The sequence below is a fragment of the Leiobunum rupestre genome, chromosome 3 (assembly GCF_980474605.1).
Source record: "Leiobunum rupestre chromosome 3, qqLeiRupe1.1.hap1, whole genome shotgun sequence".
Taxonomy (NCBI): Eukaryota; Metazoa; Arthropoda; class Arachnida; order Opiliones; family Sclerosomatidae; genus Leiobunum; species Leiobunum rupestre.
In genome coordinates this window covers 52,863,808-52,935,896 of record NC_143386.1, presented here as the reverse complement: position 1 = coordinate 52,935,896, position 72,089 = coordinate 52,863,808, and the positions used below count along the sequence as shown (strand labels likewise).

At 35.2% G+C, this 72,089-nt stretch overlaps 1 protein-coding gene across 1 annotated transcript; it reads left to right on the top strand.

Annotated features, from left to right (window-relative positions):
• Positions 1-31,795: 31,795 nt before the first annotated feature.
• LOC149952578 (uncharacterized) lies at positions 31,796-63,976 on the top strand. The gene is made up of 3 exons (XM_090169769.1): positions 31,796-31,859; positions 31,932-32,503; positions 63,749-63,976. Exons 1-3 carry the CDS (start codon positions 31,841-31,843, stop codon positions 63,974-63,976), a joined length of 819 nt encoding a protein of 272 aa, XP_090025895.1. The 5' UTR covers positions 31,796-31,840.
• Positions 63,977-72,089: the final 8,113 nt, after the last annotated feature.

Below are 72,089 nucleotides of genomic sequence, written 5' to 3'. Positions count from 1 at the left end.
TTGATGTGTAGGATTAACCACACCCTTACAACACTTACGGCTGAAGTTTGATTTGTGTTATTAAGTATCTTAAAGATAACCCTATCCAAACCAGTCTCTGCAACAAATAGTGCCGCTTTGATGGCGCTGACCAACTCACCATCCTTAGAATTTTCCATCGGATGACAGCCGGTTCCTCAGACTTGCCCAGCACCTTCCAACAGTTGGTGTTCAACGCACCGTTGAAGGTTTGAAGACGCCTGAGAAGAACTTTAGGGTCCTTCTTCCAGATGTCCCTTGTACGGAGAGCGACCTTAAAAGGCTTCGGTAGGTCACTGGCCTTTGTAACCAAAAGCCTTGTTCCCTTAAGAACCTGTTCATTGCGGTCGAACTCCTGACTTAACCAGTTACCTGTGAAGTCATCCTTGCACAGGTAAACCAGGAACTCCACGCTTGATGGTACCCATTTCTGCTTCTGTTAAGCATTTCGAGGGAAAGCCTTCTTTTATGATGGCCATCCGCGTCGAACCCACAGCTTCACTAAAGATCTGTGATTTATACCTTTTGGCAGCCTGTTATTGAGAGCTTGGAGAGTCGCGGTCCGACTCCCTTGTTCTCTTGTTTCAATAGGAGTTACCCTTTGCAGAGTCTTCAGCCAACTTCCTTAGTGTCTTGCGACGCTTGTTCCTCTTGCGAATACGAGCCTTAGAAGCACTCACCTTGCTTCCCTCAGTCGGAGTGTTGTCTTTGTTAGGCCCCGTTTCTTCTGGGGCTGGGTACTGGCAGAGGCAGACCCAAGCAACATCGGCTCGTAAAAGATCCCGCGAGAAAGGAGGAAAGTACAAGGTCACCGCCCTTAATCCTCTGTCCGGGCCGAAGGCTAAAATACCACGGGGTGTCACCTGGTACCCCGAGGGGATCATTCACGATACCGTATTTACGCTTCCCCGGTACCATTCAGCTTGAATCGAACCTATGAGGGCCCTGGGTATTAGCCTAACTGATTATTATTATTTAACAACTATTTGGTACGACAAAAAAAGGATTGAGATCGCGCTAACACTTATTCTTTGATTTTAAGAATATATTATTTAGAATACACTTTGTGCTTGACGAAATTTGTGAATGCTACTAATATTTTTAACAAAGCTGCTCTCTACTTTAGGAAGAGCCAAACGAATGTGAAATTTTTTTTACCCTAAGGAAAGGCATCTTTCAATTTATCTTTAAAAATGAACTCATATTCTGTTCATGATCGCTATGTTAACCCATACGTTTATATTTCATGTTAACCCTTACGCTTATATTTCATGTTTACCCTTACACTTATATTTCAAGCTTACCCTAACACTTTTTAAAGGAAAAATTAGCTCTCGCCCAAGTTTTAAGCACCCTTAATTTTAACGAACCCGTCCATGTTTTCTGTGACGCTAGTAATGTGGATCTTGGCTTGGGTCTCAGTCAACATATGGAGGAAAGAAATACGTTGTCGAATATCCCAGTAGGGCCTTAAGTAGGGTGGAACATTATTTCGACCGTATATCGAAGGCTCGGAGGTTAACTTTTACACTGATCATAGTGCCTTTTTATATTTACGTCGTGCCCCGGATCTCACTGGCAAATTTGCCAGATGGAATGCCCGCCTTCGAAATTTTAATCGCATGCCTCACTAGCTCCCAGGAGCTGGAAGTGCAGTAGCGGATGCTTTATCGCACGCCCCTGAGTCAGCAACCAAGATCGGTTTCATGCAGGGGTGCCATAACTGGCGATCTTTGGCAAGGGGTGATCCTGACCTTGAAAATGGAGATGTTGACTTTTTAAATGGTGATCTCAACCTTCAAACGTTTCTCTTTAAAAAAATGAAACATTTTTAGAAACCCATTTACTCCTTAACGCCGATTAGACTAAATATTTTTTTCCAGTCACCGCTTAATAAAACTAGATAGCCTTTCCTTAAAAAATAAGGATCGTACTACCGCGGATATTGGCGTTATTTTATAATAATAGAAACTGCAGTTAAAATACAATTTTATGTATTAGTTTATTTCAAACTTGGTTCATTGACAAAGTCCACGGACATTTCACTACTTTTAGAGTTTTTTTACAAAACATTGTGATAGCCGGTCGTTATAATTTCGTGCGTTATAGGTTGTTTCGTTCTTCAAGATCTTTCGGTGAAATTTACTCAGTATGAGCGCTAGAAGATATCAAAAATATCATATTTTTACGGAATGGGAACATGAATATTTTGTAACATATAATGGCGGGCAGTGTGTATGTCTAATTTCTAAGTTTTCGCTAGCTATACCGAAAAAAGGTAACATAAAAAGGCATTTCGATTCAAAGCATCCTAATTTCATCTTGAAGTACAACGTCGGAAGTAAAGCTATTAAAATTAAACTGGCCGAAATGAAGTCGACTTTTCAGGTAAATTTCACTGAGGTGTCAGGGTCAGATCACAGTTGAAGATGGAACTGAGGGAAATACGGCGCTGTTAGCCTCGTTTCGTTCTTCAAATGTCATTGCGACGAACAATAAACCCTTCGATGATCAAAAAGGCTATGCTAGAAGTGGCCGAGGCCGACTCTTTATTTGACAGTTTTCCTATTAAGAATGAAATAATGACGGCAATAAATTCTGTGCAACTTTTAAGAAATACAGTTACGAGAAGATCTTTCAGATAACGTCACCGGTGAGCTACACAGTAATTTGATGTCTTATCAGAATTTAGAATTGTAAATGGACGAATCAACGGATTCTTTCGACATTGCGCATTTGTGTATGCTCGTCTGAATTATAATCGAGGACTGGTTGACTGAAGAAGAAACTCTAGCCATTGTACCTATGAAACGACAGACAAGCGGTGAAGATTTGTATAAAGTGGTAAAAGCGTATATAGACGAAAGAAGGATTCCATTACAAAAGCTCGTCTGCATAAGCACCGATGGAGCTCCAGCTTTTCTCGGAGTCAACAAGGGATTCATCGCTCTTTGTAAAAAAGTATCAGAATTTCCCAATTTCTACCATTGCATCATTCATCAATACGCCCTTTGCTGAAATTTCCTTAATTTGAACGAAGTCACGAAACAAGTTATAAAAATAATTCGATCCGAGCCAAAGCTCTTCAGAGGCGGCTCTTTCGAAATTTGCTTGACTAAATGGAAGCGCAGTATGGAGATTTCCTGAAACATACGGAGGGAAGGTGGCTGAGAAAGGGCAAGGTCCTAGAGCGCTTTCGAGGAGTTCTTCCTGAAATTAAGTTTTTCTCGGAATCTAGAAAAGATTAAGTCGATTTACTTTCAAATCCCGTTTGGCTTTTTAACTTGGCTTAACTTAACGGCGAAACTGAACGAAATGAACTGCCATTTTTAAGGAAAGAACAAACAAGCGATTGTAATGCTTAGTGAGATAGATATTTTTGTGCAAAGCCTTAAACTTTGGGTATGCCAAATGGAAAAGGGAGACATAAAATAATTTCCAAATCCAATCGACGAGACACGAAAACACACGAACGCTCCAATCGAAACTAAAGAGTTAGTCAATTATTTGCAAATTTAAATAGGAGAAATTGAACGAACATTAAAGGACTTAAAAAAAATTCAGACAGTCATCAAGTTTATCAAATTGCCTTTTTGGTTGATAGACATCAAGAACGTAGCTAATGTCATAGTAACAGTTTCAAGTTTAAGGACACCGAAGTTGAATTCGAGATTATTAAGCTGAGAAATGACTGTGAACTTGGAGCAAGGTGTTATGAAGTTGAATTTAGGAAAATTGTTGAACAAGTGCAGTATCCGATACTAAGAGAGATTGATACGAAAGTAATGGCGTTTTCCCGTCATTTTACCTCCGCGAATCAACGTTTTGGACAATGAAATTCGTAAAAAGCAAATACCGAACCTGATTAACAGATCAGCATTTGGATGGCTGTATTCGCCTTTCAAATACCAAATATACACCAAACTACGAAAACATTTTGAATAAAACCTAAATATTGTTTGACCATTCTGTTCAACCATGTATTGAATAACCCAACAATTCATTCTATTTATCATCCCGTTTAGTATTTTCAAACCTATTTCTTTAATACCCTTTTTATTATTATAAGAAATCCCCGTCATACACCTTTGTTAAAAAACTGTTCTTATCAACGTATTTTTTTTGTGTATATTTAGTTGTTCTTTTTATGGTAAAAAATATAAGATATTAAGGCGATCTCCACCATGGAAATGGCGATCTTGACCTTCAAAATGGTGATCTTCGAGATTTTAATATGGGCACCCATGGTTTAGTGAATGCTCTAGATGAAGCGGTTCAACCTATGAAGGGTGAGTTCGACTTGATTGAGTTAGACGCGGTAGTTATAAAGAAAGCGCAACTGGATGATAAATTTATAGGTAAATTAATAGCCTACCTCGTTGAAAATTAACCATTAGACCTCACTAATGCCTAAGATCAATGGGTGGAATGCCGTGCGCCGTACTTTTGAATTAAATCACGATGTGAGTTCCATGAGTCATTTTGGGTATAAGGAGACACTGAATAGAATTAGGCGTAATGATACTTGGGAAGGATTAACGTTGGATGTTTTAACTTCATGCGAAGTGTGTCAGAAATACAAAAGTCCTAACAAAGCGCCCATCGGGCTTGTGAAAAAAATCGGCAATTGAGCAGCCATGGGAAGTCTTAGGGATAGACTTAAAGGGCCCTTACCCTAGGAGTGAAAAGGGGTTTACCTACTTACTCGTTGTCACTGACTACCTGAAAAAGTGGGTATTTTCCTCAAGAAAGGCCACCACAAAAAGAAAAGCGATAAAATAAGAAGACGAGGTTTTCTCTAGATTCTGTTTACCGTCTTGTATCGTGATGGACAACAGTAAAAAAAATTTCCTCGAACGACATGCAGGAAGTGTTAACGATTCTGGGTGTTAAGCGTCGTTTCACCCGCATTAACAGACTCCAGGGAAACCGATTACACCAAAGTGTGTTTTTACTACAATTAACATAATATCATAAGTATGACACTTCCCATTGTCTCAATGTTTAAACTATTAGTTACAGTGTCTATCAACATAGTGTAAAAACGAGATTCACTCGAGGCAAGGTTGCTTCGACACGTTCGAGGACTTTCGCCAATATTCGTGAGGCTAGTGGTATTTTAAGAATATTCTGAGGAAATAAAGATTTTTATAGATTTTTGAAAACATTTGTAAAACTTTCCGCGGTCTCTGGGTTGAAAAGCTACGCGATCGTTAACTCAAACACAGCACTTTACTTCTAAACACATACTGAAGAAACGTTGTCATGAAGTGTCATACTTATGTTATTATGTTAATTGTAGTAAAAACAAACTTTGGCGGAATCGGTTGAGGGAGATAAATGGTGGCAACAAGAGATCATAGTTTTCTACACCATTTTTTACGTTTATTGTTTCCATTCTCGTCAAACCTATTTTTCTAAGACGTTCCTATACAATATTAATTGTTGTTGAAACTCTCTCAATATTCGGAACGAATGCCGAAAAGGGACATTTTACGTCTTTTAGTTTTTCGCAAATCAAAACCAAAATTGCATCCGATTATAGCTGCTCAACCGTTGGTCGTAGAGCGATGACAGTGACACTTTAAAAATATGAAACGACCACCCTGAATCCGCAAATGCTGGTTTCATGGGCGTAACTCCATTATTAAAAATGTTGTCAAAAACGACATCTGGCGTTACTGCCGAAACTATTGTCGCTTTGAAAAAACCGACAACTCCACGTGAAAGGAAATAAAAAAATATTAAAAATTGCTTATGGTTTAATTTTTCTATCGTTTACACGTTTCGAGAAAATTTAAGAAAAATGCAAAAACTCCCTTTGTCGAAGACTTTTGTAACAGACTGTACAGCTAAAACAGGAGTGGAGACCCACCATTCAAGTACTGTTGATCAGTGTGCTTACTTACATTAAGTGCGTTATAATTTTTTTTAGTTTTGTAACATAACATATATTCATATTAATCGCCTTTGGGACTATTTTCATTTACAACGTCTGTCGTTATATTTATATTGCCTTGTGGCTATAAACTACACGATCATTTTTGGCTATAAATTACACGTTAACTTGGTGGCTATATGCCTAAATTACACGTTGCCTCGGTGGCTATAAATTACACGTTGCCTTGGTGGCTATAGGCTTAAATTACACGTTTCCTTGGTAAATATAAATTATACGTTCACTCTAAAAAAGAGGAATTCAAATTTGAATGCTTTAGCGTTCAAAGAGCTGACACTGTGGCGGTACGCTAAAGCGTTCGAATTTGAATGTTTTTGAAGCGTTCAAAGTTGAACTTAGATATATCTTACAAAATTGAATGGTTATGTATTCTTTAATGAATGCTTTTTAACACCATGATAAAGTGTTCAAATATAATTGTTGACGCGTTCAAAGTTGTAAGATTTTTCGTTCAAACTAGAATTATTAAGCATTCAATATTGAATGCTCTCTTATAGCACGATAAAACGTTAAGAAGTAATTGTTGAAACGTTCAAAGTTGAATGTAAAATTTTTCGTTCAAATTAAAATTATTATGCATTCAATATTGAATGCTTTCTTATAGCACGATAAAACGTTCAGAAGTGAATGCCGAAGCGTTCAAAATTGAATGTAAGATTTTTCGTTCAAATTAAAATTATTATGCATTCAATATTGAATGCTTTCTTACAGCACGATAAAACGCTCGGAAGTAATTGTTGAAGCGTTCAAAGTTGAATGTAAGATTTTTCGTTCAAATTATAAATATTCAAAATTAATGGTGAAGTGGTAAATATTAATTAATAAACCTATTTTACTGTGTGAATAAATTGAAATTCGAGGTAAAGTTCAAATTTTAATAAAGTGTTATCTTAATTGTTTGAAAAAGAACAAAAATAATTGAAAATATTCATGAAAAATAAACCATTTATTACTAAATTTTAAAAACGAACATTAGGCTTGAAGTTGGTTTACTATTTTTAAAACAGGAGGAGAAAGTTTTTCAGCCTCTATTCTAAAAATCACCTTCTGGAAATATTCTAGGGTTTTATGTATTCCTTTTGGGTATTGCATTTGGAATGCGTAGTAACCCGAAAAGAGCGAAGCGACGGCCATTTTAATAGAATCAACTTCAAACACTTGATTTTCAATTTGAACTTCAAATGCTGCTGTGAAATAATCATCATTGTTAAAAATAATAGTCGGCGTCTCATTCTTCGTACACTATAAAAAGATAATATTAAAATGGGATATTTCTCCCCCCATAAATAGATATACCATAAGTTTATAATATTTTAAATAAGTATGTCTCTTTGGGAAATATTTTACTGAGAGCTGTTCACGGAGTCACGTCATCACGGTAAGAAAATCGCCCCCTAGTGAGCGCCTTTAAAGGCTATCCCCGACAAGAGAGCGAGCAAACGCGAAACAGTTCCCAAGCCTGTTGTATAGTCCCTCTTGTGACTAGGTCTCAGTAAACGTTTTGCATGTTAAGAATAAGAAGTGTCATACTTATGTTAATTACTATAAACTTATGGATATACGAATTAACTTACATTTAAATTATGCCACAAATCAGTTTTTTCGTTAAAAATTGAGGGCATAATGAGCAGACACACATTCATTTCTCTTTCTGAAATTTAATTTAATTAATTTCAAGTAATTCATTAATTTTCATAATAATTTACCTTCGAAGTCATCAGCAGTCAAAACTTTTTCGCTTTCTTTCAGTAAAGCAAGAAGCTTTTTAGTAACTCCATAATTTTTGTTCAAAGCTTGTTTTTCGGCAATCCTAATTATTCTTTTCGTGATAGGCATTAGGTGATGAATCAAAATCTTTTCAGCAGAGGGGCGCATATTTTGAATTCTATTTAATTCCAAAACCAACTGAAATAATATTATAATATTAGTATCATAGGTCCATAATTCTAATTTTGAACCAAGCTTGAAATATTACCTGGTTTTTTTCCCATAAAATTGAAAATTGCTCGATGACGACAGAAGCGTTGTTACTTAACCCCAAATTCTGGCGATAAATAGCAGTCCGAAACATCTTTTCTTCCACCAAATGGTCATTTCTGTCACTTGGTGATTTTTGAAGCTCTTTTTCCAAGTCTTTTAGGTGTCTTTTTATAGAGTCCTCATCTTCAGCCATTCCTTAAATTGCCTGCAAAATTAATAAATAAAAATAATTTTATTTTTACAGAAACCAAGTAATTATTATTATTATTTACAAGAAATATATTACCAGAGGTGTGGACCTTTTTCTCGAAATTGTCGTAGCCACTTGTCCTCCGGAAACGACATCCACAACATCCTCAACTGGTCTCTTTCAAGCATATCGGCCTTTGTGCGCTTTAATTTCGGGAACTTCACTATTTTTAAGGCGTTCATGCCTAAATTTGTTCTCTAGCTTAGTTAGCCAACTCCCCTAAACATATTTGAAACTATAACTTAAGTAAAAATAAATCTCATTAAATATTTGTAAAATTAAACTTACAAAAGAACTCGTGTGGTTTCGATCTCGTAACGCTGGATATTTTTCAATCAGCGATTCCCCAATTCTTCTATATTCAGCCGAACTTGGGTACCATGTAAACCTATTGACGTCCTGGAAAAGTCTTCCAATAATTTCATTGGTGTTTCGTGTCTCGAATATCATAGGATCTTTTTTTGCAATTAAGTCCATTATTGGCCGGGGAAAACTTGGTGGGCAATATATTTTAGGAAATTTCCCATTACCCTCAAAAGAAGTGTTTGGTTGGCTACTATCAATTCTAGTATTATCAGGATCATTGGGATCATCTGGTGTTGAAATATTTTCCGAGTTGCTGTTAAGAAAATAAATTTAAATTCAATTACATACAATACTTTTCCTTAAGATAATGTTTTTAACATACGTATAATTTGGGCCATTTTCCTTTGGACCGTCCAAAATAAGGTTTAATCTGGATTTTGTTGGAGGTAGCCCATTTTCTAAATTATTGTCCACCCAGTCTTCATAATCTTTTTCAAACAGCTGAATTTTTTTGATTCGCAATCCTTGAAGTTGAAGCTTCTCTTCCAATATTTTTACAAACCCCTCTTTATCAATACCTTCTGGGAACTCCAATATTTGTTTACTTCCATTAGACGTGACATGATATTGAAGAGTCATACTATTAAAATAAGTATTTTTTATTAATTAGCAATAACTTTATGATTTAAAATTACAACATCATTATTTAAAATCCTATATATGTTCATTGGCCAGTTGCCAATATCTTCGCCAGGATTCATAATAAGCCAAATATCCCTTTCATTAACAACATATGCATTATAGTGCTCTAAATATTCAGTGGTAATAACAATTCTTCCACATATATTCCAATTTCCATTAAATTTCTTAAAATAATATAGTTTAACAAATGTGTAATCCTTCGTTTCTTCTAAATTATATACATATCCTTTTTTGTATGTTACACAATTAAAATTGATCTATTTGTATATCTATATATATATATATATATATATCAATCTATTTATATATATATCAATATATTTATATATATATCTATCTATTTATATATCTATCTATTTATATAGCTATCTATTTATATATCTATCTATTTATATATCTATCTATTTATATAGCTATCTATTTATATATCTATCTATTTATATATCTATCTATTTATATATCTATCTATTTATATATCTATCTATTTATATATCTATCTATTTATATATCTATCTATTTATATATCTATCTATTTATATATATATCTATTTATATATTTATCTATCTATTTATATATCTATCTATCTATTTATATATCTATCTATCTATTTATATATCTATCTATTTATATATCTATCTATATATAAAGATATTATAGATATATAATGTTGAATTTCGTAACCGAGGTTAAGCACCCGACTTTATGAACGGGAACGTATAAAAATCCTCCGTGCATCACCGACGTTAAGAAATTTGCTTAACCCTGGAAGTACGTCTCGGCATGGTCTTGGGAAGTCTAGCTTATCAGGTGACCTTGATGGGTTTTACCGAAGCAAGGTCGCCTTTACGCGTTCGGTTATGGCTACTGTAGCTATGTCTTTGGAGATTAGGAAGGGTTCACAAAGAAATTGAAATTTTATAACCGCCATGTTTTTCTCTATTTAATACTAAGGGAAAGAATTAACCTACCGCTGTATGATTAAAATTTCGTATTGAATCTTATTAACACTAACAGTATAATGTTTTATTTCCCGAGAATATGCGATTGTAATTAAAGTTAAAGGTTTATAATAACGATACGGTATTACAAATTAAGAATCCTGACGATTAAAATAATTTACAACATCTTTACTTTTTTTAGTGTTCCTGTTTCAAATGGCTAAAGAATTCCACTGCTAAATACGGGTAGTCCTACTAAGACAGCAAGCCACTTCTCCCTCTTTGTTTTCTTAATTATAATAAGGATAAAAAAAATAAACACAATTTGTCACTGTAAAATAACTTTAAAACGCATTTTAAATTATGGCTTAATTTAATTGTTTCTTACCTTGATTAATTTGCTTCTTATATTGTGCTTTCGTTGTCCACGAGATTAGAATTAAAGGCGGTACTGAAAATGCAGTACTAAAAATGGTTCCCTTAACATCAACCGAAATCTGGACTTCCTATACCTCGTTGCTCGCAGTCAAGAGAATAGCACGACAGCTTCTTTCTCCACGAGAAAATTTCCATTTCCCACACATAATGACGTCAAGCAGTCCACCGCGAACTTTCGGCTTTTAACTACTTAGCGCTTGCCTACAGGTTAATTTGACGCAGATACCTCTATGCAAGACTAGAAAAGTTCACGTTTGACAATCTAACCAAACAGTACTTTAACCTTAGAACGGCGCACCTGTTTAAGACACTTTGCGCGCGCATTCTTATCTTTCAATGGTCAAAACATTCTTTGACATACGGAATTGAACGCTTTTTCAGGGTTTGAATGGTACAAAAAAATTGAATGTTGGAAAAGAGGTTTCAGTTAGTTTTGAACGCTTTGTTCAAGTTTGAACAGAAGCACTCATTTTTGAACGTTATAAGCACGCTCATTTTTTAGAGTGTGGTTGGTTTTTGATTTGGAAGCTCATCAGAGTTGGAAAACTCTTGATACATGATTGAGATGAGTAAACGATTAAAAGCTCTTCACAAATCATTCTATGCTACCCATAAACACTATCTTTGAATCAATGAAAAACATAGTAGCATAATACACTACCTCATAAAAGTCTGTTTTTCATTGAAAATGTTACCAAAATTAGCATGTATTTTACTTTCTCACTAGAACCAGTTATACATCTTGTTATCTTAATCCTAATAAAAAATTAAAATTCAATTTAACATAACCAATTATAATAAGTTTATCATTTCCCAATGTTAAAATAATATTCAATATATTAAATTATGTTAAATAATATTAAAATATCATGTTCAAAATATCTTTAAAAAAACCTGTTTATTCTCTAACTTATGGCTTTCATTTTCAATAATTCATTTTAGGCAAAATATGCCCTTAGAGGCAGAGCTAAGAGACAGCTATTTTTAAAAAATGCTTTTAACAAAGCAGTTGGTAGGTTGATTTAAGGGGGAGTAGTTGGGATCTATGAAGGCCCATACAAGGTGTTTTTTTGCTCGAAAATGTGATTTTGTTCAAAAATCATGTTTTCTAGAAAGTTAAAATTTGAACTGTACATTATGCGTGCCGGGGGACACTTTCTACCAAAATTTCATCTAAATCGAAAAATATTTTCACGTTTTTTGAAAATTGAAATTTTTACCGCTAGGTGCTATAAGAAAATTGGCAAAAAGAAAATTGTAGAGCGTCAACGAAAACGTACAAATAGCGTTGGCGCGAAAAAAATAGATGTCTTTTTCACTGACAAAATACGGCTTGAAAAAGTCACAGGTTGGGCAAGCTAAATAACATTTTTGGAATTCCATTTGGAGAGAAGTGTAACTTTATGAAAGGTAGAAATTTGTTAATCTGATGTTTAATGCAATAAACACCGCTGAAAAATCGAGGAGACAATGTCGAATAAATTAAATTAATTAATTAAATTATTAATGGCGATTTCAATTACGAAAGATCTGGCAACCTTGCTGGCCAATGTGGTGAACCGTTTCACCCTATTCATCGTTTTGAAATACAGTATTTCACATTGAAACCACAATCTGGCTCATTTAGCTATTGACCTTTCCTATTAGTTTTTTTAATTTCTTAGGCCTGTGTTTGCATCTAGTCGTATTCGAAACCTATTTTTACCCTGAAAGGCGAGAAGATAAATAGACCACATATTTAAAGGTCAGTAAAAACCTTAAATTTATTTAGTATTTAAATAACCGTAATACTAACTATGTAACATTATTGTCGTTATCAATCTTAATAATCATGCCTCGATATTCCAGAGCTGATCGCTTCGAACTAGTGGCCATTTACTACGCGGAAGGTGGAAGAAATCTGCGACGAGTGAGTGAGATCTTTGAGCAACGACATCCAGATAGAAGACCATCTATAACTACTGTAAGGCGAGCTTTAAATGACCTTCACCAGTATGGTAACGTACAACCTCGATTTCGTGGGCCTGGTCAGCGGGATTTGGACTTTGAAAACACCGTTTTAGCATATTTTGCCGCATACCCACGTAGTAGTTGTGTCGCGGCGAGTAATGATTTGGCTTGCAGTAAAACTCGCATTTCGGAAATTTTACATAGGCATAAGTACCATCCTTACAGAGCAACGCTTCACCACGGTTTACGAGATGGAGACGCTCAAAAACGGCTGGATTTTTGCAACTGGCTGCTAAATTCCGTGCACGACGATCCACAATTCCTCCGCAACATGCTATTCTCGAATGAATCCTCGTTTGCAATAGACGGCCCTTACAATCACCAAAATAATCATGTTTGGGCAGACACAAATCCACACTGGGGATATGAACACCATCACCAATTTCAATTTGGGCGCTTGATTGTTTGGATTGGTCTTGTTGGAAACCGTTTAATTGTTACCGCAAAATCTAAATGGCCAGAGTTATTTAGATTTCTTGAGAAATGAGCTAGAAAAAAAACTTGAACTGTTATTGGCGCAACAAGCAAGACTGTGGTTTCAGCAAGACGGTGCCTCGCATCATTACCACAGAGCCGTGAGAGTTTACCTAAACAACGAATTTCCACAACGATGGATAGGGTGAAACGAACCCGTAAACTGGCCAGCAAGGTCGCCCGATCTGACTCCGTTGGATTTCTTTCTTTGGCAGTGGCGTAAACAGCGTAGACCCCGCTGCGGGGGGGGGGGCGAGAACTAGGGGCCCCAAACGTTTATGATTAAAATCAGTGCTATTTAAAAGGGTCCCAAGTTGTTTTCGCGAGGGAGGGGGGGCGGAGTTCCTAGTTTCGCCCCTGTCTTTGCGGTCCCGTACACTGGCCAGCAAGGTCGCCCGATCTGACTCCGTTGGATTTCTTAATTTGGGGCTTCGTCAAGGACAAGGTATACGCCACTCCGGTTGAGACCCTTGAAGAGCTGCGTCAACGAATTGTAAGCGCTTGCCGGGAAGTAACCCCGTAAATGATTCAAGCCGCCTTCGACAATATGATTGTTCGCGCTAAAGCCTGCATCGCAGCCGAAGGTGGTATTTTCAAAACGTAATTATAAATTTCGTTTGTAAGTAGATAAATAAAATGTCTCTTTGTTTTTTAAAAAAATTCGCTTTTTCATCCAACGAAATTAAATCGTGTAATACCTTCTTCGCCATTGTCTCCTCGATTTTTCAGCGTTGTTTATTGCATTAAACACCAGATAAACAAATTTCTGACTTTCATTAAGTTACACTACTCTTCCAATAGAATTTAAAAAAAGTTATTTTAGCTTGCCCAACTTGTCACTGTTTCAAGTCATTGTTTCAGTGAAAAAGACGTCTATTTTTTGGCGCCAACGCTTTTTGTACGTTTTCGGTTAAAATTTAAATTTTCAAAAAACGTGAACATATTTTTCGATTTAGATGCAATTTTGGTAGAAAGTGTCCCCCGGCACGTATAATGTACAGTACAAATTTCAACTTTCTACAAAACATAGTTTTTGAAAAAAATCACTTTTTCGAGCAAAAAAAAAAACCCCTGTATATTGGAAATGTTTTAGATTTAAAGAGTATTGTTTTGAAATTATTTTAAAAAGCAAAATATATTTCTAAATAATTTCCATTCATTTTCCTCACCCTTTATTTATTTTAAAACCCTTTCCTTAAATGCGAGCCTTGAAACTGTAACAGTAAACTGAGAAAATTTTAAATTGTAAAGGATTACGTGTAAAATTACAGCATTTTAATTGCTGAAACTGATTATAGCAACTAAACTAGTAAAAAAGTCATCAATAAAAGAGATTTTCAATCAATTTAATCAAGAATGTTATTAAAGTTAACAGAAAAATTTGTTTCATCCTTAGCCTCTATTTTCAAAATCAACAGATGATATTATCTACATATAGAGAGAACCTGCAAGTGCAAGGAGAGCCATATGTCTTGTCCTTTAGCTTAGGAAAGATAAGTCATTAATTTTCTTTTATTAAAGAGACTTTCAAGAGACCCTTTAGTCAATTTAAAGTACGTAATTCAGTTGCCGTTCATTGTGAAGCCAAAGTTACGTTTGAGTGACTTATTTCAATTCGACCAGGTCTTTCTTGAAAGTCCCTTTAACAATTCAAAAGGCTACTGCAGTGTAACTGCACACATTTCATCCGGTCTTTCTAGTAAGAAATGTGGCCTTTTTAAAGTAACGGTAAAGTCAGAATTTTTTACTACCAGCGCGTACTTGACTTGTGAGGGGCTTCAGTTATTCATGATGCATGTCAAATGAAAATACTGATCTATAATCCTAATTTAAACCAGAAGTTAAAAATAATAAGTGCAGACTTGGATAGATAGAATTTAGTACATGTCAGTTTTATAAATTCATTAAATTCATTAAGAGAATTAGCTTACATAGAACGTTGCAAACTATTTTAACCGTTTAATTTCTTATGTATTTATACAAAATTTTTATTTAACATTAAACAGCATAGTAATTAAGGTTATAAAATTTTTCGAGTAGTAGTTTGAAACTTAAAACTGCAGGATCCAGTTACCACACAATAGGCGACGTCTATACAGGGCTTCCACATTTGATATATAAAATTTTCCTCTTGCGATAATTTCATTAAATGAAAAGTCCCGTTTTTCGTGTTTTTGACATAGAAATTCCCATTTTTTATCCCGCGCTCTTAATATTGATATTGAGATTAATTCTGATATTTAATCCAAAATTAAGGTTTTATTTATTACAAAATAACTTACATTTGAATAATTTTGCAAAAACATATCCTCAAATGTTGCAAATGGATATTTAGATCGTGACTTTCATTACTATCGAAATGACCAGCATTTTAGGAACGTATTAAAAATATTTTTACATCTGTGACTCATAACATATCCAATTATCAATGAACTAAATATACAATTAGACTAGACTGAAACAGGCAATGGTATCAGAAAAGCTAAAAATTCCCTTTCTTCCCGTGCAAAGAACACTTTTCCCTGATTTTCCTCCGCGAAAGGCCGTTTTCCCTCGCTTTTCCCGTTTTTCCTCTTAAATTGCATTATTCCCTTTTAGCGTTTTTGAAGTTGAAAAATTCTTGAAGAAGGAAAAATTCCCCGCATGTGGAAGCACTGCGTCTATATCATTGAAAATCAATGCCCGAAATAAGCGTTTCAAAAATACGGTGCCTCATCAGGGAAAATAACTCAGTATGTGTCTTTTTCTTTCGAATTTTTTATCCCACAGCCCTATTTTATATCCATGGCGGCCGATTTGAAAATTTATTTTAAATATTTCCATTAAAATAAACATAAGTCTGAACTAAACACGCGTATTCAAATTTAAGGAAAGGGTTTTAAAATATATAAAATGTGAGAAAAATCGATGGAAAGTATTTTAGAAATATATTTAGCTTTTTAAAATAATTCCAAAAAAACTCTGTAATTCTAAAACATTTCCAATATCTGTGCCTTCATAGCTCACAACTACTCCTCATTAAATCAACCTTCCAACTGCTTTGATAAAAGCATTTTTATTTAATATATTTTGATGCGGTTTTCGCCATAAATTTTATTTATAACGGGCTATAGGGCTATCTTACTGGTTAAAGCCTGACCATTCCCCTTTAAATAATCGAATTAAAAACCAAAAAATAAATAAATAAATAAATAATAAATAAACAAACAATAAATATTTCATATATGGAAGGAAACTTACAAGGCGATACCTTTGAATAATACATGTACATGTACATGTATTATCACTTTTTAAAAGTAGCACATGCCTTTCTTTTCTTAATGTCCAATCTGATTGGGTTCTTAATTTATACGTGCACTGCATAGTTCGTATGAGAATTTGCTTTAGCATATTATTCTGTGAAGTTACAAAACTATGAAAATTGATATGAGCTCTGAGCAAACAAACCGTTAAGTAAAGGAGCAACGAACAAAACGTCTATTTAATGGACACTTATTGAATAAATATAAGTTCTGCAAATGGCTAAGCATATGTTAAAATTGAACTTATGTAAAACTACTATGGCACCTCCCAACATATAGTAAAAAATACTTATTTTAAGATACCATGATGTGTACGATTTCAAAAAATAATAACAACACGACTTTAGTATTTATTTTACATTTTCAAATTTTTATCACTGGGGAAAGTTTTCTGGCAAGCTTTAATGTTTTAATTTGCCCATTTTTAGCGTACTTTAACTCAACATTATTAAAATAATTTCTCTAATGTCTTTATATCTGTTAAAATCAATATCATACATAATAAACATGTTAAATGCTTAAATTATTTTATAAATTGATAAAATATTTCTACTTGGCAACATAATGAAGGACAACAGTTTTTTCATGTAGGCAAAGCGATGTTTGTATCTAGCTATGGCAAGGGGCTGATCCATCCACGTAATCAGTGTAGAAGCCTGTAGCTTTGACTATTTTATAGTCATTACATACCTGATAACAGATTTAGCATAACCAAAGGCTGTTATTAACTTCATATGCCTGTAAGCGGTGTAAGAGAGGGGGATGTCCCGCTGGTGATTGAGAATTTCATTCTCAATCACCAGCGGGACACAAAGAGCTTGGCTCCCGCCGTTCACCCGCGCCTCTCCCGTTCCTCCCCCCACCCGCGCCCCCATCTCAATCACCAGAATTTCCAATCACCAGAATTTGTAATCACCAGAATTTCTATTCACCAGATTCTCCCGTTCACGGGTTGCTTTCCCCCACCCCCCATTCACTGGATACTTTATCTCTCGTTCACCAGCTCCTTTCCCCCATTGCGTTCACCCCTTCTAATCACCAGTTGCTTTCCCCCATCCCCATTCTCCAAAATTAGTTTTGCTCGCACAGATATCTGGAGATTAGATTTTTACCCGTTTGCTTATCGCTTCAGAACTCCTTAATTTCTAATCTCTAGGCAATAATAACAAGTTATTTTCAATTTAATTAATTTCCAATTTTATTTTACTTTTAATTACATGATTGCGTAAAACAGGTCCTAATATTAGACCGACATTATAAATAACGCGTTTAAATCGCATTTTATCAATATAAAAAAAATTAACTCGATCTTCGTAAGGAATATGTACAATTTCATTTAATGGGCTGAAACGAACTACCTTCTGCAAGTGCGGATTGTATAAATAATTTTAATAAAAGTTCTACCTCACCACGTCTGACCGGAATAGATATGAAATCGTCATCCTCCAGTGCCGCTGCCCTTGGTGGTGCCGGGATCTCCCATTCTTGCGAAAGGTACTTTTTTTCCGATGGTGAATTATCCCTCGACGGACAGTGTGGAAAGAATCTAGCATGTTCCCATTCTGGTACGTCTCCTGATTCCCATCCTTCTAATACGCCATGGCACTTGTAACATCGTACTTCATCGCCCCGCTGAATATAGTAGAATCCAGCCTTCGCTAGTTGTTCCTTAGTAACGTGGGGGTTTCTCCAGTGACGAAAAGTTTCAAGTCGATACGCTTCGATGTCCATACTGTAAACTGATAGTTTCTATAAGCTATTGTCAACATTCTTAAGCCTAATTGGTTAAGCCTAAATTTCAATAAATGTTTTTTCTATTTATTTTGGTTAGACTCTAAGACTATTTGACTAGAATCTAAGTCTATTTACTTCAATTTAAACAAGGCCTAATTTCCCTCTACAGTAAAATAATAAAGTCACTTACTTTTACGGAAATCCTTAAGCCTTTGCCTGTAAATAGAGTCGAGAAGGCGGGGTACGGAGCGCGAAAATCTACGTGTCTCTTCTCGATGAGGTCCAGGAACTAAAAGAACGCTGAGTCGTATATCTAGAGATCAAATAACACTCGAAACTTCAAGTAAATCCTGATTTCTCATTGGCTGAAACCAATTGACGTCACGGGAGAATGTAAAATGTAACCAAAAATAGAGGTTACTGCTCATCGGTTAGCGAAAAAATTCTTCACGTGTTAAATTAGGCAAATTAGAATAGCTGAAAATACATTGCGCTTACTTCGCACTAATTTACTTCTGATACAACTTTGATAAAAATTAATCCTGTTTCGGGGGGAACCCCCCAGGAGGAAATCTTAGAGACTATTAACTCGGTAGAATACACTATTTTAGCAATTGCAATTGCATATAATCCTTGTTATTGTAATGTTTGATATATACTGAAATGATTATTGTTGGAAAGGAAAATAAAAGAATCGTGATAAATGTTAATTTTTTTATTATAAAATAATTGGGACGATGAGTAGTATCCTACTGGAATGTATTTCGCCCTCATCGTCCCAATATAATTGATGTTCCCAGACTTGAAGAAGCTTCCTGGGCTCTCCAACCTCAAAGCTAACAGAACAATACATAAAATTTTAACTTTAGTACAGTATAAATAATTCGTGAAATTTAATTTATTACCTTATTCTAATCTCAAATTTAATTGTATCATCGCTCGCGCTTTGCAATACAATTCCCTTCAATTCTTCAATTCTACATGAAGAAAATTAAAATCTAAAATTTTTGTTCTAAAAGTTATTTAAATCTTAAAATAATATTTACCTCATTTTTGATTTCAATTTAGTTTTTGCTCCAAGCAAAGAAAAAGGTTGGAATAATTTGTTCTAATTGATTTACTCCCTTTTTATACCATTTTCCATCCCCACCAATTCCTAGCCCCTATATCCTATCTCCTTCTTTTCCGTGATGAAATCTAAGTTAGTGATTGAGTGTGGAATCTATTCAGTGTGTAAATAAGTGGGTAAAGTCTGTAAATTTTTCCATTGGTTAAATAGTGTTCGTAGATAATTAATTTCGTGAGACTGGGAATTTCCACCATCTTCCTCTTAGCGTACGTCACGAGAAGATGGTTTAGGTTCGTGCAAAGTCTAACAAATTTACAGATAAGAGTCCGCATTGTAGTACGTTCTTGCATTGGACTGGTTGACTTAACGAAATTCTGGAAAAAAAAGGGTAAGCGATTTTCAATAAAGAGTCTTTTTTTTGTTACGTTTTTTAAAGTATTTATTAAGAGTGAAAAAAGTTACATAGGAAAAATTGTTTACAATTGTTTTTTTTCGCGTACATGAGTTTATATTATTAAATAAAATGGCAGAGTCAAATTTCAATCTTTTTTTTTATCATTACAAGACCCAAAGCTAACTAAATCCCTGTTAAATTATCTAAGGCAATGTTTTTTTCACCAATCTTATTTTGCGTGTACTAAAGATATTTTGTTAATGACGGGTAGAAAACATATTTCAATGGTTCAAGACGGTAACAGATTTCAATGACTTTTAGAAAGTACTTTAAATAGAACGTACAGGAATAATGCAATAATATATTTCTACCAATGTTTTGTTTTCATGCTAGATTGCGTAAACCACCCACGTTGTCCTAACTAGTTTACCAATACTTTCTGATTCTATTTTAATTTTTTTGTTTTTGGATGGTTTATTTTATTCGAAAGTAAATGGTTTGGCGCCCATAGAAGCGCGCGCATGTTTTCGAGAGAGGTCGGGTCATATCTCTAAAAGATACCAGATAGCGTGGGAATATATTGTTTTATCCTCTGGAACCGGATTTTTTCCAGTCAGTCACCATACCTCTCTCTCTAGCTAATGGATTCGCTAAATTCGATGTGATGATTTTTCTAGCATGATTTGCGAAAGATAAAAATATCTTGCTGTCGTTTTTTTCCCAATTTTTGGAAAACTTTTGGTAGTACGTTTTTGTACTCTGTCCTTTAGTTCTATGCAAAATATACATTACGCAATATTCGCCGCAAACGTTACTAGTTAGTCCTTGCAATCGTCTTTTGCTAAATGTCCACGTCTTACACATTGAATTTAAATATTTTCTGATTGTGGGTAAAAATGGGGGAAGCCCCATTGAATCAAAATAGAATCCCCGTTTTCGGCCATCGACGTAGACGCAAATCCAATGAGAACCTGTTTCGCCCCTTTTATCAAAATTAATGATAAGCGATTGCGGATATTTCACCATGGGTTTTAAATTATCTGAAGAAAACACGCCTAAAAAGTTCGGTGTTTTATACAGTGCCTGAGATAAGTCCACGTTTGTCGTAGTCATTTTAATAGTCTCGAATAATGTTCCTATTTTTATCTATCTGTAAACAAGATTGAAATTCAGCGTACACGATAACGACCGTAGAATCTTTTAAAGGGGTACCAAATCCTAAATCTAAACGTAGTTGCCCTCTCTTTACGGGGTTCCAAAACGTGACGTCACTGGCCGAATTGTCGGGGGTTAAATCAAAAGCATATAGGGCAAAGCCTAGAGGAAAGTGAGCCAACGCAATGTGATTTCCCCCGTCTTGGTAGAGTATCCCAGATCCCGAGAATAGCGAATGATAGGCCAGCGTAAATTGTTTACTATTAAAATTAGGGGTCAACGCTTTCGAAGGGATTTGTTCGTTATCAACGTATAGAGCCAGATAATTTAGGTCGAAATTTTCAAAATTATAAGGATTAGACTTAACGGAGCCCTTATACGCTTTGTTGGTGGCTAAACCAATAATGACTCTGTTGGGCATCGGACCTAAGAATATATTGTCAAAACTATCGTTCTGAATAGAACTAGCTAATGTTTTAACTTTAATTTCAGTACGAGTAAAGGGATATTTGGCATTGCTACGTAATAATCCTTGCTGATGGGCTAATAAAATTTTAGGCATAATTTTAACTTTACGTACAATTAGAGCAGCGTCTATAAATTCGACTTTATACGCGTCGACAGTGTCGCTAAAAAGGGTAAAATTATCGCTATTTCTAGTGAGTGAAACCTTAAGTTGTACGCCATTAATTAAATATTTGTTGAAATTAAAAATGTCACAAAAAATGTTCCCGTAAAGTTCAATTTCTTTTGATTCAGCAGCTAGAACCTGACGTTTTATGAATCCGGCGTTTGTTATCAGATCCATACTTCCAGCCGTGTCATCGTACCATCCAGATGTCGCAAGGTGAGTGTTTTTTGCATCGTACCCAAAGTTGAGCAAGGTTTCGATATAGGCCCTATAGGGGTAATTTGAGGCCGATGGTGAAACCGTCGTATCATTGAGTTTCACTTCGCATTGTTTGAATAGCGAATGCAGAGAATTGTTCACGAGCGAAACGTTAGACCCGGCATCCAAGTTGTCACCGTTGGTTTTGACGATTTTTACTTTACAATATATCATTGTCATTGCCAAATCTGTGTAAGAGTCTCCCGTACCCGGTACCACGAATTCGATGATAGAACTGCTGTCGATAGATGAAATTGGCTTACACCATACCGTTTGACCTTTTTCAACGCTGAGTTGAGTTGGTAGTTCGTTGAAAATATTTAATTCGCTTTTAAGTACTTCCATTTTTTTAGAGAGCAAAAATATCGCGAACCGTACGCGTGAACTTGCGGCGTTTAACTGAACTCTTTTTCTTCTTCAATGGTTTCTTAGTAGTTTTTCTTCTCTTGCGACGACCCGAACCTTCTTGCGCTGCCATTTCGTCCACAGTTTCTGTCATTCGTTTATTGGCTGACGTTTTTAAGTCCTGACCTTGCAAGACGTCTCCGAGTACTTTCTTTCCTGTAGAAAGAGCCCTTTTTCCCACGTATTTGGCAGACTGTTTTAGGAATGGGAATACAAACCTAGCTAGCCCTGAAAAAAAGCTACCAATTCCGTGTCCTTTTTGTCCCGCAAACCCAGAGAAATAAGGTAAATCTACTCCTCCCCCCGCCTGATTTAAATAATATTGCATGTAGGGACAATTTCTATCAACGTACTGATAAGCCATTCTTTTTTTTTTTACTGAGCTCGTCGTAAATGTACTTTACACGTGACTGAACCAAACTGAAATGGCACGAATTCACCTAAACTAGTTCTTATATTAATGTCGATACAGTCAAAATAATTTCTACTCAGTTTAAGGTAATGCGGAGAATCGAAAGTTTTTGAAACGGTTGATCCATTGGGGGCGTTTTGGTCTACAACAATTGTTCGCAAAAGGGGGGCTAATGTATCCCCAACCATTTCATTTCCTACCAAATCGGAATACACGAACATAAGATCGGGGATGAATAAGTTTAATTGCATAGGGGAATCTGATCTGAATGCTACCTTAGGTGAAATATCAGTAACATTATCTCTAAATCCTAAAATTTTCCTCAACTTTGGCGATAACTCGAGTTGATAATAATGTTTACTATAGGAAGTGTATTGTACGTGTCCACTTTCTAAACTATATTCAAATTTTCCTAATGAATCATTATCGAACTCTGAATTAGCGCTTTCCTTTAAATCAAGGTTCAAACTTTTAATACTTTCATTAAGTACTGCCAAAAGTTCATGAGGATTTTTGTAGTAGCCCTGAGGTATCTCGCGGAAGTCGTAGGTATATTTGTAATCTACTATGTGGGCTGGAGGTTTCGATAGTAATTCCTTAATTTCTATTCCACATCCCATTGGCTCGCTTACGTTATAAAAAGATAAAGGATAAATAATTTCTACCAGAGCAATTTCCCAATCTCCGCGTAAACTAATGGGTTTGGCCAACGTTGTAGAATACGAGGCTAGAGTATTTTCTGAATTATTCTTATTCTTATCTCTAGTATTACTAGGAAGAGTTATGTAAATCCCAGACGTCATCTTGATTAACCCAACTATTAAACGATGGAGGATATCCTAGCCAACTAACGTACAATTGTTTTACTCCGTTTTTAGTTCTCTGACGTAAAATCTTGTTTAACTTGAACGAACGAGGCGCACTGACCTTTTGAAGCTCTCGAAAATAGAACGTTCCTTTTATATCGGTTTCTGCCAAGTCTTTTATTTTATAAACGGGTGGATGTCTTTTAACTATAGCTACGACTTTAAATATTTCTTCGGTATAATTAGCTTCGAAACCCTTTTGAAATATCATTTTAGTTGTATTTATTCTAACCAAATCCCCTACTTGGAATTGCGGTTTCATTTTCAGTTTCTTGGCATAATATTTAGAGTAGATATTATTGTACACACGTAATACGTTATTTTCCGAAACGTCATTAGGGGCCATTTTAATTGAGCTATGATAAGAGGAATTGTACGCTTCGACCAAGTCCTGTAAGACTTCCAAATATCTATTTGTGGAGTGATGGGTAAAATATCTATACATTTTTGTTTTTAACGTTCTATTAAACCTTTCTACGATAGAGGCTTTTATTTCGTCATTTTCGGTACTAAAAAATTTAACTTTATTCTTTTTGAAATATCCTTGTACTTCTTTATTCCTAAATTCCGTGCCCTTGTCCGATTGAAATTTATATGGAATTCCGTCTTTAAAAACAATTTTTATATTTTTCAAAACCTCTTTCCCCGATTTAGTTTTAAGAGGTAACCCCCACGCTTTTCTACTAAAACAGTCTATAATTGTTAAAATGTATTTGTATCCGTCATTATCTGCCTCTAACGAGCGCATATCGTTAATATCAGCCTGGTATTGTTCCCTTATATTACTAATTACTATTTTATTTCGTTGAAACTTTTTATATTTCGGCCTATGCATCGTAAAAGCGTCGATTCCTCTTAACCATTGTTCTACAGTTTCCCTACTTAAGCCGTGAGACTTTACGGACTGGAATAACCTTTCAGCGCCTCCGAAAGAAGCCGGATGCTTCGGGTTAAAATATATTTTTTCTAAAATAGCTTCGCCCATACTTTAGACTTTTGCGCGCGACTCCTTTTTTGTTTATAAGAGTGAAGAGAAGAGTCAGACGTGGAGGAGGAGTGATCTCGGTTAAGGCTACGAGTGGGGCGGGGCTTATCTGTCCTGCGCGAACGCCCACTTTGAGGAACCGGATACTCGCGCTTAACGGGAGAACGTCGTTGTCGGGTTCTCGGAGCTAGCGGGGAGGGAAAGCCTTGGATTGCAGGTGAAGAGTTAAATTGGGTTAAATTGGAAATAAACGCGAAATATCCGATAGGTTTTGGGTGGGTTTTAGGATTTAAATACGCTTTGGTAATTTCGCTAATATTGGAACCTTTAATAGGTCGACCGTTTATTACGAGCTCCCCGTTTTCATCCCACCGTATTCTTTCGGGTACAGTTTCCAACTGATCCACCATGCTTTGCGCTTTTTGGTAATATATCAAAGGCAAATCGTCTATCCACTCCCTACTTAGCGAGTCGAATGCGGGGGCAATTTCGATTTCTTTAGGAGCCGAGGCTTGCGTACGTAGATTTCCGTGTGTCATTAAAGCTTGTTCGTATAAAATCCATTTCGAGGCGTCGTCTAAATCTTTCATATTTAATATTTGATCCATCTTAACGTCTAATTCAGAGACTGTCAGAGCGAGGGGGTGCGGGAACGGGTCTGGCTTTAAAACGCCGCTAGGGACGAGAATCATTTTTCTGGCGTGTTTCATTGTTTACTACCGAATATAGAACCAAGAAGGGTTGAAACGACGGGTAGAAGAAACGAGAAAAATCCGCCCCCAGACTGAACTAACAATTTCTTTTTACTTTTCCAAGCTACCCGCTTACTAGCTAGTTTTCGAAGGGTATTTTTATGACGAGATAACCTGGTTTTTTGGGTATTTGATAGTTTTACGTTACCAATTAAAGTGTTATGAATACATTCACTGATAGCGTCTATGAGGGATTTGTCGGCTTTAGCTAAAATGGCTTTTCTTTGAACGGGTTTGCAACGACCGAGATATCGGAGAGCGTCTCTCTCGATACGTACTCTACGAGACATGATTCATAACTGATTGAAGTTACGAAATGTAAGTTCTATTTATTTATTTAGGGAGATAACCGTAGCACGTTTCTCCCGGTAAAATATTAGTCAAGACTCTTTGATCTTCGGGACAAGTTTGAGTTAAATTGAATACTAGGTAACCGTGAGGTCTCGAAGTCGCGTCTTCGTAAGCGTCAACTACAAAACGCCACTTATCAGGGAACATTTGTCTAGCGAGATAAGCCACTTGCTGACGGTCTCGGGGACTTTTCAATAAAATTATGTAATGCGAATTCAGGGATATGGATCTGCTATCTTTTGATTGATGGAATAAGTTCTGTGTAATAAAAATAACGCTTAGAGAACGGTGATGGGTGCCTTTCACGAATAAATCACCAATTTGACCTTTACTCTCGCTCATCTGGTCGTCGATAACTAATAATATAGGATCTTTTCCGTCATAATCAGATAAAACAGGCAATCCTTCTTTAAAAACTACCCTGTGCTTCATTTTATCGTATAGAGCTTGCCATTCTCCGTAATACCAATGTATTTCTTTGAAACCCGGAACAAACATTTCCTCTTCGTGATTAATTATAGATTCAATTAAATAGCTTTTGCCACTCTGACTCGGGCCTGCCGTTACGCAATTAAACGGATGAATAAATTGCATGGTTATCTCTCTTCGAGTACTAGCGTACAAATGAAAATGTAAATTAAAATTCGGTTAAATTTATGGGACTCTTCAGCGGAGGAAAAATATAATCGAATAACCTATTTCATCCCTTACCCCGTATAGGTTTGATATTCACATTAGAGTCGCAAGACTATATTTACTTTAGAGTCGTAAGACTGAAACCTATATTCACTTTAGAGTGGAGAGACTAATTTTTAGCGAGAATTAGCAATTAGATTCGCTTTATAGCCGTAGGGTACCGTAGTGAAGTCGTCCAGTAACCGTACCTTGTCTACGACGGGTCTATAGATTTTAGTACGGTCGACGGAAACGACCGTATGATCGGGTAGACGCAAAATCTGCCTCGGCTGTGGTACGGTTACTGGCTCGTTCGTTTCTCCGTCGACACCTATCAATCTTTTAAGCGTGTCCATATTAACCAAATCTTTAATGCCTTGATTTATACGGAACCCTTTGACTTTCATTTCGTAGGACTCTTTACCGGTCGTAGGGTTCAGTACTTTAAAGGCGTAATTTTTTGCGCCACCTGTTGCCAATTCTTGGATGTACGAGCCTTTTCCGTACTTTGCCAACTCATTGGTCATGTCTCCGAGATAATTTCCAGTCTCAATCTCTATTCCATCTCGTTCTTTTAGATAAATGCAACTGTCCGTATCATAATAATACGTAAGCTGGCCTAATCTCCTTAAATAAGAGTATAACTTGATCCTAGCCATTGCGGTCGTATAGGCTGCAATTACTACGTTCGTGTTTGGGTAAACAAGATCAATATCTTTCAAAAACGCCCACTTGATCACGCAATGCGTTTGACTTAATGGAATAACCGATTTAACTTCTATGTCGGGGTCTAAGAATAAATCGAAAAACTTTTTGGGATCGCTAATAATAGCCGATTGGTCTTTGCGAGGGTTTAAACCAAAACGACCCCAAAAAGAGTTAAGACAAAGCTTCGCGATGGTACGAAGTCCAGGGTTCTTTTTAATATTGGTAGGATCAAGTTTTACTCCTTCCTTTTCGTAATATTCGTCAACGTATTTCTTAATCTCTTCATCGGTCTCTATTCCCGTGGGTAAGCCGCTGGATTCCTGTTTGAGTTTAAGAAACGCGTTGACGTACTCGGAGAAAAGACCGCCCTCTTTCGATATCGGGTCGTATTTTACTACCTCGTATTCCCAAATTTCGTGAATAGAAATGACCTTGTAACCCATTTCGATTGCCAACTGTACCTCATCTGCAACCCAAGTACCAGTTATTTGTCGTTCTGAGTCTTCGTGGGGACAATCCTGCTGGTTTCGAGACTCACTACATTTTTGGCAGTTGGCAAACACTAGTTTCGATCCTATTCTTTGGGGTAAAACGGGATGGTAGAGAGATTGAGGCGGTAACATTGTGGCTTTTATTAATCCGTTTACGGTAGAAATGTCCGGGAAAGGAGCTTTTACATGTATTTTAGGGTGTCCCACTGGTAACTTGCAATACTTGTTACACCACGGATAGAGTGAACAAATATCAATGTATTTAATTTCCTCCCCCTCTTTACACTTGTGATGTAATTTCAAGGCTGACGTACGTCCTCCGAAAAAGGCTTCGCGGGGGCGGATTGGTTCTTTAATTTTACATTTTAAATTTTCGGTAGAAAGATATGCGTCGATGACGGAGTTAGTACTCCGCTCAGCTTTGAAGGTACATTCCCATTTTCCATGGACAGTGTATCCCAATTGTTTCAAGCGGTTAGTGGTAGCAATGGTTGACGCGTATCGCGAATTATGGGTCTGAGTGTGGTCGCCGTATAACGCTAAGTTTCTATTGATAGGAAAACACGTTTTACACCCGTGATAATAACAACCGTGATATTGAAAGACTTCGTTATCGAGAAGTCCGTCCACGTTAATGTTAAGAATTCTAGGTTCAAATCCATTAAAAGCAGACTGAATTTCCTTCCCTCGTAAGTGAGACATCCATTCAAGCCATTCGATCGCTCCAAAACTCTGGTTGCAGTTCATACGATAGCCGAAAGGGGGCACTACACCAATCGTATCGGGCTGTAAAAAGTGTTTCCTAAAGATAAAACTGCATACTCCCGCAATCGTTATCGCAGTTAAGAACGGGTCTATTTTGAATTTATCCATGAAAATAGAACGATATGATAAACAGCCTTGCAAAAGAATGTTTACGTCCTGGCGACAGTACCGGATTAAATCTCTTTTATAATCAAAATAATTAAAGTTGGGGTCCGAATTTCCGCAAGCTTCGGACCGGGAATCGTTATACCACTGGATAAATTCATCGTAGGCCTTACCGCTTAAACGATTAGGGTCGTACGCCTCCATCGGAGGCATGTCATTATGTAGTACGTAATTGGTTTCGTTCGAACGGGCTGGATCAAATTCATGGTCTACGGTATTAAACAGTAAATGCGGGAAATGTCCCTTATTTAAATTATTATCTAAACCAAATGTGGAAACGAATTGAGAAAGGGCAAAGGGCATAAAATTTAAGGAATCTAAGAATTTTAATTTTTTATACTGTACATTCATGAATTTGGTCCCGTCTGTCAAGACTTTAGGGGTCCACTTTAAATCGACCATTTTACGTACTATAAATTGCGCGTCGTAACCTTTAGCGTTATGGGCAATACATATTATCTTATCAGCCACTCTGTTAAGCGTACGAAGATACTCTAGAAAGTCGCCGACGGGGTCTTTTGAGAGAAATATTTTCTCCCGAGGACCACTACCGCATTTAGCGCATGCGTACTGACTATCTTTTTCTTCGAAACAGAATTTACACGCTTTTTGCGAGACGCATAAAATTGGTTCGTGAATCAAAGCATTGGCGTCAGTACGATTTGTTTGTTTACATTCCAAGTCATAAAAAACAAAGACTTCCGTTTTTGGAGTACTTCTCTTAGTTGGTGGTGATTGTTCATTGTCGGAGTCGTGGACCCGTTTATTATTGCTATTTATTCGAGAACGAGTAGTTTTATCGGCAGAATCTTTACGGTCGGTCTTTAAAGGTTGCATGTAACATAGATGACCTGCGGGGTTAAACTCACTACACGAAAGACAATAGGTCTCTCCGCAAACGTGTACTGCCTTACGCTTAAACATACTGATAAATTTTCCGCAAAGATTACAAACGTAAATTTTATTACATAAGGGCTCGGGTCCTGATAAATGGTAATCGTAACAATTTTGATTAGGGAAAACTCTTAAACATGTTTGGCAAGTTATTTTATCTACGTCCTTCCTGCAATCTTGTTTTCTACAACAAGCGTGACAGAAAAGAATGCATTTATGCTCACTGAGATTATTAAAACCTACTAAACATTTTTCGCAAAAGTAATTAAACTCGAAAAGGGGTTTGGGGTTAGTAATTACGTTGAAATGTGTGTCAATATTTAGAAGATAAAGACGTTTGCGGAGAGGCCCTTCTAGTTCCCTCTCTTCTTTGACGTCGCCGAAAATAACTAAGGGTACGGGATCGTGTAATCGAAAAACGATAATACTGTATTCGGGCAAGATTTCTTGGAAGCGAGTTAAAGCGTCCGGACCAGCGCATTCTTCGTCTGTTAATGCAGAATATGCCAAAAGGGTCCTAGCTTCGCGGGTCTGTAATAGCGTTTCAATATTTTTTCCTCTACACTGTCTTATAGTAGTATATTTTCTTTTAAGTTCTCCATCATTTTTATTATCCATGTATTCTCTATGCGCTATGGCTACTACAAGAGCTCGTGCTAAACAAATTTTATCAGGGTTATTTATCGTTATGGTGCATTTTTTATAAAAAGAAAACTCTTTTTCAAGGGAAATCCCTAACCCAACTGGTCTAGTTCCTCCTTGCGGTAATCTGACTCGATTAAACGTAACCGTAACTATTCCTTCAAAAAAACTACCATCGTTCTCGGATCTATAGCTTTTTTCTTCGATATACGTCATCAACCATTGCAAGTCTAATTGGTCCCGACGCCGGAAACTGACGTTAATTTGAAAGCTGTGGTTAGTGACGTTCACGAATGAAACCGAAACCATATCTGAAGGCAAACAGTCCTCCAATAGGGTTTCCATCAATATATAAATACCGTTTTCTATATTATTTTCTAACCGGACATTTAAAGTCCGTCCCATTAGTCCGAAATTTGGGAAATTTTGGATATTATTATTCAATATTTTAACAGAAATTGGTAAATTAGGAAAGGACGGAGGCGTTATTGGAACGTCAACTAAACCACCTCCAACTTGAGGATGAGGAGACGAAGTGGGGGCAGCCAAATTTGCGTTCTCGGAGCTCGCGTTTTTCTCAGCAGTCTGAGACGATGGAGGTGAATACTGCGGAGCTCGTGAGGGGCCAGCGACCGCTATAGGGTCATTATTACGCTGAGGGGAAATATTATGAGGGGGCCTGCTACTACTAGCCGTACGAGCAGCTAACAACGCTTTAGCTTCCTCGAACATTTCGGCTGCTCTTGCGGCTGCGGCTGCAAGTTCCTCCGCGTCCCGTCGGGCAACTTGTACGTTCTCAGCTAAGCGCTGAATGCTGTCCGTACTGGGGGCGACATGATAAAATTATCTTCCAAAGATAAAGAGTGGCATGTGTCATCTGATTCTAGAAAGGGTGAGGGAGCATCCATAGGCGTATACGAGGGCGAATAACGTACTTCGTCAGGTGGAATAGAACTAGGTCTTAAAAGGGGTGAAGGTAAATTAACGATAGGGGGCGAACAGATTTGATGGGTTAGTTGATATTCTCTAACATAATCTCTTACCATTGTCATTTCTTTTAAACGTTCCAATTGCGAATCAGTTACTGTATTTAAGGAAAGGGTAGGGTCTTGGGTATCAGTTAAATCTATTATTTCCATTTCTGGAGAATCGGGTAAAGTTACTATGGGTACTTCCGGGAGCTCGTTATCAGTTATATCAATCAATTCAGGGGAGTCGATTATAATCATTTCCGGGGTATCAACTAAATTAATTTCTGGGTATTGTACACCTTTCATTTTAATGCCAATTTACTTAAACCTTATTCAAAAAATTACGATAAAAAAATTCAAAATAAACTTACGTAGAGAGAGAGCGCGCTTCAAAAATCCTGGTACTAGACGCACAAAGAACAACAATAGAGTGACGTTCCCCCGGTTCAGGCACCCCCCTTATATAGGGCCTAGGGGTAAGATAGTAAGCTTATCTCTTATTCCCAAAGAACTTGTTCAGTTCTCGAGAATATATTAGGGTTATGCTAAAATTTATACTTATTTACGCAAAATATTCCATTTAACTTCATTTCCGATATGGACACTGAAGTACAAACATCTGCCATAATCACCGTCCTGAAACAACCTTCTAAAATTATAGCCGTAGTGATTATTTTAATTACAATTTTCTTATTTGAGTTCATTTTGTGGTATTTTGAAAACGTTTCTACCGTAAAATTTTAACTTTTTTCACTGTAGTTCACAAAATGGTATTAAAAGTATACTAATTTTATGTTAATTTCTATTAATTGTATTGTTTTCTAGGATATGATTGCTTCACAAGCTCTCGAGAGGAAACTACAATGGGTTTTTTTCTTCTTCCAAGTGGATTAATATGTGACGTCAATGGGAATAATTAGAGGCAGTTTCGAGCACGGGACGGTTTAATTTCGAGTGTCTAGAACAGTTATCTCAGAGAGAGACAGCCGATAGAATTTGAGGGTTATTTGAAGTTTAGATCACGTGATGAATTAATCTCAACAAGATAGGAACTGATTAATCTCCCACGCGTCATTTCTCTCTGAGACGTGGAACTGAAAAGAAGTGCATCCACTTTGCTCTCGTCATCTACCGTAAACATGGAAAAACGATCTATTGGTAAGCATTATTTTTTTAATAATACTATTACTATTTCAATAGACAAAGGCTTAACATTTTCATTTTCTATAGCCGAGACGCATACCGTATCCAAACGCAGGGGCCAAGAAAGACGTATCAACATAAAAATCACGTTAGGAGGATCAGTCTACATTTCTTTTGGTTTCGACGGATCAAAATTACAAGTTCTCTTCTTCAAAAAATCGAACGAAAATATTCTGTTCCTGACCTCCGAAGCTTTCACCAATCTACTCTCTCTTTGGGGAGAGCTTTTCGCCGCTACGCAAACCGGAGCATCGTCTCTAACCCACAACATCATCGACTATCACGACAACAACGTATCCGTCGTCGCCACAACCAACAACATCAAATTGAACTCTGCCTACGGTCATGTTCTGGATCTGGGAGCTCGCGAAATCGGTGAGTTCCAAAAAAAAATTGATTTTATTCGGTTTCAAATAAATCTTTTAAACGAACATAAAAATGTTATCGAATGCATGTACTTAGCTATTGTTAAAAACCTTAAAAAAATTCATGAATTATTATATGGAAAACCTTTCGAGGGTTTATTTTTGTACCCAGATCAATTTAATTCGTACCATCAAGTAAAATCTTATTTTGGCTGTTTTAAATCACCCTCGGAAGTACTACAAGATTTTACTAATTTACTCGTAGATAATCAATTAACCTGTAAACTTAGCTACTTTAATTTGTTTTCATTGTGTAATGCACAAGATAACCATCTAATGGAATATCTGATAGTACCTACTAACATGTAAACAAAGTTCTAAAATAAAAAAATTAAATGTAAATAACTTGTTTTTATTGCCTAGAGATTAGAAATTAAGGAGTTCTGAAGCGATAAGCAAACGGGTAAAAATCTAATCTCCAGATATCTGTGCGAGCAAAACTAATTTTGGAGAATGGGGATGGGGGAAAGCAACTGGTGATTAGAAGGGGTGAACGCAATGGGGGAAAGGAGCTGGTGAACGAGAGATAAAGTATCCAGTGAATGGGGGGTGGGGGAAAGCAACCCGTGAACGGGAGAATCTGGTGAATAGAAATTCTGGTGATTAGAAATTCTGGTGATTGGAAATTCTGGTGATTGAGATGGGGGCGCGGGTGGGGGAGGAACGGGAGAGGCGCGGGTGAACGGCGGGAGCCAAGCTCTTTGTGTCCCGCTGGTGATTGAGAATGAAATTCTCAATCACCAGCGGGACATCCCCCTCTCTGGTGTACATAATTCTAGGCAGTTGTTAACCCCTTAAGCTGAGGTGACTCTTATATACATCTAAACTCTAACTGAGCTCTGTAGGATTATTGTAGAAACATAAGTAAGGTGGTCTAAAAACCCTCACCTACAATCACTGCTAGGAGAGCGAGAATGGTGGATTAAGTGACAGTCAATGGCGAACATCTCGGCACCTGTGGTTTAGCGCGAAACAAAGTCTATACAAAAAAGTTTAAAAGTAATGTTTAATTAATGTATATAGAAAATGCAAGTTGTGTAGTAACGTATTGTATTATTGTAATGGTTTTGTTGTATTGAATTCACACTATTTGTAAATGTAAGTTTTTTTAGTTTACATACTTCTACATAAAAGCCATCAACGTAATAAAATGTTTTCCTTAAAAAACCAATAAAAATACGAGTATCGACCTAATAGGAGGGCACAATAGCTGGATCTTAAAAATATAGATAAACCACAGGTACAAGTAGCTTAAGCTACTTCTGAGAAACATCAATCACATAGCGAAAAAACTCAAACCACTGAAATAGTTTACTTACAAGATTAAGGCCATTGAAATAACAATAATAGTTTTTCAGATTATTCAAGAAAGAAACCTTTAAATGCCATTGACAAAACGATTCAATCGATATATCACTTTGCGGGCTCACTTCTAGAGTGGGGTATCGGTATACTAAAAAAGGGGGGGAAATAAAGTGGGACGCCTGTTTAATTACAATGAAAGTTAGACCTCTCTCTATCTCTTTCTCACCTTATGGATTCTTCGACTTGAACTCGCAAAAATTGACTAAATCGTGCCGAAAGCTGAATTGGGAGGACTCAGCAGAAGAGTATGGTTTTATTATTATTCTGTCTTTAGCGTAACTATCCGCGTTGCCAAGATTTCTTAATGGTTCCGGTAGATCTGCTAGAATGTATAAAATAAATCAATGAAGCGTTATTATTAATGATTTGGAATTATTAAAGTAGGCAAGAAGCTTCACTATAGTTCAAAATTAATGAGAGAATCGCTTCGTTTTATTAGAATGTTTATCTGGTTCGCGAGAAATTTCGACACTAAAATGGACGTGTGTAAATTAGACGACTTGACAGATAACACCATATTAGCAGAAATTTTAACAGCTTCACGCAAGGGATAAGTGGTATTCATTCCGCGATAAGAACTAGCTCAGTCTGACTCAAATATGCCCTTTCTACAGAAGAGAAGGAAATTTCCGGTCAGAGTTGTTTACGAAAAATCTAAAAAATAGGCTCGGCTCTGAGATAAGTAGTTGTACTTCTTACAGCTTTTATTTTAAAGCATTAGAAGGAAAGTAAGGTCGACACTCCGAACCCGGATACGGGTTCGGGTTCGAGATCGGGATCCGGGTTTTTGGGGTGAAATAAGAAAAAAATCGCTGAAACGTCAATGAATTTATGATATTTATCGCGACGATTTGTTTTTTCTCATATCAACATATGTTTTTCAGGACCGGCTTGTTTTACATTATCTTTATCTCCACTTATCTCGAGTGTTTTAATGAGCGACGTCACGAGACACTTATATGGTACTTGAACGTATAAGTTCAGGTTCGGCTTGTTTCTCTTTATTTCGTGTTTTAAAAAATGTATGGAATAAGTTGAGAATGTATTGAAATGATGTAAGTTGTAAAGATTGATACTTGATAACCTGGGTGGGAGATAGTGCTCGCGCGCGTGCTCGGATTTCCCGGGGCGCGCGGTTAATTTGAATTTAAATGAAAACATGGATATGAGGGTTTTTAAAAGTGACGTCATATAATATTTGCTACTTTATAGTAAACTACGTCACAAGTGTTTTGTTAACGATAATCAAATTAATTTTAAACTCAATTTAATGTCATTAAGTGTCTATATATTTGTATATCGAAATGTAATTGTGCACGTGATTCCGTATGGGGACCTGGCAAATTTAGATATATACGTAACGCTGCTCATTTCAAATGGGTATACGAATACGTTAAATTACATTCTGATATACAAATATATAAATACTTGACGTTCAATACGTTTAAATAGCTTTCCAAAATGTAAATATTGGTAGTAAAATAATACAAAAACACCTTAACTTGGTGTTCAACACGTTGAAATACTTTTCCGACACGCAAATAAAGGTAGAAAGATACTATTTAAACATCTTAACTCTACTTTAAATCGGATAAAATCTATTTCAGATATGCTAATGCATAGAAAAATACTACAAAAACATCTAAACTCTACTTTTAATGCAACAAAATGCAATTCCGATATTCAAATATTTAAAAATACTTAATTAATGTACTAAGTTACGTTTAAAATAACATTTGTAAACACGAATTCATCGAATTGTTAAACATAGATTCCAGATTAGATGGTGTATGTATGATTGGTAAGACTCTAGTCAGAAAGATGAATTCTGCTTTTAATACCTTAATATACATTTGCAATATGCAAATATAGGTAGAAAAAAACTACTCAAATCCCTTTTTAAATTTGATAAAATACATTTCCGATATGTAAATAGGTAGAATAACACTATAAAAATTACTTTTTCAACTTTTAATACGGCAAAACACAACTCTGATACACAAATATATACAGTTAATACAAAAAAAACTCTTTACTCTACGTTCGATACGTTAAAATACATTTCCGATACACAAATATAGATAAAAAAATACTACAAAATGTAAAAAAGCAGAAAAATACTACACATAAACCATTATGAATTTAAGCTTACAACATCCTTCACGTATAGAGTAAAATATATAAGTTCAGAGTTATCTTGTTTCCTCGTTATCTTTATCTCGTGTGTTTTAAATAGCGTATGGAATAAGTTAAGAATGTATTGAAATGGTGTATGTTAAAACGTCGTAGAAAAAAGAGTAAAACATGTTCAGAGTCGGCTTGATTACTAAAGAGAATAACACAGACGTTTCCGGTGTTGTTACGTAAGAATAAAAATACTACAACAATCTCTACATTCAACATGTTTAAATATACTTCCGAAATGCCATTATAGGTAGTAAAATACTACAAAATCTCTATACTCTACCTTCAAAACGTTAAATTACATTTCAATATGTAAATATAGGAGGAAAAACCCTACAAAAACCTCTTTTCTTGGCGTTCAATATGTTAAAATAGATAGCTGAAATGCAAATATATGAAGTAAATATTACAAAAGCCTCTAACTCTACGTTCAATACGTTAAACTAATGACATGCCTACGATCGAAGAGTCGAATATCTGAAATATATTTTATCCAATTTAACACACAAAAAAATGATACTAACGAACTCCAAAATATAGTTGATGGAAGAAAATAATCTGAAAAAGTGGGTCCATAAAAGTTTATTTTAATATAATTTATTCATAAATTTTGTTTTGGAGTACAAATAAGAGTTGTAACCATTTACTTATTTACAAAGTTAAAGTTTTATCAATAAGTAAGAGTTGATCTTTATAAAGTATATTTGTAATATTTAGGTAATATAGTAATTCTACCGCTGACAATGTGTAAAATTAGGCTAACGTTATTTCAAGTAATTTTACATCCACGATTTTCCTATTACAAATATTATTTTTTAAAAAATTTGTAGATTAGTCGAAAATGATATGCCAATTAAATAAGCTTATAAATTCAGGTATAAACTTATATATTATAGATAGTGTTGTAAATAAGAAAATTAAAATTTATAAAAAATTCAATATGTAAATATAGGTATAAAAATACGACAAAAACCACTTATCTATATTTTAAATACGGTAAAATAAAATTCTTATGCACAAATATAGTCAAAAAGATACTATAATAACCCCTCCTAGGGGACTTTGTCCCCTCGCAGAGGTAAAAACTCTGTATTCAACTTTAATACGTTAAATTAACTTTCCAATGTGTAAATAAAGGTTGGAAAATACTGCTTATACGCAAATATAGTCAGAAACATACTATAAACACTATTTATTCAACTTTAATACGTTACGCTATTTAAGAAGCGCAATTTTGGGGACAGAAATAATGCAAAACCTTATAAGATAGGATAATTAATTAATTAATAAAACCCGTAAATAAATAACAAAAATCTAACAAAGTGGACCACCCAGATGTTCTACCCTTTAACCCTCTTATCTTTGCTGTCTGCGCTAAAACAAGATTTGACCTTAAAAATTTCATACGTAAAATATGTAGACTTTAAAACCATTAATATACTCTTCTATTAAGCTGAGTTTATAATTTTTTAAGAAACGTTATATGCATCGGTGGTTCTGTGGTAGAACATTCGCCTGTCATATAGAAGGGATCGGGTTCGAATCCTGGGCGGCGCATTCTGATAATCAACAATAATTTAATGGAACACGAAATTTCGTTCTATTTTAAAAACTGAAATTTAATGCTCTGTTAATTTGTAATAAACGATTCCGCTTAAGCTGAGCTTACAATTTTCTTTGAAACGTATCATGTATCGGTGGTTCTGTGGTAGAACACTCGCCTGTCATGCAGGAGGGCTCGGGTTTGAATCCCGCCCGATGCGATCGCAAAATTGATACTAAGACGAATACCATAAACAATTGGTGGAAACCCTGCCATTTGGACGTTGAGACGTTTATCGTAATCCTCAGCACTCGGTCCGTCCCAAAAAATCAGTATGAAGAAGTTGGAGAGCAAACACCCATACTTACAAAACGCATACACAACAAATTAATCATCTACAACCGCCATAACGCAAAATCAACATTCCCGCACTACACATAAACATTACAATTATAACATTTCCAATGAAACTAAGTTGAAACCGTCACGACGGTGAACGTTAACGAAAAAACACAACCGCACCAAGCCGCACCAACCGTTAACGCTTACCGCCAGACGGTGGTTTTGCCAACCTTTAAAGTTCTGCAAAAACGGTTTTTCGACTTTGCTCCGGTATCGCGTTTTGGACTTTGCCCCGGTAAAAATAAATACGCTGTCTATGCGTAAAGAAATATGTTTAGTTTTTTCTTATTTTAAGCTATTTCAAATACCATAATGGGTTTTAGAACATACCATAAATATAATATAGCAATTAAAATTTTAATAACACTTGGACTTTTAGTACTTTGTATATTATTTTCCATTGCCGCCGATAGATATCACCAAAGCATCTATTAAAATAAATTTATCCCTGGTTAAAAAACCCTTCTTTTTTATAGATTTAAGGTTTGTTTTTAAGCATCACTGTAATTAAGAAAGAAATATAAAAACATTATGCAACTAATTACCTCTCCGAGGGGACTTTGTACCCTAGGAGGGGTTATACAACCACCGTGTCTGTCCGTCTGTGGGTCTGTCTGTGGGTCGGTCTGTCAGGCCTGCGAATGCGTTCGCATTTTTGGGGCAAAGGGTAATCACTGCGTACGCAGTTTCTTAGCATCAGGGAAAAGGTTTTTCCAAAAGCGCCCTCTTTTTGTCATTGGGTGTAGTATAATTTTTTAATCGGCCGGGATTCGAACCCGAGCCCTCAACCACGGATACAGTTACGTTTCACTGTTTTTTTTTAACTCTGAATTTACATGTTTTACTCTACGTGAAGGATGTTGTAAGCTTAAATTCATAATGGTTAATGTGTAGTAGTTTCTACATTTTTACATTTTGTAGTATTTCTTTATCTATATTTGTGTATCGGAAATGTATTTTAACGTATCGAATGTAGAGTAAAGAGTTATTGTATTTTCTTCATATATTTGTGTATCAGAGTTGTGTTTTGTCGTAATAAAAGTAGAAAAAGGAATTGTTATAGTGTTATTCTACCTATTTACATATCGGAAATGTATTTTATAAAAATTTGAGTAGTATTTTTCCACCTATATTAGCGTATTGAAATATATTTAACGTATTTATCGTAGAGTAAAAGGTTTTTGTAGTATTTACTACCTATATATACATTTTGTAAAGCTATTTAAACGTATTGAACGTCCAGGATATATATTTGTATATCGGAATGTAATTTAACGAATTCGTATACCCATTTGAAATGAGCTAGACCAGAGCTTTTTTATTTTCATTAACCCCTCATACGTCTTTTATAACAGTTTATATAAGATAATGCAAAACAAGCTGGTCCTGAGTAACCAAAAATGGACCAAAATGGACCAAAAGTACCCTTGAAGCGCCCAAAGTCACTGTTACCGGCCCTATGTACCCTATTTCGGACCATAAGTACGCTAAACTGGACCTATTGGCTTTATTGTAATGTTAAACCGAGGGGTAAGACAGTCTCAAATAATCTGTACACCTAGTTCGTGCATTTAGCACTGTTAAAGATACATATTTTCAAGAGTTCGCGAGTTCCATTTAGCACTGTCAAAGGTACGGCAGTGTACACCGAGTTCGCAGAGTGTCTTACCCCTCGAGTTAAACTCCCATAGAGATTCACCTAAAAGAAAAAAATTGCGGTCCAATTTTGGGTACATGAAGTATTTCGGAGAGAGAATCCTCACTACCGCGATAGGCACGATTTTGTTGCATTAAAAGTAAAGTTTAGATGTTTTAACAGTATCTTTCTACCTATATTTACGTATCGGAAAAGTATTTCAACGTATTGAACACCAAGTTAAGGTGTTTTTGTATTATTTTACTACCTATATTTACATTTTGGAAAGCTATTTAAACGTATTGAACGTCAAGTATATATATATTTGTATATCGGAATGTAATTTATAGTATTCGTATACCCATTTGAAATGAGCAGCGTTACGTATATATATAAATTTACCAGGTCCCCATACGGAATCACGTGTACAATTACATTCCGATATACAAATATATAGACACTTAATCAAATTAATTTTAAACTCAATTTAATGTCATTATCTTTAACAAATCACTTGTGACGTAGTTTACTATAAACTATCAAATATTCTATGACGTCACTTTTAAAAACCCTCATATCCATGTTTTCATTTAAATTCAAATTAACCGCGCGCCCCGGGTAAACCTCGCACGCGTGCGCTCACTATCTCCCACCCAGGTTATCAAGTATCAATCTTTACAACTTACATCATTTCAATACATTCTCAACTTATTCCATACGATATTTTGACTTTGGGACATTTATCAGACCATCGAATTTCTACCAAAGACCGAGAATAGAAGTTGTTCGATAAATATGGAAACTCTACGCAATAATTTCGAAAAATATCACTATAAATTGCAATGGTGAACTCACATATAGGACAAAAATACTGAACATTAATTCTACTGATATGTTAAGCCCCAATTTATTGTGAAAATACAAATATAAATAAATACACTTAAATACAAGTCTAAATAAATACGATTAAATACAAGTATAAATAAATACACTTAAATACAAGTATAAATAAATACACTAAAATACAAATATAAATAAATACACTAAATAGAAGTATAAATAAATACACTTCAATACAAGTATAAATAAATACACTTAAATACAAGTATAAATAAATAGACTAAAATATAAGTATAATTAAATACGATAAAATACAAGTATAAATAAATACACTTAAATAGAAGTATAAATAAATACACTTAAATACAAGTATAAATAAATAGACTAAAATATAAGTATAATTAAATACGATAAAATACAAGTATAAATAAATACACTTAAATAGAAGTATAAATAAATACACTTAAATACAAGTATAAATAAATACACTTCAAAACAAATATAATTAAATACACTTAAATACAGAATTATACAAGTTGGCAAGCCAAAATATACCTCTCCTCGGAAGAGTTTTTAATTTTCAGCGAAACGTAACTGTATCCGTGGTTGTGCGGTAGAACGCTCACCTCTCGTTCAAGAGGGCTCAGGTTCGAATCCCGGCTGATTAAAAAATTATACTACACCCAATGACAAAAAGAGGGCGCTTTTGGAAAAACCTTTTCCCAGATTCTAAGAAACTGCGTACGCACTACGCAGTGATTACCCTTTGCCCCGAAAATGCGAACGCGTTCGCAGGCCTGACAGACAGACCCACAGACAGACACGGTGGTTGTATAACCCCTCCTAGGGTACAAAGTCCCCTCGGAGAGGTAAAAACCATGAAAAACAGTAAAATGTGAATTTGGTTAAAATACGGAAACACACAATTAAGTTAACGAAATTGTGGATAACAATATACCTGTTCATTTTAAAGTGAATATCTCAAACTCTACGAGCAGAAATGCCTGTAAATCTTACTGAAATATTCAACCATCATGTGCTGCTAGAAAGTTTCTGTAATTTTGATAGTGATGGTCTCTGCGTGAAAAACAGTTAAATGTACGGATGTTTCTTTAAAAATTACTGGTTTTCAATGCAGGGCGAAGCTGTAAAATATATAATAATTTCTGTGAAAAACATTAGAAACGCAGTTGACATCTGTGAAATTTACAAAAATGGGACTGTTTCTTGGAATTTGGATAGAAGTGTTAATTTTACAGAAACTTTCTGAAATATCGGCAAACAGATGTGACCGTTAAATTGACAGGGATTTTCTGGAATCGGGGTTGCCAGTAAATTTCTATAATTGTTACCATACACTTTGTTCAAAAAGTCTTCGACAAGTGAAATTTTGGTGCTCTTTTTAATTGTGCTAGAATACTTTAACAGATAGATCGATGAAATCAATTGACACTTTTATTTATTTTCCAATATCTTTCGTAAATCACCGGTTTCGTCTGCGAAAAATTACCAGTTTGGCGGGAACCGTCAAAACTCATTTTTGATAATTTGTTAAATATTAGTGATACGGCTTTGAATCGTGCGTTTTTGAAATCGCAAGGGTTGGTTCATATTTTGGAAGTGCATAGATAATCCCTCTACAACCAACGGTTGAGAAGTTTGTGCGTTTCCAAACTCGCTTCGACATTAGGCAAACCTAAAATGCATCAAGTGATTATTAATAACGCAACTACGACAGTGATTCAACAACATCAAAATCAATTTAACAAAGAGCCGGTTTACAAATGTGGTAACAATTATTAAAAACATTTCATAACTCAAATAGCTTTTTAAAAGCTTTAACGTACTAAAAAGTATATTCTTAAAAGCACAATAGTTTTGTCGTAACAAATTTGAATTATAATCCGTTCAATAGAAAAGCGTCGATATTGTTGGACTCTAAATGGGTGAGTGTTTCTGCTCTAAAACTAGTCTAGCGTTTCCCACCGATTGTTTTCTAACGCTCTGAGGGTGCTTTTAAAAAAATAGCCCTTTCATGGAAATTTAAGAGAATCGCTCCCGACGATTCGCGAGCGTTCTAGGAGCGCTAAAAATGGTTTTGAAAAAGTGGGTGAACCTGTAAGATTGAGATCGGGTTTTGATTTCCTAAGACAAAGGCGATCTAGAGCGCTCCTTAAATGGTGTCGTCTTTCGTTGAGATATAAATTATAATTATGTCCCTTGCAAGCTTCAAGAGTTTTCTCTAAACACTAATTGGTCAATCGTTTTAAGAAGACTTATTTAGCGATAGAGTAAATATTTTGTTCACGATAATTTTCATTTTTTCCAGGTTAGTGAGTTCTTTGTTTAAAGTGCCACGAATGATCAACACCGAGAAAAGAGGTATTTGTGAAAGTCCAATATAACATATCACTTGTACATAAAATCCTAAGTATAAACTTGTTAACCTTAAATATCAGTATAAATATATGTTTCTCAAGTAGTATTGTTGACAATGACGCGTATGATTTAATAATTCATGTAGAACCCAATTTTACGTGTTGCTCGGAAACCTGTTTCGAACTAGAAAGAGTTCATGAAATTAGGTACTTAGGAATTGTCGTAGACTACTCTCTTAAATGGAAAAAAACATATTAATATTATAATTAATAAGCTCCGAGGGCGTCTGTATAAATTTTATACTTTGCGCAACTTCTTAACGATACGTTGGTTGAGAACGGTTTATTTTGCACTAATACAGTCTGTGTTAACTTACGCTATTATGAGCTGGGGTGGCACGTATTTATCAGTCATTGAGTCCCTCGAAATTATGCAGCGAAAGATCATACGTATATGCCTCAATGCCAGTTACCTCGAAAGTCGAGGGAATTTACATAATAAATTTTTACCGTAAGACAATTGTACTCTAAAGACATATTACAAAATTAAACATCAAATATTGTATCATAACTCTTATAGCACCCGAAACGTTGTAATCGTTAATGTAAATAGCGAGAGAACTAACAAAAGTATTGGTCAAAAATGTATAACCTATTTGGTGCCTAAACTATTTAATAAATTAGATAACAATTTAAAATCCTGTAACTCTGTAAACAGGTTTAAATCCAAAATGATTAACTGGTTAATTATTGTTGGTATAGAGGAATTGTATGATAAGCTTAATAACTAACTTTTAATAATCGCACATTCAAATTTGGTGACTAATAATTTCCAATTTATTTCTTGTAAAGCTTCAGAGTGATCATAATTCTTTTTTTTTAAAAAGAAAATTGATTCTATTCTAATTTAAATGTATTTTTTTTTCGAATATACAATTTAAGAGGTCACGCCCACGCCCAAGCAATATTACTTATGTGGAACAGGGACGATGCACCTTATAAAATGTTATCAATGTATATTATAAAAGCATCAACAAATTAATTCAATCAATCAAATGGTGAATCATGGGATGTGCCCAAATAACGGGTATATTTTAGAAAAACCTACTAAGTGCCTTCTTTTCTACGTAGACTATCTATACCGAACAAATCCTAGCACTGCCACTGATCCTTCGCTAATGATTTAACATAACATATCATATAAGTACTTTTTCGTTAGAAAACTTAACAACATTATTTCCAGCACTGTAATTAGGTTTTCATTTGAACTGTGCAAAGTAGAAGGAAAGTGAGGGTGTGGCGTCAAACCCAGGTTCAGGTTTAGGTTCGGGATCGAGATCCGGGATTTAAGGGGTGAAATGGAGGTAAAATCGTCGAAAAGTCAATGTATTTATGGTATTTCTCGCGACGATTTGTTTTTTCGTATATCAACATATTGTGTCCAGGCCAACTTGTTCATTTATCTACGCTTATCGCGAAAGATACTTGAACGTATATCTTATCAAGTTTTATCGTACGGAATAAGATAAAATGATGTAAAAATTGATAACCTAGGCGACGCGTGCGCAGATTACCCCGGGGGACGCGGTTAATTTGAATTTAAGAGTGTTTTGACGTCATGGAATATTCGTTGTTAAAGTAGAATGGAAATATTTTTAAACTTCATTTTAATATCATTGTAGTACGCTTGGCACTTAAACCTATCTCACGAGTATTTCTTAAAATGAATATCTCGATCGCGTTTTATCGTACGAAATAAGTGGAAATTATGTAAGTTGTATGATACTTGATAACCTAGGCAGGAAGATAGCGCGCGCGTGCGTGGATTACCTGGGAGGCGCGGATTGCCCGGGCGCGCGGTTAATTTGAATTTAAAACATGGATTCCCTCTCCGAAATAATTCATGTACCCAAAATTGGACCGCAAGTTTTTTTCTTTTAGGGGAATCTCTATGGGAGTTTAACATTACAATAAAGCTAATAGGTCCAGATTGGGGTACTTTTGGTCCGAAATGGGGTACATAGGGCCGAAAATGGTGAATTTGGTCGTTTTAAGGGTACTTTTGGTCTATTTTGGTCCATTTTTGGGTACATCAGAAAAGCAGTTGGAAAAACGAAGAGCCTTATTTTTTTTTCCACCCATCTCCAAACTCCAAAAATTTATTGCTTTAATTTATTTATCGCTTCCGTAGGTATAAAATAAGATAAAAACCACTTACCTATATTTTAATTACGGTAAATTAAAAATACTTAATAAGTGTACTAAGTTACGTTTAAAAGAACCTTTTGTAACAATTCCAATATGTAAATATAGGTATAAGGATTGAAAAAATACTTAAAGTGGTTTTACTGATAAACTCTAAAGGAATTTAACTTTAAAGGGTATCTTAGATTATTGTTTTTAATTTTATTCCAGTTGAAAACGTATTAAGAGTCCTTCAAAGTACTATAAAAGGATTTTATTTACGAACTTAATTCATATTTTCTTCAAACTTTCAATTCGCTTTTATTACTATTTAAATACGTTAAAATATAATTCTTATACACAAATATAGTCAGAAAGATACTATAAAACACTAAAATTAAAATTAAATTAAATTTGTGTGGATAAGATTTGTAAATATCATTTTGAAACTAATAACTTTCACGCTTTATTTAAGTCAAGCCAATAAAAACAATTACCTTTATTTTAAATACGGTAAAATATAAATACATTTCCGATATGTAAATAGGTAGAATAACACTATGAAAAGTTCCTTTTTCTTCTTTTAATACGACAACACACAACTCTGATACGCAAATATATAAAGAATGAAATAAGTTAAGAATGTACTGAAATGGTGTATGTTTAAACCTCGTAGAATAAAGAGTAAAACATATGTTCAGAGTCGGCTTGATTACTAAAGCGAATAACACAGAGACGTTTCCGGTGTAGTCACGTAGGAAGAAAAATACTACAACACTCTCTATACTCTACATTCAACATGTTTAAATATACTTCCGAAATGCCAATATAGGTAGTAAAATACTACAAAATCTCTATACTTTACCTTCAATACGTTAAATTACATTCCAATATGTAAATATAGGAGGAAAAATACTACAAAAGCCTCTTTTCTTGGCGTTCAATATGTTAAAATAGATTTCTGAAATGCAAATGTAGGTAGTAAATACTACAAAATCTCTATACTCTACCTTCAATACGTTAAATTACATTCCAATATGTAAATATAGGAGGAAAAATACTACAAAAGCCTCTTTTCTTGGCGTTCAATATGTTAAAATAGATTTCTGAAATGCAAATGTAGGTAGTAAATACTACAAAATCTCTATACTCTACCTTCAATACGTTAAATTACATTCCAATATGTAAATATAGGTAGTAAATACTACAAAAGCCTCTTTTCTTGGCGTTCAATATGTTAAAATAGATTTCTATAATGCAAATATAGGTAGTAAATACTACAAAAGCCTCTTTTCTTGGCGTTCAATATGTTAAAATAGATTTCTGAAATGCAAATGTAGGTAGTAAATACTACAAAATCTCTATACTCTACCTTCAATACGTTAAATTACATTCCAATATGTAAATATAGGAGGAAAAATACTACAAAAGCCTCTTTTCTTGGCGTTCAATATGTTAAAATAGATTTCTGAAATGCAAATATAGGTAGTAATTACTACAAAAGCCTCTTACTCTACGTTCAATACGTTTAATTAATGATATGCCTCCGACCAAGCATTTATTTGAATAAAAGTGGTATATATTTAAAAAACCAATAGTTAAATAAAAATTGTTAAATGTTTAAATAATCGAAAGTGAACAAGCCTATTTTTTAAATAAAACAAACAGACTTTAGAGTTGATAAGATTTGTAAATATCATTTGAAACTAATAATTTTCACGCTTTATTTAAGTCAAGCAATTACATTTTTAAAAATGAAAGAAGTTAAACAATATAAAAATTTGTAAATATTGTAAATATTTTTAGGTAATAAAGAAATTAAGAAATGTTTTAATTAAAATATCTTTCATTTTCTACTACATTTTTAAAAATGAAAGAAGTTTAACAATATAATTATTCTAATATAATTTCAAAATCAGGTATTATTTAAAGTACAAATGCATAATTTAGTGAAGCAATTCTTATTTAAATACTTTTATTTAATTAATTTGTGTATCTGAAATGTATTAATTGAAAAATAAGTGGGTTTTACTATTTATCACGGTTATTTATATATATATATATATATATATATATATATATATATATATATATATATATATATATATATATATATTGAAATTGTTACAAAAGGTTATTTTAAACGTAACTTAGTACATTAATTTATTTTGGAAGTTCAAAACGTATTAAGAGCCCTTCAGAGTACTATAAAAGGATTTCATTTACAAACTAAATTAATATTTTCTTCAAACTTTCAATTCGTTATAATTTGAATTTAAATGAAAACATCATGGATTATAGGTGCGTAATCTACTATTAGACCGAACTAATTAAAAAAATACTTAAAGTAAGTGGTTTTACTGATAAACTCTAAAGGAATTTTGGAATTTTCTAGAATAGCAAAGTAAAACTAAAACGTAAACCAAGTTTAAAACGAAACTAATAACTGGGAGAAAGGTTGAAGTAAGTAATTTTTTTGATTTTTCGTTTTCTAATTTTTGAGTTCCCTATATTATTATAAACTAAATTAAATATAATTTTTGAAAATTTGTGATAAAAGATCTGCTCCTTCGTGTTTTACATATATTTAAAAACTCGAGATTTTAATGAATTGTTTTCAAAGCATGAAAAATATAGCAGATCCTTTGATTTTAATTGTATATAGTAGTTACTTAAAAAAAAGTCGCTAGGTGACTTGGAGCTGGTGTAGTTAAATTTTAAAAATGTGTATTTTAAATTTTGTTTGTAAAAGTTTTTTTTGAAAACGTTTAGTATTATAGTTTAAATTCATTATATAAAATAAAATATAAATTATACATTTGGTTTAGTATTTTACTATTGCAAGTAAAATTAATAGTAATTTCAATTACTTTTTTAGTTTTTTTTGACAAATATGCAAACTATTTAGTTATTTCAAAAACAAATACGTCGAATTATTTGGTATTCGAAATACTATTGTTTAGTTTTTATATCTTTAATTTTATTTTTCAGAACAATTTCTCCATGTCTAGCTTCTTCTAACTTTAATTTAGATGGCCTTAAAGCCATGAATTTAACAAATTTTGTGCCCCATTCACATTTCAGACGTCAACGGGGGCTCGGGGCACCATCAGGGCGAGGGCGCGGACGCTGGGGCACGGGCGCCACCCGCGTCTCAACGTCTGACTATCATCTGGCAGTTCCATACTGGGCTATTTGACCATCAAAATGACCAAATACACGTATATTTGAACATTTCCTTGACTACATGACTGAAAAATTGTTTAAAGCTCCATCTACTTGGTTACAAAATTTGTTAAATACTGGGCTTTAAGGCCATCTAAATTAAAGTTAGAAGAAGCTAGACAAAGAGAAATTGTTCTGAAAAATAAAATTAAAGATATAAAAACTAACCAATAGTATTTCGAATACCAAATAATTCGACGTATTTGTTTTTGAAATAACTAAATAGTTTGCATATTTGTCAAAAAAAAACTAAAAAGTAATTGAAATTACTATTAATTTTACTTGCAATAGTAAAATACTAAACCAAATGTATAATTTATATTTTATTTTATTTAATAAATTTAAACTATAATACTAAACTTTTTCAAAAAAAACTTTTACAAACAAAATTTAAAATACACATTTTTAAAATTTAACTACACCAGCTCCAAGTCAGCTAGCGACTTTTTTTTAAGTAACTACTAACTACAATTAAAATCAAAGGATCTGCTATATTTTTCATCCTTTGAAAACAATTCATTAAAATCTCGAGTTTTTAAATGTATGTAAAACACAAAGGAGCAGATCTTTTATCACAAATTTTCAAAAATTATATTTAATTTAGTTTATAATAATATAGGGAACTCAAAAATTAAAAAACGAAAAATCAAAAAAATTACTTACTTCAACCTTTCTCCTAGTTATTAGTTTCGTTTTAAACTTGGTTTACGTTTTAGTTTTACTTTGCTATTCTAGAAAAATCCAAAATTCCTTTAGAGTTTATCAGTAAAACCACTTACTTTAAGTATTTTTTTTAATTAGTTCGGTCTAATAGTAGATTACGCACCTATAATCCATGATGTTTTCATTTAAATTCAAATTATAACGAATTGAAAGTTTGAAGAAAATATTAATTTAGTTTGTAAATGAAATCCTTTTATAGTACTCTGAAGGGCTCTTAATACGTTTTGAACTTCCAAAATAAATTAATGTACTAAGTTACGTTTAAAAGAACCTTTTGTAACAATTCCAATATATATATATATATATATAAAACCATGATAAAAAGTAAAACCCACTTATTTTTCAATTAATACATTTCAGATACACAAATTAATTAAATAAAAGTATTTAAATAAGAATTGCTTCACTAAATTATGCATCTGTACTTTAAATAATACCTGATTTTGAAATTATATTAGAATAATTATATTGTTAAACTTCTTTCATTTTTAAAAATGTAGTAGAAAATGAAATATATTTTAATTAAAACATTTCTTAATTTCTTTATTACCTAAAAATATTACAATATTTACAAATTTTTATATTGTTTAACTTCTTTCATTTTTAAAAATGTAATTGCTTGACTTAAATAAAGCGTGAAAATTATTAGTTTCAAATGATATTTACAAATCTTATCAACTCTAAAGTCTGTTTGTTTTATTTAAAAAATAGGCTTGTTCACTTTCGATTATTTAAACATTTAACAATTTTTATTTAACTATTGGTTATTTAAATAAATACCACTTTTATTCAAATAAATGCTTGGTTGGGTAAAAAACACAATTAAATAAGTTAAAATGATATTCTTTTTACCAACGTTTTTTAAATAAATCGGAAAATTTGTGGATAAATATTAATCGACTGCCGAACACTAGAAGCAATTCTAATTTAAATGCGTATATTTAAATAGGAAAAAATGAACGATTCGATCGGAGGCATATCATTAATTTAACGTATTGAACGTAGAGTAAGAGGCTTTTGTAGTAATTACTACCTATATTTGCATTTTAGAAATCTATTTTAACATATTGAACGCCAAGAAAAGAGGCTTTTGTAGTATTTACTACCTATATTTACATATTGGAATGTAATTTAACGTATTGAAGGTAGAGTATAGAGATTTTGTAGTATTTACTACCTACATTTGCATTTCAGAAATCTATTTTAACATATTGAACGCCAAGAAAAGAGGCTTTTGTAGTATTTTTCCTCCTATATTTACATATTGGAATGTAATTTAACGTATTGAAGGTAGAGTATAGAGATTTTGTAGTATTTACTACCTACATTTGCATTTCAGAAATCTATTTAAACATATTGAAAGCCAAGAAAAGAGGCTTTTGTAATATTTTTCCTCCTATATTTACATATTGGAAATTAATTTAACGTATTGAAGGTAAAGTATAGAGATTTTGTAGTATTTTACTACCTATATTGGCATTTCGGAAGTATATTTTAACATGTTGAATGTAGAGTATAGAGAGTGTTGTAGTATTTTTCTTCCTACGTGACTACACCGGAAACGTCTCTGTGTTATTCGCTTTAGTAATCAAGCCGACTCTGAACATATGTTTTACTCTTTATTCTACGAGGTTTAAACATACACCATTTCAGTACATTCTTAACTTATTCCATACGCTATTTAAAACACATGCGATAAAGATAACGAGGAAACAAGTTAACTCTGAACATATATGTTATGCTCTATACGTGAAGGATGTTGTAAGCTTAAATTCATAATGGTTAATGTGTAGTATTTTTCTACCTTTTTACATTTTATAGTATTTCTTTATCTATATTTGTGTATCGGAAATGTATTTTATCGTATCGAACGTAGATAATTTTTTTTTTATATTTTCTTTATATATTTGCGTATCAGAGTTGTGTGTTGTCGTATTAAAAGAAGAAAAAGGAACTTTTCATAGTGTTATTCTACCTATTTACATATCGGAAATGTATTTATATTTTACCGTATTTAAAATATAGGTAATTGTTTTTATTGGCTTGACTTAAAGAAAGCGTGAAAGTTATTAGTTTCAAAATGATATTTACAAATCTTATCCACACAAATTTAATTTAATTTTAATTTTAGTGTTTTATAGTATCTTTCTGACTATAGTTGTGTATAAGAATTATATTTTACCGTATTTAAATAGTAATAAAAGCGAATTGAAAGTTTGAAGAAAATATGAATTAAGTTCGTAAATAAAATCCTTTTGTAGTACTTTGAAGGACTCTTAATACGTTTTCAACTTGAATAAAATTAAAAACAATAATCTAAGATACCCTTTAAAGTTAAATTCCTTTAGAGTTTATCAGTAAAACCACTTTTTTTTATTTTTTCAATCCTTATACCTATATTTACATATTGGAATTGTTACAAAAGGTTCTTTTAAACGTAACTTAGTACACTAATTAAGTATTTTTAATTTACCGTAATTAAAATATAGGTAAGTGGTTTTTATCTTATTTTATACCTACGGAAGCGATAAATAAATTAAAGCAATAAATTTTTGGAGTTTGGAGATGGGTGGAAAAAAAAAATAAGGCTCTTCGTTTTTCCAACTGCTTTTCTGATGTACCTAAAAATGGACCAAAATAGACCAAAAGTACCCTTAAAAAGACCAAAGTACCCCAAACTGGACCTATTAGCTATATTGTAATGTTAAACTCCCATAGAGATTCCCCTAAAAGAAAAAAACTTGCGGTCCAATTTTGGGTGCATGAATTATTTCGGAGAGGGAATCCATGTTTTAAATTCAAATTAACCGCGCGCCCGGGCAATCCGCGCCTCCCAGGTAATCCACGCACGCGCGCGCTATCTTCCTGCCTAGGTTATCAAGTATCATACAACTTACATAATTTCCACTTATTTCGTACGATCGAGATATTCGTTTTAAGAAATACTCGTGAGATAGGTTCAAGTGCCAAGCGTACTACAATGATATTAAAATGAAGTTTAACAAGTTGGCAAGCCAAAATATACCTCTCCTCGGAAGAATTGTCCCTAGTGGTATTAATTTCTCGAGATAACCCTTAAAGATATATCTCCGCAATTTAGAATTATTTGTTAAAAATATTAACCCATTTCTATCCCGCCCGGTATAAAATTTTAATTATAATTAAAATAATTGAGACGAAACGACCAATTTTAATTTATTCAGAATATCATAAGTTAAGTAGTTACAACAGTAAGTTAGACGTACTATAACAATGCACAATTGAATTAAACCCTTTTACAGAACAAGTTTATCAGTTAAATATAATACGAAGCAAATTTTAATGAAAGAAATATCTACAGAGGCTTTTTGGAATTACTCGCTTACGAAATACTTGCCGCATCTTTAACGCTCATTTTATTTCAACACTCGCCCTTGATGAAGATACCGTAGATATCTGGTAGTGGACGACTCGTTCACTTCCTGTTGACGTTGTGACGCATACCACATGAAAAAGACCAATGCCGTCCAATTTCCAATATCATATAATGACTCGCACACCCAAGAAATCATTGACTGCGTTAGAAATCGTAGATATCCAAATATCCACACCAAATGTATTTACAAGAAGCAAAAACCTTACCATCAACAAAGCACAGAGAGCCACTTGACTAACCGCCAGCTCTTAAAGCAATTAACGTTAAATTATCTCCTTTGAATTAACAGAACTATATATAGGTCGTTAAGAAAGTGGACCACCCACAGGGTCTACCCTTTAACCCTCTAATCTCGGCTGACTGCGCTAAAACAAGATTTAACCTTTAAAAAATACCAGATTAGGCCTTCATAAATTCATTAATAAAAAAAGACTTTATTACCTATTATGCTTACGATGCCTGTCTTAATTTCATTGAATCTAAGCAGCTATCGGTGGTTCTGTGGTAGAGCGCTCGACTGCCAAGCCGAATGGTCTGGGTTCGAAACCAGGGTGGCGCATTTGTTTTTAATCAATAGAGAAACGCTAAATTAGAATTTCTTCGATGCAATAATTTCAATTTCAATTCTATTTCAATTAAACCAAAATTTCCTACTCTATTAAATACGCTTCCGATAAAGCTGAAGGTCTAATTTTCAATAAGGCGTAACAAGTGTCGGTGGTTCTGTGGTAGAACGTCCGCCTGTCAATCCGGAGGTCTCGGGTTCAAATCCCGCCCGATGCGATTGCAAATTGATACTAAGACGAATACCGTGTACAACTGGTGGAAACCCTGCCATTGGACGTTCAGAGGTAGCATTACACTCAGCACTCGGTCCGTCCCAAAGTCATTAAGAAGAAGTTGGAGAGAAAACGCCCATATAAACACAACAGACTCAACATGCACAACCATCAGAACACAAACACAACAAATTCAACACTCACAACCTACGCATAAACATTACAAAAACGTAATACACCAAACCGTCACGACGATGAGCGAAAAAACGCCATCCAAACCAAACCGCAAATGCATCCGTTAACGCTCACCGTCACACGGTGGTTTTGCCAACCCTTTGAGAAACTGCGTACGCAGTGATTACACTTTGCACCGAAAATGCGAACGCGTTCGCAGTCCTGACAGACAGACAGACAGACCCACCCACAGACCCACAGACAGACACGGTCGTTGTATAACCCCTCCTAGGGGACTTTGTCCCCTCGGAGAGGTAAAAATATTTCCATTCTACTTTAACAACGAATATTCCATGACGTCAAAACACTCTTAAATTCAAATTAACCGCGTCCCCCGGGGTAATCTGCGCACGCGTCGCCTAGGTTATCAATTTTTACATCATTTCAACTTATTCCGTACGATAAAACTTGATAAGATATACGTTCAAGTATCTTTCGCGATAAGCGTAGATAAATGAACAAGTTGGCCTGGACACAATATGTTGATATACGAAAAAACAAATCGTCGCGAGAAATATCATAAATACATTGACTTTTCGACGATTTTACCCCCATTTCACCCCTTAAATCCCGGATCTCGATCCCGAACCTAAACCTGAACCTGGGTTTGACGCCACACCCTCACTTTCCTTCTACTGTGCAAGAATTGAGTTTTGGTCTTTGCATTTTGCGGCTATACACTGTTGAGGGAATAATGAAAAATACTTTTGGGTTGGCGATTAATTTCATAATACTTTTTAAGAAAAAACTTTAGGTTATAAGTAAGAAGGTAATGCATTTAGTGTAAATATGGTATTTATTTATTTATTTATTTGCATTCTATCAGGACCTCCTCTGACCTTGCTTCGTGAGGTTTAAGTATACGTAGCATATTTCTCACAACGTATTCCTTAAACAGCGATGAATACAAATTTTGAAATCTGCAAATCATAAATGTCTAAGATTGTTTCAAACAATTTAATCTATCTACTAATTAGAGACTTTTGGTAGCGACATCTGAACCCGGCAAATGATCGTTACACAAAACTTTAAATTGGACCATACGCGGTCACAACTGCTTTGGTACGGAATTTTCAAATTAATACATTTCACATTATCTGCTTATAAAGCGTGTTGCGCATGAGTCGCTGCGATCTTTGCTTTACGGCATTTTAGATAAATGGCTTAGAAATTTATTATTTCATCATTGAACTGGCAGTAACAAACAAGAAATAAATTGTTATCTCAAGTAGCAACGTTCCAATAATAAAAGCAGCGCAATTCTGCAAATCTCCATTCTATTCCGAATTTCAATTATAAATAATTGATTATTTATATAAGTAAACTTGTTTTAGAAGAGCTAGATTAACCGAAGCAGTAAGATTCGTTCATAAAGAAACGGTTTTAATTTACGTATTTACCGTGATTTGAACCACTTACTTATTAATAGAATGCTTCACGAAAACTACCATGTTGAGATTAAATTGATACCTTGAACCATTTTTCCAAAAAGCAAATAATACCAATTTTACTCATTTCGACGTTTCGATTCGAGATCACAATATCGTTCTCAAAGCCTTCTTAAATGTTTCACTAAAACCATATATTTTAAAGGCGAGCGAAAAATACCAACAAGCTAACGTAGAAGGATATAAAACGCTTCATCAACGTGCACTCAACATCTGTTCTCTTACCGTTTGGAAAGCTATAACCTGTATATTTTCTGTTGATTGCGTGTTAAGTTCTGGAAAAACCCCGCGCACCTTCCAAAGATTTCGAAATATTCCTCGCGCAGGGAAATGTTTGAGCGTGGTATTTTTTCGCAACAATATTCAAAAATATTGAATGAAAGGAGATAACGCAATTTCAAATGCCCACACGCAACTGCGTTCCCTCGATTTGGAAAACACGCGTCTCTTTTGAAACATTTTGAAAAATTTTTTTGGATTAAAAACAAAACTGCAGTTTTTAAAAGTAAAATAAAATAGAAAAAGTTTCGTTTAATTAAATTCGAAGTCTTTCTGATAGCTGGTCTAATTACCTTTCACGTTTCTCTCGATAATCTTGTGGTTGAAACGGTGGCGTAGCTAGGGGGGGTTACGACGTCCCGCCCCGGGTGACACCCATTTGGGCGTGATTTTGGGTTGACACCCGACCTCGAAAAAACTAGAGATCTAGAGACTAGTAAGTGGCACACCCTGATATCCACACCGCGTGTCACCCAGGCAATGCTGTTTCTTAACAGCAAAAATGGCGGATAGTTGTACCTCCGCTATTTTCTACCTGCACTTGTCGGCGGCTGAAAATGGCTCATGGTTGCGCCACCGATTTTTTCTACCTGTACTGTCCGGCGGCTGAAGATGGTGGATGGTTGCGCCACCGTATTTTTCTACCTGTACTGGTCAGTGGCTGAAAATGGCGGATGGTTGCACCGCTGAATTTTTCTACCTGTACTGGTCGGCGGCTGAAAATTGTGGATTGTTGTGCCGCCAAATTTTTCTACCTGTACTGGTCGGCGGCTGAAAATTGTGGATTGTTGCGCCGCCGTATTTTTCAACCTGCACTCGTCGACGGGTTTTTTCAATGTTTTATTTTTATATCGACAATGGAAATATGAAATGAAATTTTTGACTTTTCTACAAGTTTTAACCTCAAAGTTTGTTTTCAGAAATTTACAAAAATAAAGCAAGTTAAAGGAATCAAAATTAATGATGCGACCTGAGTTAAACTTCTTGTGAACTGACTCGAAATGGGAAATGGACGTTAGTGCTTCAAACATACTACATTTATATTTAGTTCAAGGAACTTTTAAACCTACACTTTAAACTTGAATTTCATGAAGAAGCCCAAATAGGAAAAGTGTCTATGACCTCAATATTTATGGTTAATGAGGATTTGGGATACTTGATTTAATTTTTGCGTCTGTCATCATGATCACTAATTAAATTGTATTAATATATTTTGTTCAATCCAAATCTTCAGTGCATCTTTGAAATTTTATGAAAGACCATAGCTTACTAATTTATTGCGAGGAAGGTTGATTTAGTCTCTTTGTAGCTTTTTTCGTATACGTATTATGTCACCAGATAAACAATCTGTTTTTTTACGTATTCAAATGAATCATATGAAAAGTATTTCGCAAAGATTTTATCGCATTTTCGCCCATTAAAATATGCAAATCATTTGCGTAACACACAATTTCTCTATTTTGACTTGAATAGACGATGTTTGGCGTAGGTGCTAAGCCATGGTATGAAGGTTTGGAAAATACCATTTGGTTTTCTATATAAGAAAACCACCGTAGCAGGGTATTTCACTGTACTCATCAGGACCACTGCGTATCGATCATCTGGAGTAGTAAGTAATTTTGAACTAAGTTTTTGCTTCTGCCTTTGTTAGTTTACTTCATAACTTTAGAGTGCGATGGGCATAAATTTTGTTTTAACACTTTTGAGCGGTTTAATCCGCGCTCCTGTCTTTGCAAGTTTGTAATAATGTTCTTATGACCGTTGTTCATTTTTTCGTTGATTGAGAACTTTCAAAGTAGTCTGGAGTAGTATACTTGGTAGGTTGTAATATAATGCTCATTAAGGAGTATTTTTACCAAAAAATGTTACATTTCGAATTTGAGTAATATTTGATACCTGGAATAGCTCTTACTTTAGTGTTAACGTCCTTACGTGGAAGATACAATTTATTCGGCTGACTTTGGGCAATTTGAATATCTTTAGTTAATTGGCATCTGCCATAGCCAATAATACTTTTACACTTTTTGAAGATAAATTTAAAGCTATACGCTAACCAACGAGATGAAGTTTCTGTACCTTTCCGCTTTTTTGTTAATGTTCATCATCGCTTTCTGTGCACTTTCAGGTAAGGGTATAAGAAAAAACTTAATTTAATTATTTTCAAACCAAGTATAAGGGTTGAAAATTAAATTTTAGAAAATTAATTGCAACCTATATAAATTTAGTAAAAGGTTCTTAAATTTTAAGACGCTGTTTAGACGAGCACAAAATACACATTTTAAGCGTAGCAATTTAGTTGAAATTTTTGGCTAATCTAACAAGTACAACGAGTACTCAGTGTATCGGAAAGTGTAGTTCACATTTTCCATTTTTTCTGGTGTAGTACACGCCACTAAAGCGAATATTTCATTTTCCCAAAATCCGGTGTAATAATAGCCAACGTTTAGTTTTGCTTTTGGTCTAAATTATTTTAGAAATACAAAATTTAACGAAAATTGGCCTAAGATGTAAGATAACCTCTTTATTTACCTTTATCGAATCTTAAGCAGCTAAAAAAAATAGAGTATTTTTACTTAAAAATGCAACACTTTCTACAGTGTTGAAATCCTCGTTTAGAAAGCCGCCATTTTACGTCATTGAAACGCGTCAGTGTAGACTTTACCCTCCTTTAGATTATGGCGATCCGCGGCCCAAAATACACAGATACCCTGGCCCTTAGTTTCCGGTATTTTTGCGATGGACTTGGGGCCAAAAGTTTGATTTCTTGCAGTACTAGCCGAAATTGTAGTTCAATGGGGACCAATAGGTTCCACTTATTATTTTGCTAAAGTTAGCAACCGCGGTTTAATTTTAAACTGTAGTTTACTACTTACAAGGAGACTACCCGAGGTGGTTATCACCGATTTTGTTGAAACTCGGGGGTTAGGTAGACCTTATGGTGGTATGAAAATTCGCAAAGGAAAAAGTTGCAATGGGCTTCAGTTTTCCTATGGCAACCCAAAATGTTTTTGACCTCTCCATTTAAAAATGCATGGGATTTTCTAGGTTACCCAATTTTGTTAAAATTTAACCAAAATTTATCAATTTTAGCCAAGAACATTGATCAATTTTACCCAAAATAGGTCAAATTAATCTTTTTGGGTATGTTTTGAAAATAAAAAAATTTCAAATTTTTTAAGTAAGTAAGTACCCTGTGAAACCGAGAAAATCCCATGCTTTTTTAAATGGAGATTTTTTTGATATGAGAGATCAAAAACATTTTCGGTTGCCATGGGAAAACTAAAGCCCATTGCAACTTTTCCCTTTGGCAATTTTCATACTACCATAAGGTCTACCTAACCCCCGAGTTTCAACAAAATCGGTGATAACCACCTCGGGTAGTCTCCTTGTTAGTGGAATGAATTCGAAAACTAATTAACGTGTGCTCCGTCTTTGTCTTTCGCGCGCAGAAAGCTTCACCGTCGCAGACGCCGTTCAAAAGAGGAACGAGTAAGTCCACATTTTTTTAATTTAGTGACACCTCGGACAAAAGATAGATTTTATAGAGAATAACATCCGTATTGAAAATCTATTTTTTGCGTCACCTTAACAGAAAATGATGATAATGGTTCCTAGTAGAACGGTCGCTAGAGGGACCACGGATACATAAAAGAAAATACCGAGTGTAACATTACGCTTGGTATTTTCTTAAGCCAAATCGGAATCAGTGCCTCAATCATTAAAAATTTAAATAAAAAAAGAAGTGGTGTGAGCTATATTGTATGCCTCACAATCTGGATGGATTTAATTTTAATTCAGCAGACAGTTTAATATTTAATGACACGATGTGAGTTTTTAGAAGCGTTTGTCGCAAATAGTTTTCAAATTTACACTCTTCTTTGGCGTTAGAATTTAAGAAGATTATTAATTTGGTTTAAATCTTGAAAGTTTCGGAAAGTAAACGCAAAAACGCTTTTCAATAAAGCCAAAATAGAATGTGTTTGATTTTTAAAATATATAACTATATTAAAATATATAACTATATTAAAATATATAACTATATTAAAATATATAACTATATTAAAATATATAACTATATTAAAATATATAACTATATTAAAATATATAACTATATTAAAATATATAACTATATTAAAATATATAACTATATTAAATATATAACTATATTAAATATTTAACTATGTTAAAATATATAACTATATTAACTTTATATCGACATAAGAATGAAGCGATAAATATTCTTATTGATAATTTATATATATTTTTGATCCTTAAAAATAAGGTATTAGGGAGACTATTATTATCATCAAAGAAGAAGAAAAACTTGAGTTATGTAATCGTTTGTGGGTATTTTTAAATGCCTAAATGGTCATTTTTAATTTCTGAAGTGTTTCAAAACCTAAAACCTAAGTGATTTTACAAGAAAATATAGCACTCAGTTAATCGTCCACATGTCAAATACGAAGATTATTCTCCACTGTATCTGCCCTCCATAACTCAATATGGAACTCCTATATTCACCGAGCACTCCGAGAGCAGTCGGAACCGGCTAAAACAATCGCCTTTACTTTTTATTCCTTTTTTTAATTCCAGACTGACGGCTGTAAATGGAAACAGAAATGCACGTGATATATCAGATGCCGTGATAAATGCACTATTAGGCATTTTGCCATTTCTGAAAACTGGTTCTGATATTCTGACGCCCTTAGTAATCACCGCAGCCGCGAGCCTCCAACCATTATTTAAGAATATTGTTGATGGAATTAATCAGCTTCTTCAAAATATACAAAAACTTCTTAAAGCTGCATAAAATTAATCTTATAACACTAGAAAGTAATCTTTAGAAATAAACGAATGTTCTCTGCATTGACTAAAAATTCTGAACTTTTTTAAACCGATACAGGGATACTAGGTGTGTCTTGTTGTACTCTCATCTTTTCCACGGTGCTATCTTAATTCAAAATGCACTAGATATAGTAGCAACTTTGAACCCAAAGTTTTTATTTTTATTTCGTTTATTGAACCCAACCGGATCAAAAGAAATGAAAACATCAACGGTCAAGACATGAAATATCAGACAAAATAAAGTGAAATCGGAGTATTTGGCAATAAATGTTTTTACGGCGTTCAAGCCATATTGCTGAAATACTGCGATTATAATTTTATTATGATTACGATATTCTGTTTTCTTTTGGCTTACATAACGAATCAAACTGTAGCCGTAGACCAATATGTTCTCAGATAAGATTAACCGGTGTAACCCTTCAGGTTCATTTTCCCCCGCATACTTACATTTTTTAATTTTTTCTGTGTGTTATTTACTTTTGTTATTACATTTTCCCCCCCGCACTCTTGACTACCGATTCTCAAAGCCCCGCGTCAGACCAATCTGGTCTTGAAAATATTGTTTAGTATTAATTTAATCAATTTTAATGAATATTCTTGACCCCTCGTAACGTACCATATACCAAACGTCGTATAATTTTAAGATCTAATACATAAAAATTACCCCCGCGAGTTATAAATAATTAAAATTAACTTAAACTTAATAACTTAAATAATTTTTGACTGATACATAGGAATCCCGTATAATTTACATAGCTCATAAGATCTGGTCTTACCTACACTTAAATATAAAAATTAAGTTAATCAATTAAACCGTTCTCTTAAGATAAATTAAAAACTAAATCTTTGTCTTCAGCAATACTAACATTAGAGCCCTCGCATTATAGAGCTAATTGGCTTATTTCCCCTCGTCGTATTACCGTGGTGCAATACCTTCCGAGCCATCTCGCACCAGATTTTTCCCAAAACCTTTCCAAACTAGACCAATAATATCCCCCCAGCTAACAGCGATCCCATGGAAAACATATCATGTTCGCGAGCCTCTGACCCACTACCAAGTAGGTATAACCCAAGAAAAAGCGCACATTTTCCAAGGCCGTCGCCACAGGGTCGAGAGGGCGCCGGAACGTTTCCGCTTGGAGACAAAAAATCAGGAACCTCGAGACTCTCTGGCATTTCCCCCTCCCCCTCCCATACGATCTTTCGTAAATCGGACAACGTCACCGTCCCATGACAGGACACGAGTCCTAGGTGTACCAATAACCCAAGTAAAATGGGAAGTCACCAGTGGCTTTTTATTTCAACTCCACCCCCCAATCACCCGAACAAAACTAAGAGACAGAGCCCAAAAGAAAAAATAATTTTGTATTCTCTCGACATAACACTCCAGGATCCTAGATGAACTTCCGGAGCCCAAGTCCGGAATGACCGTCCGCTAAATCTATGCGCGGTCTCGACTGTCAGACCCCTCTATATCACAAAAGTTAATTCCGATGGAACTTAATCTTCCGTCAGTCAATCATTCATGAGTCCCCTCGAAGGAGTTAATTCGCCGATGATCACCGACCTTCCGATGATTCCGAGAGTCAGCATTCGACGATATGAGATCCGATCCCTCGCCTAGCCAGATGTTCTAGATCAAAACCCGAAGTGCCTACGCCGCTTGTAAGAAGTTCGTCGTCGTCATCCGGACACCCGTACCGTAATCCGGCTCGTTAGTTACCGTAATTCGGTTATCTGCGCGGTAATCGAGACGAACGGACAGTTTGGAACTGTCATCGCGAAACAAGAAGTCCCCCGTCGAGCCCCTCCAAGAAAACGTGTGAGCGTGTGTCTTGCGTAATCCGGAACCCCGTAACCCGGAAGCTCCCGTAACCCGGAATCCCGTAAATCGAAGAGCAGCCACGAAGAAAATCAAGTGTTAAGTGTCAAATTTCATTCCCCCCCCCCTTGTAGAATACCCAGGGTCAAGTCTGAAATAACTGTTTAAACGTAGAGAGAAAATGTCTAAGAAAGGTGCAGTCCCTCGCTATTGTCCGAGGAAAGGTTAAAATTGACCCCCGAGTTCGAGAGCTCATATCCACTTTGTATCGTTGTACTGTTAACAATAGATTCTGTCAATCGTGCTTTTCCCCTCGTCTTAGTATATTTCTGTAAAGTTTTTGGAGTTTAAAATTAATTGTAGTGTTTCATTTTAATTGTAGCTATCAAAGTTTAGTGTATATTGTTTATTTTATTTGTTTCCCCCCGCTGTATTAAGTCAGTATGGCTGAACGAAAGGAAGTTGGGACGGATCCTATTGAAAACCGTAAGATAAACTTTTAATTAACCAGTTAGTCAGAGTGTTTTAATTTTTTATATCTATTGTGCATGCTATCCCCCGCTTAAAAAATAATAAATAGTAATAGTGATGGCCTAACTATCCTACTAATCAAAAGAACCATAATATCTGATTTCCCCCAACTTTTGTTATTTTGTGTAGTGTTTTGGTTATAAGTGTTAAATAAAGATTTTGTGATTGATTAAAGACAAAGGGTTTCCATTCTGAATTCGAATCCCCCCCATTGTTTTATTTTTTCTTTCCTCCGTATGTAACCCCCTCTCTCAGATTTAATTCACGCCACGATAAGGGCACGTCTCGCATTTTGTCGCCATCTTCCCCCCGCCTTGGTGAATTAATATCTTTGAGCAAGGGCTAGGAATATTTCCGTCCATCAATAGTATGACGATTTCCTAAAAACGTTACACCTAGAACCATTAACCCCTGGACCCGGTACTCAATGTTATAACGCCGTTTTAGTTTTCTCCACGTGGCAGCACCATCAAGCGGAGTAAAACGGGGAAATTGGTCCTCAGTTGCTCGTTTTCCCCACCCTCCTTTACTTGGCTGAGAGCGTTTCGTGCTCCTCGCAAATCGTTGACGCGCTCTCTCTTCGTCAAGTTCGTTGCTTTCGCGCCGTGCCTGCCGAATGCCAACGAGCTGATCAGTAAAACGCCGCACGATAGGAGAGCGAAGGGAATACGTTTCGTCAGTTCTCGTTTTTACCGAGGACCAATATTTCCGCTTATTGCCAGTGGTGGCGTTGGAGTAGCGGCGGCTAAGTGAGAGCCGCGTCGCCTATCTACTACCGGGTCCATAGGTTAATGGTTCTAGGTTACACCGGGTTCGGTCGCTTAGCAGCGTAGTCCCCTTTCGGCCTTTATTTTCCAGTGTTTCCCCTTTTGTAGCAATCGCGTCTGTTTAATTTCCTGTTTTTTAGAGTGTTGATTTTCGTTTTGGTGTGTGACTTTCGTTAGTGGCGGGTGTATTTAATTTAAAATCGTAAAATTTCAGTTACTACTTTGTTCGGCCATCTTATTTTTTGTGTAAATAATGTATTACCCCGGCATCGCGACGGTCGTTTCTGTGGTTTTTTTTGTAAACTATACTAGTGTTTGCGGTAAATTTTAATAATTTTTTTTATTTTTAATTTGTCAGCATTTGCTTTTTCAACGAATTTCCTTTTAATTGTCATTATTTATATCTTTTTGTACATTGTTCTAGTGACTAGTGTACCTTTTTCCGCGCCTATTTTGTTCGGCTGCACTTTGTATATATACTTTTCGCTTGATTGTGCCAGCTTTGTGTTAACCTGTATTCTATGACGGGCGTTTTATATTTGGTTCGTGTGAATGTTTCTGCTCTGATTGAACATATGGCCCCGCTAATTCGGGCTTGCAATTTACGCTTTGGCCTCTTTTTTCCAAAAAAAAAGCCTTTGGGTCTCGCCGCTCATTCTCCTTTCATTCAGTGATGAACTCGAACTCGCGACAGTGGTTTCAAATTCTACTAAATAACGTTTTTCGGGGGTTTTACTTCCGGGTGCAATTCGTCTAGCACCGGGTGCGTTTTCGCGCAAGATAATGTTCTCACAAGACGTACTTCAATCTTGTCATCAGTGCGGGAAATCTTATATGAGGTTAAACGGTCATTATGCTCGATATTCTTGCACAAAGCCTTCCGTTTCCCCTACAGCTTCTTTTCCGCCGTCGTCCTCCGTGCCTGCTGACAGTTACGCGGACCTTGTCGGTCAACTTACTACTTTAAAATCAGATCGGCATATTATTAGTCGCATTCTGAAAAACGCTAAGGCACGTACTATCCTCTTCACTCAACAAGGTCGTTAAGAACAACAGTTTTGAATCTTGGAGGGCGCTACTTGTCTTCCCCTCTATGTGTCTGCAAGTTCCCTTTGTCTCCGAAGGGAAACTGGTTTCACTCACCACTGCAGTCAAAGATTACATCAAGACCTTCGAGACAGGTTCATTCCCTACTTTCGCGGTTAGCAATCCCAAAAAACCATCTAAGAAACGTCCATGAAAACGGGACGTTGGAAAGATTTGTGAGGCTAAGATCGCGGACAGCGATATCTCGGGTACTGTACGTGTGATATCGTCAGAGTTCTCTTTTGCCCCAACGAACTCTACTACTTTAGAGGTCCTCTTAAGGATTTGATTGGGCCCGGCGCAGGAGCTGCCAGCGAATGTTTGCTTAAATCTCTCACAAGCCTCTGCAACTTCATGCTCGCCGGCCAAGTTCCATCGGCACTATGTCCAGTTTTATACGGCGCCAATTTGTGCGCTCTTCTGAAAAAGGACGGAGGCGTGAGGCCCATAGCGGTGGGATGCACTCTTCGTCGTCTGGTCGCAAAGGTTGCCTGCTCTCGTATCATGCCGACTCTGGGTCCTCTCTTGCGTCCCACTCAACTGGGTTTCGGAATGCAGGGCGGTGCTGAAGCCGCTGCTCACGCAGCCCGTCGCTACGTCAACCACCCACATCTCGAGCCGAAGGTTTTACTAAAAGTGGACTTTCTCAACGCGTTTAACATGGTACGTCGCGATCACCTCCTTGAATGCGTTTATAGGGAAATCCCTGAACTTTATCTCTACCTGCGCCAGTGCTATCAGGTCACCTCTCACCTTTCTTACGGCGAATCCATAATACCTTCTGCGTTCGGCGTTCAACAAGGAGACCCTTTAGGACCGGCCCTCTTCTGCCTCGTGGTCCAGAAAGTGGCTTGCTGTATGTCTTCAGAATTGAACATATGGTACTTGGACGATTCTTCGCTGGGTGGAGAACCAGGTGTAGTCCTCGATGATCTAATCAACCAAAAAACTCTTTCCTCGGACGTCGGCCTCGAGCTCAACCCGTCGAAATGCGAGCTTCTCATTCTCGACCTTGGTGATCTCACCGACGCCCATTTTCAATCTGTTCGATGCGGCGGCCTCGTGTATTAAAGTTTTGCCACGATTCCAATTCATCCTCCTGGGCGCTCCTCTCGTCGATGAGGCCATGTCTGCCTGTCTCTCGAGTAAAATCGAAGCTCTGGATATAATGACAAAGAACTTAGAACAGGTCACAGCTCACCACGGGTTCCTTCTGCTAAAAAATTCCATGACCATCCCTAAGCTGTCTTACCTCCTCCGTAGCGACCCGGTATGGCAATGTGAGACCGACCTCCGATCGTTTGATGACAAACTACGTTTGGCCCTTGAAAAGGTCACCAATACTTTGATGGAACTTTCAACATGGGAGCAGTCCTCGTTTCCGGTGGCTAAAGGGGGCCTTGGAATCCGCCATGCCACCAAGCTAGCTCTCCCCGCTTTTTTGTCTTCGTTCTGGAGCGTCTCTGATCTCCTTCGCGAAATTTTCCCAGATTCCTTCACCGATTCGGAAGACCAAGTATTTCTTGACGCCGTCCGCAAGTGGGAACTCCTTACCAGATCTTTGGAAATACCAACGCGCTTGGGAAGGCCCTTTGATCGACAAAACATTATCACTTTTAGCCGCTCGGGCTTCAACTGACCGGGATAAAGCCCGGCTCCTATCGGTGCATTCGAAGGAGTCCGGGGCGTGGTTGAACGCTCCTCCGTCGCCGCCTCTCGGTACTCATTTGGATGATGATTCCTTCCGTATCGCCGTCGGTCTTCGGTTGGGGTCCCAAATCTGCGTGGCCCACACGTGCAACTGCGGAAATCAGGTTGATTCCTTTGGCTCGCGTGGATTGAGCTGCAAGAAAAGCTAGCTCCGGTCGGCTCTCTCGCCATAGCGCGGTCAATGATATCCTGAGATGCGCTCTCGTTTCCGCTGGCGTGCGTTCCGTCCTGGAACCACCTGGTCTATCGCGTGATGATGGAAAACGCCCGGACGGCATGTCGTTAGTCCCTTGGTCCGGCGGTAAGTCGCTTGTCTGGGACTTAACGTGCGCGGATCCTTTAGCTCCATCGTACTTGGCTAACTCTTCAATGGCACCACTCTGGGTACCTACCCAGGCCGAATCGAAGAAAAAAGCCAAATACTCGGGGTTAGAGAATCGTTTCCTTTTCCAGGCTGTAGCCGTCGAGAGCCTGGGATCTTTCGGTTATGACGGCCTGGAATAAATACACGCAATTGACCGCAAAATTCGGGAGGTGTCTGGTGACCCGCGTTCGACCTATTACCTAGTACAGAGAATCGCAATGCGGCATCGGTTCTGAACACTTTTCCGCCGGGCTCCTCACTCGAGGAATGTTTGTTTTCTCTAGCATAATTGGTTACATGTTGATTTTAAATGGTATTTATTCGCAGTTTCGCACTGTATTTTGATATTGTTTCACTAAAATTCTAGTACTGTTCTCAGCTAATATTTTCGTTATTTGAGTTATCATTGTAATAAAAGTGTCTTAGTTCGACCTAAATTAATTTGCCATGAAACTGCATTATTTTATGATTTTCAAAATAACGAGAAGCAAATGGAGACGTTGCGCGTTCGTATAAGTATTGTATCGCGACTCTGTAAAAACTATTCCAAAATGAATATGATTAAGGTTTAGAGTACAACGTATGTTAGCATTTAGAATTGACGACTTCTTCTACCATAATTGATATATATGTTTTAAATAAATGTGTCAGTTCTGTATCTTGCGTATGATCTTTTTTTCTGAGACTTATTTTAAAAATGACCACATTTCAGTATTTATCACGTATTTTTAATGTTGTATTTTTCTCGCTATAGTTGCTTATGCTATTGGATACACGGTATATTTTATATCACTTCTGATTTAGCTTTAGGAAAATATTTAGACTTAGTGACACAAAAATTGGCCAGAATTTTGGTCTAACTATCTAAAGTCATCGATATAAAATTTATAAGTTTCATATCAGACTCTTATTATGTCAGTGAAAAACATTATAGCGTGAATATTTTATTAATATAGTTTGTATTTAAAAAAAATTTGTAATCGTTTCAATTTTAAAATATTATTTTAATAGTTAAAGATAAAACCATTTTCTGCTCTGTTGTTGTATATTAGTGGTGGGTAACCCATTACAGATGTGCTAAAATACCAGAATGGTTAAAAGTTAAGCTATTATTATTCTATAAAAATACCATTATTACGCCACTGAAAACAGCTTATTGGTTAAATTTGGTTTAATGTAAACTTTTATTAAATTATCAAGAAATCAGGCCCAAGTAGTCTTTAGGTCAGCAACTTGGACCATGCAAAGACACAAATAGAGACCCTAGAAATTTATATTTGAAAATTAGCGGGGATCAGAATTTACTATAGAGGGTGTTCCAATTTAGGAAATATTTTTTTTAAACTTTTTAAGCTACACCTTTCAATTGGTCAGGGTATATTTAAACGTTTGGAACGCTATAAATTGGATATTAGAGAAGAATTTCAAACAATTTAAAAATTTATTATCTTCTATACCAAATGCAATAGTTGTTAATAATACTTTAAATGTTTGAAGTAGAATCAATTTGGTTAAATTAAGCGAATTTTTTATTATAATATGTGATCATGAAGCTCACGGGTAAAAGACTTGAGAAGCTGCAGAAGCATTAAGAAGTACCAGTTCAACCATTTGAATACTTGATTGGCACAGACCAAGCAATTTTAAAATGGCTCTCTCTTTAATAACCCAGAGTCTTATACAAAGAGGATCCTCAACTGAATTTGAGTTTAAAGCGGTCAACAAAGCGGTGAAGGAAGACATCTGCATGTCGCCTCCTTGAGCGATGCACCGCTTTTGCAGGTGGATAACCATCGCCATCTTGTTCATAGATAATCCCGAATTCCATCCGCGCACCAAACATATCCACGTCCAATATCATATCATTCAAAAGCGATATGAGGCTGACAGTTGCGTATCAATGGGCGAGAGTAATTTTCCGATATTCTCGCCCAGCTAACTACAGAGATGGCAATGATAACGACGGGCGATATAACTTACCGTAAAGTTTAATAAAGTTGAAAGGTAAGTGTTGGAAAAAATAAACATATTTTAAAAGCTGTAATCCTCCTTTTTCTCTCCCTTATCTAACACGCGGTGCGTAACATTTTTTTAAGTTCTTTGATATGTAAATGTAAGCGTGAATTTTAATTATGAATCACTTGTATTTGTTTCACTAGTTCAATTCCGTCGTCTTCATTGAGATAGATTAACTATTAACTTATCAAGTAGTTTTATTGTGAACTCAACAAGAAACACCAAATCCTGACCTGATGTAAATTTTGGCTTTTTGGTTCATACAAAGAGATTTGAGACATCCGCTGATGATAAAGAAATGTCCTTTTGTCACCAAAGTGCATAAAATGACTTCTCGGTATCAATAAAACATGCTCATTTGAAAACATATCAGTTAGGGTTTTGATTTTTAGGTGCTGTTTCAATTACATGTACATTTTATTGATGCTTCTTAGATTCAGTATGTTTTATATTAAAATAGCATTCGAAGCCATTATTTCAAATGATTTTCATTTAGCAAATCTCTTTTATCTATAGATATAGTCAGTTTTTCAGAGCTTTTCCCACATTTTAGTTGACTTTTTGTTGTTTTCGTTTTTTATATTTAACAACTAATATCCAACCCAAAACGAACGAGATTCCGATAACCACTAAACCACGCTAATGTTTGAAAACTTCTATATTAGCAACAAGAACGAAATGAACAATGTTAAAATATTTCATAATTCAGTTTGACTAATTCTCAGCGGTGGCGCTAGGGCGGTGAGAACGGTGCGATCGCACCCGGCGCCGTCATAGGTGGGGGCGCCGAAACGGGATCGGGACGACGGGACCAAAAACTTTTGACCGCAAGACCGAAACGCCTGACCTCGCAATGAGATCTCGCACCACCAGAAAAACTTGCTGGGGCCGCTACTGCTAATTCTATGTTTATTCAGTTTTATGCTAAACAACGAAATCGAATATAGGGCAGCTGTCCATAAAATCAGAGAAGTAACTTTATTTAAATGATTTACTTTTCATAAGTGGTAAATTAACAAAAGCCAAAATTCCCTCTATTTCCATTTTTTTTACCAATTGAGAAAATCTTTGCAATTGGAAGAACTGCTGTAATTATTTAATTATTCAAAATAAATAATTGTAGAGAGACACCCAAAAGAAAACTATTTGTTTCTGAGGTTCGTGTGAACTATTTTGCAAGGACAACAATTAAATGAATTTAATAAAATCGTGTGGGTCCCAATAACGTTTCAGCAGTCTCATTATATGTACTACCGTTTTTGCCCCGGGGTGTTAGTATTCTTGGTTTCTACTTACGAACAAAAACGTTCCACCATACTTCTACAGTTCTACAGGGTGAATCGGAAAACTCAATTATTAAAGATCGTGTTCTTTACGTTAAAACTAAATGCACTATCCTAAATTTAACACCTTTTTTATATGGCACCTTGAAATTGGATCGAGAAAAATGGACCATAATTTATTTTTTATGAGTCTAAATTACTTTTTTGAAACTTTAAAATTACCATTTTAAAACCATGAAAACAACTTTTAACATATATATCTGATAAAAATTGGGTACACTTCAAATACTAAAGCCCAGTTCACATTATATAATTAATTGGTCCACTTAAATGTATCCAACTAATTGTAAGCAAGAAAATTGTATAGAGTGAACAGACAAATTGTAACAATTGTCCCCACTTTTTCTGTTCACACTATACAATTTTCTTGCTTACAATTAGTTGGAAATATTTACGTGGACCAATTAATTGTATAGTGTGAACTGGGCTTAAGTCTTAGCTTAGCTTTTTATCGAAAACTTCTGTCCAGACGGTCATTTCACTAGCTAGCTCCCTTCTCGCGTTTGGTCGATGGAAATAAAACATAAAGAAATTAAGTTATATCAATTTTCTCCCAGATAATTTGATTAAGGTTGTGAGGCGAAAACCTAGAAAAGGTAGTTTCAAAGGTTATTAATCAAAGCTTCAGCTCCGTTTCTACAAAGGATAAAAACTGGGGTGCCCACAAATCAATTTTAAAGCACTCGAGTTTCCTTCTCAACGTAACCATGCAGTGCCATTAACTTTCTATATAATTTCTAAAAGTTGAAAAGAGAGCACATTTGAGGAAAGGTAATAGCCTACACATCTTCAAATCCTGGCGCCACCGATGGCTGAAAAGTTACTATTTAATGAACAGTTGTGTTTAACCGAAACCTCATTACAGTAATATTAATTTTCATAAAAATGAAAGTTATAACCATATTTATAAATAAAATACTCTATGTACCATCTTGAAATGACTAATGTCAAATATTGTAAAACCTCCAAAGGACATTTGGCGTTGAAACCGCAACGTCGCTAATGAATACTTTCTTACGTGTTGGAAGTCACGCCTTGTAATCCTTTTATTATTTATGTTTATTACAATCAGTAATTTTAATTCCATTAAAATAATAATTGTTTTAACCATTAATATGTCAATTCAGAGATTTTTAGGTAACCACAAGGCTTATTAATTTATACATCACAACTATATTGTAACTTGTTGTTAACTTATGTAGATCAAGCAGCTTAAACTGCGTTCGGTGGGTAGCTACGTCGGATAAAGGACTCATTCGCTAGCTTTTTCGATAAACCAGAATATGCGACAAAGAAAAAGAAATGGGACAATAATATAATATTATAAAAAAGCCCATAATGTGGCAGTCAGTGATTAATTTTATGGCGAATCATGCTTTTAGAAAAAAATGCACGTTATCCTGTAGAATAATATTTTCTTGTAAATTCGCGCGGAGTTTTGAAATTGCATCAAAAAGCTATGGTAGTTTTAAAAACCGTATTGAACCTATTTATTTATTTAAAATGACAAATAATAGATCAAAAACTAAAATTAAAAACGTGTTTAAAATAATTAAATTGTAACCCGAAAAAGGTAAACAACTTTGACCATCAAGGCTTCTCCTGATAAAAAAAAATAATTTATGACTAAGCGTCAAACATTATTGAAATGAAATACTAACTATTCTAAATACTAAATAATACCTATTATTTAATAAAGAAAATGCATAGTTTTTAAAAGTACAGATAAAAATATTGACTTCAAACATACTTTTTCAATTTTCAATATTTAATTTATGGTTTGGATAGGTTACATACAATATTACCGACTCAAGCTGCTTGAGGCTAAACCAATGAACATATTTCGCATTATCAACGATCGACATTGGAATAAAATAAACAGTGCAGTAAGGCGAAGCTAATACCTTTTTAACATCAAAAATATTTCAGTGCTATTGTCAAAATAGTTTTGCAGGAAAACCATAGATCCATTTTGAAAACACTAAGGGCCCGTTCCAGAGACGAAAAAGTTTCGTTAAATAATGAAAAATGGGGCGTGTCTATAGTAGAATAACGAGTATTATTCAAAAACGTGTACCAGACACTTTTTAACGAGTCCAAAAGTTTAGTTTTTAAACGAATGCTTAACGAGAGCTTATGAGCTCTCGTTAACGCATTCGGAGGCGAAAATAATTTTGTTTCGAGCTAAAATAATAATAACAATCACTTTCTTATTAAAGGGAGAGTGACCGAAAAAAAACAGTTGGTCTCATTCGATTGAACTCTTTAACGCGCACGCAGTGCCGTTAATTTCCGCCCCCTCCGACCAACCCACTTAAAGGGAGAGTTACCGGAAAAAAAGTTGATTTCATGAGGTTGGGCGGTAGCCACTCTTTAACTAAGGATGGTGAATTTTATCTCAAACAATAGGAAATCCCATGGGCCCAACAGATTTTTTATTAGTTTGCCCACCCGGGTCAGCTGATGGTGGGCGGCATCCACTCTTTAACTTAGGGTGGCAATTTATTTATTAAACGATAATAAATCACGTAGCCTCATTAGCTTTTGTATTAGTTTGCCTACCTGTGTCTACTAAGGGTGTATATGTTTGTCCACTCTAATACACTGATGTGGAACTAATATTACGGCCTTGGCCGACTTG

Bases quoted from the DNA above. Each gene is read 5' to 3' on its own strand.
- LOC149952578 (XM_090169769.1), top strand. The intron at 32,504-63,748 runs GTACTACAAGAT...TCTTGTCATCAG, and splicing joins GTTTTAAATCACCCTCGGAA to TGCGGGAAATCTTATATGAG.